Source organism: Nuphar pumila, chromosome 11 (genome assembly GCF_984573655.1).
Source record: "Nuphar pumila chromosome 11, dmNupPumi1.hap1.1, whole genome shotgun sequence".
Lineage (NCBI taxonomy): Eukaryota > Viridiplantae > Streptophyta > Magnoliopsida > Nymphaeales > Nymphaeaceae > Nuphar > Nuphar pumila.
This window is the reverse complement of record NC_143259.1, coordinates 12,553,573-12,625,661: the sequence shown is the minus strand read 5'-3', so window position 1 is coordinate 12,625,661 and position 72,089 is coordinate 12,553,573. Positions and strand designations below refer to the sequence as shown.

Genomic DNA, 72,089 nt, shown 5'->3' with positions numbered 1-72,089 from the left:
TAGAGGAATGTGATCCAAATGATGTACCAAGTGGATGGGCAAACAATGAAGAAGAAGAAGAAGAAGAAAGTCAAACTAGTGACGAGGAAGAATTCTCAAGCTAGTGAGCAAAATCTTATACTACAAACCTCTATTTAAATGCATTGTAATACTTGATGTGAGTTGTATTGCAATACTTGGTGTGAATGATTAAAAATTTTATTTGAATGTATTGTAATACTTGATATGAATGATTCGAATGCATTGTAATACTTGATGTGAATGATTTCAATTATCTGAATATATTATAATTTATGCAACGAATGATTTGAATTAGTGCAATACTTGATGTGAATGATTTGAATTATTTGAATGCATTGCAATGCTTGATGTGAATGACTTGAATGCATTGTAATACTTGATGTGAATTATTTGAATGTATTGTATGACATATGTTATTTGTTAGAATATGGTTCGTGGAGGTTATAGTGGTCGCTCATCCAGTAGTAGCCAGGCTCAGCCTTCATCTTCACGAGCTCCTGTGATAGGTATATCATATAACTAATTGGATGCTTGATTAGTTCAAATGCGCATTCTGAGAATTTTTAATGTATTTTTTTACAGATGATGTTGCGCCTGTACACGATCCACCTACACCAGTTGATCACACAAGTCAACAGCCAACACAGGAAACAGAGTCTTCTCAGGCTGGCACAAGAAGACTCATTCGAATAGTGTATATCGATAATCGACCGTAAGTATTTTGTTTTCAATTATTGCATATCTTTTAAATATTTTATATTGATATTTACTGTGTAACAATTCATGTGCAGCACGAGGTTTGAGCCACAAAAAGTAGTACGGGAGATTAAGAATTCACTTCTTCAACATCTACCAGGACCAGTTGCTCAATGGAAAGAGTACCCAAAGGAGGTGTTAGACAGATTGTGATCATCATTCATGGTATACAGTTGTTCCTCACAGTTAATGTGTTTCATATTTAATTTATTTAAGCAATGTCTACTAACTTTCTGAAAATATTTATAGGCTTCGAATCGCTTCGCAACTACGGTGGAAGAAAATGATGCAAGGAAGGTGTGGCAGAAGGTGGCTGCCAATCGATTTGCAGACATACTGCACACTATAAAGACTGCAACAAAAAAAGCATCTGGCGTAGTAGATGATCCATTACTGTGGATGGGCCATGGTCCTATTACTATCAGGAGAGATTACTGGGATGAAATGTGCGATAAGTGGGCGGGAGATGCATTTAGAAATCGCTCTGCGAAGGCTGCACAAAATCGATCGAAGATGCCCGAAGCCCATCTACACACAGGTGGATCTAAGACATTTGGGAGCCACCTAAAGAAAATGGTAACTCATCAATATATAATATTAATTTTATAAGTATTGTTGCAAACTTGTGTACTAAATCTTTTGTCATTTAACTTCGCAGGAAGCAGAAAAAGGAGGCAGTGTACCATATAAGGATGTGTTTGTAGAAACACATAAACGGAAGACCACGGGAGTCTTCGTATCAGAGAAGGCGAGAACGACAACGGTATGTATTAATTCTATTAATAATCATTGCAATATATATACAAGTTATCATAATGTTATCATTAATTATTAATGAATACTTTAAACATTATTTTGTAGGAGGCATATGAGCAACAGATGGTAGAGCGATATGGCGATGACGCTACTCAGCATCCATCATTTGATCCTACAGCATGGGTGACTGCAGCAGGTGAACCCAAAAAAGGTCGCGTGTTCGGGTTTGGGAGTAATATGAACACTTCACCAGTTATTGGTTCTTCCAGTTACGGCTCACCGACTTCTTGCGCCGACATAAGCTCCAAGCAGCCGACTATTCTTTCCGGTGATGATGTACGCCAGATCATTAATGAATCACTGAATAACTACTTTCAATACACCGTCGCCCCCTTTCTCCGAAATGAGATCAAGGCCACTGTTCAGGATAGGGGATCTTCGATTCCAGGTCCCTCTCAGGTATAATCACATATTCAGTTTTTTGTCTGCCTTAGAACACATATGAGCATAATCGAATCACATATATAACTTTTTACCTGCCTAAGAACACATATGAGCATGTTATAATCACATATTCAGTTTTTTGACTGCCTTAGAGCACATATGAGCATGCTATAATAACATATAGAGTTTTTTTATTACATTAGAGCACATATGAGCATGCTATAATCACATATAAAGTTTTTTTGTCTGCCTAAGAACACATATGAGCATGATAGAATCACATATAAAGTTTTTTTGACTGCATTAGAACACATATGAGCATGCTATAATCACATATTCAGTTTTTTGACTGCCTAAGAACACATATGAGCATATTATAATCACATATTCAGTTTTTTGACTGCCTTAGCACACATATGAGCATGCTATAATAACATATAGAGTTTTTTTACTGCCTTAGAACACATATGAACATGCTATATATCATTTGTGATAGAATCACATATAAATTTTTTTGCTTTGCCTGCCTTAGAGCACATATGAGCATGCTATAATCACATATTCAATTTTTTGACTGCCTTAGCACACATACGAGCATGATCGAATCACATATATAGTTTTTTGCCTGCCTTAAAGCACATCTGAGCATGGTAGAATCACATATAGAGTTTTTCTAGATGCCTTAGAACACATACGAACATGCTATAATCACATATTCAATTTTTTGACTGCCTTAGCACACATATGAGCATGATAGAATCACATATATATATATATATATATATATATATAAAACTTTATGTCTGCCTTAGAGCACATATGAGCATGATAGAATCACATATAAAGTTTTTTTGACTGCATTAGAACACATATGAGCATGCTATAATCACATATTCAGTTTTTTGACTGTCTAAGAACACATATGAGCATGTTATAATCACATATTCAGTTTTTTGACTGCCTTAGAGCACATATGAGCATGCTATAATAACATATAGAGTTTTTTTATTGCATTAGAGCACATATGAGCATGCTATATTCACATATAAAGTTTTTTTGCCTGCCTAAGAACACATATGAGCATGATAGAATCACATATAAAGTTTTTTTGACTGCATTAGAACACATATGAGCATGCTATAATCACATATTCAGTTTTTTGACTGCCTAAGAACACATATGAGTATATTATAATCACATATTCAGTTTTTTGACTGCCTTAGCACACATATGAGCATGCTATAATAACATATAGAGTTTTTTTACTGCCTTAGAACACATATGAACATGCTATATATCATTTATGATAGAATCACATATAATTTTTTTTGCTTTGCCTGCCTTAGAGCACATATGAGCATGCTATATTCACATATTCAATTTTTTGGCTGCCTTAGCACACATACAAGCATGATCGAATCACATATATAGTTTTTTGCCTGCCTTAAAGCACATCTGAGCATGGTAGAATCACATATAGAGTTTTTCTAGATGCCTTAGAACACATATGAACATGCTATAATCACATATTCAATTTTTTGACTGCCTTAGCACATATATGAGAATGATAGAATCATATATATATATATATATATATATATATATATATATATATATATATATATATATATATATAACTTTTTGTCTGCCTTAGAGCACGTATGAGCATGATAGAATCACATATAGAGTTTTTTTATTGCCTTAGATCACACATGAGCACATGATAGAATCACATATAGTGTGTAATTTATTTCATTATATTTTGTTTATCAATACTGACTGTTCTTTTCTTGTGTAGGCTGCTAGCGATAATCAGCGTAGTGGAGCTGAAGGGACAGATAAAGACAATGAACAAGAAGACGCACAAAATCTTGGCGATGATTAGAGGACTGTGTTGAAGAAGTTCTATTTTTTTTTATGTTTTCTAATTGTAATTGTTGCATTGTAAATAATTAAATTTCTTAATTTTAAGGTGGAACGATTAATTGTTGTAGATTCTTGTTATATGATTTTTTTTGTGTGGTTTGTTTTTTATTTACAGGAAATATAAATTGTACAGGAAATAGAAATTGCTCGGTATTTAATTTTCAAATAAATTTTTTTACATTTTTTTTCGTGTTTGCGACGAATTAGCGACGGAATCATCCGTCGCTATTGATATTAATCTAGCGACGAAAGTAAATCTGTCGCCAAGCCATGGTCGTCGTTTAGTACCGGCGGATTGGCGACGGAATATAGCGCTCGTTATTCCGTCGCAATTAGCGACGGACCTGGCGACGGAATAATTCCGTCGCCAGTTAGCGTCGAAATATTCGCGACGTAAGCATATTGTCGCCTCGTTGTCGCTAACCATGTTAGCGACGGAATGTGGTCGTCGCTAATCTACTGCTTTGTTGTAGTGCATGACAAAATATGATTATATCATCAAAAAATGCAAATTCATGCTTCAACTTATATGTATAAATAAATTTTGATAAAAATACATCACAAATGTCATAAATTTAGTCATAATTCATGCTTAAATATCATGCATAACTTAAATAACATCAAATATATATAAAAAAAGTCATGCTTCCATCATAATAAACACCTATAAAACATTAAAAAAATGATAAAACATTCCCCTGTGGGTAAAATTTGGGGTCCTCAAGCTAGAACTAGTCTAAAACAACCCCAAACCGGTTAACCAAGGGCATGAACCAGTTCTCGAACAATCAAACCGGTCTAACACATGTATAAAAGCTCTTAAACCCCTAAAACTGAATGAGAAAATATATTTTCTTTCATAGATTCATGAAAACAGGCTATCTATATTTACGAACCGGTTAATCATCTAGTGTGTATTGATACCTCTGAGAAGTGAGAGCAGAGTACAACTGAACTCGAGAGAAACACATAACTTTACTACCCTTACTTTTGCTGCACTATTACATGTTCCACCTATACCTCTAGACATAAATTATCAAGTAGAAACATCGGTGGAAAAAATCATTTATGTGCATAAGGTTACCAAAGGATACATGGTGCAAATTAAAGAACGTTTATTGCCAGTAGACATACTGAGGAATCATAATTTGACATAGAAGCTTAGAGGCATTTTTATAATTCACATAAGATGAGACCTTAAAAGGTATTTTGGGATTTTCTGTCTATTTCATATCAGAATTTGCAAGAAGACTAAGGTTATTCCTGAGATTTAGAATTTAAGCATTCCAGGTAAGTGAACATTTGCAAATTCATCCTTAACTAAATAAAATACATGTATGTTAGTTTAGGCATCTTGCAGTATGAGTCTATGTATTATAAGTATACAAGTATTTTCTTGTTTTGAGTAGAACAAATGAGTAGCATGCTTAGGAATCTATATTTTTGATGTTTAGTATGATGCTTAAAAATGTTGACACATATTACATGTTCCTTGACTTATAACATGATTTACACTATGAACGTACCTTGTGAGGAGATAAGCATAACATTGATGCATGTAAAATATTGTAAAATGTAGATGTTTGGCTTTGAGAAATGATAGTAGAGTTCTAGAGTTAACTCTGAGTATACGGTGTTGTCCAGACATATGAACCACTCATAATAATATAGTCCAAACTAACCCAGACTAAAGACTCGCAATCGTTGCAACTTTGCTCCCGGTTGCAATCCGGGAGCCTTAAAATACTCATTGGTAGCTAGCTCAAGAGCCCAAGATATTATACTTGACCCCAAGGAGTCCGAAAAGTTATATTTGCCTCCAAGGTATTAAAGGAGTTATACATGCCCCCAAGATTTGTGGTTCATTCTACATCTTACATGTATCTATTGGGCAATGCTTTTAACCCTTAAGGGTTACCTAGAAATTCTTAAGCAAATCCTGAGGTACACATACCCCAAACAATGCCCTAGACCATGTCTCTCCTAGTAGAGTTCTTTATCATACTTTGTCTTGTTATCCTATGTGCATTATTCTTTCAGCTTTCATTTCTTGGCATTAGTGCATTATACAATACAATACAACAACAACTACGCCTTCATCCCAAAACAATTGAGGTCGGCGATATGAACCAAAAAAGAAAATCATTCTAGGTCTTACATATAATCCTTATCCTCCAATCATTTTTATCCAATGCCATGTCCTTAGTGAGGTTCAAAGCATTCATATCCTTTTCTATCATCTCCATCCAAGTCTTCTTAGGCCTACTCCAACCTCTTTTAACTAATATATTTTTCCATTTCTCCATCCTTCTAACTGGAGCATCATTAGGCCTTCGTTGAATATGTCCAAACTACCGTAAATGATTCTCTCTCATCTTATTTTCAATGGATGCAACACCTACCTTCTTACGTATCTCCTCATTTCGAATCTTATCTTTTATTGTATTTCCACACATCCATCTAAGCATATGCATCTCAGCTACACTCATTTTTTGAATATGATGTTTCTTGGCAGCCCAACATTTCGTACCATATAGTAAAGAGGGCCTAATTGTCATCCTATAAAACTTCCCCTTCAACCGCAATGACATTCTACGATTGCACAACACTCTAGTTGCAATTTTCCATTTCATCCACTCAACCTTTATCCTATGACTTACATCTCCATCAATTTCTCCATACTTTTGAATGATAGATCCCAAATATTTGAAACAGTCATCCACCAGTATTTCTTGCTCACCAAGCTTCACTATACTCCCGTCACTACTTCATTACTTACTAAACCAATATTCCATATATTTTGTCTTACTCTTACTCAACCAATGTATATTCACTAACTACTCTTAACATATAATAACATAAACATATCATATTTTTAAGAATAACAACCCACCACAGAGTCAACTCATCATGTCACAACACTTACAATGTCTCTCTTAAGGCATAAGCATGACATTCTCAAGACAAATCCTATCCTGAAAACTTTGAAACTCTACTCTCATTTTTCAAAGCGAAACATCCATATTTTGCAACATTTTATATGCATCAATGTTGTGATTATCTTCACATAAGGTACATTCGCAAAAACTGAAAGCCATCCAACGTTTTGAGTGTTTTAATATCGAGCAGGTCTGGTATTCTAACTTGGGGTTAGCCCGATCCAAAACCGAACCCAAACAGTTTCTAGTAGATCAGGTTGTTTCCACTCTTTATGAACCCAATCGAGACCCGAATCCAAGGATCTGGGTGGATCAGATATGTATTGTATCCCGAGGCAAGCTCAATCCACGAATTGGATCTGTTAGGATTGAAACCCCCATCTCCCATGGGCCTATAAAAGCCCATGGGTCCCCTCCCTCAAGCACCCCTCTTTTTGTAGAGTGAGTGAGGGAGAGATAGAGAAAGAGAGAGATATTGAGAGAAAGAAGAGGGAAGAAGATCCCTTACGCTTTGGTGTGATTCCGACTAAGTGGTAAGTCTTATGTCTCTTTTTATTTTGTTTTTAAGTTCATGGCACCGACAACCATGATAGTTGTTGATGCCAGTGACAAATACCTTTAATGTCGACAACCAAAATGGTTGTCAACACCAGTGGTTGAGAAACGACCACCACCAGACCGGTCAGTCTGGGTGAGCCCAGACCGAGTCTGGTCTGATGAGGATCAAGACGAAGAGCCAAGGCTTTCTGCATTGATCTGGTTGGATTATACCCAGTTGACTCGGTCTGGCAGACCGAGCCCGACTGGAGTTAATATATGTAAAAAAAAATGCAAACTGACTTGTCTGGTAATACGAGATTGAGCCAGGTTTGGTAAGAGGCAGGCTTAGCTGGTCATAGCAGACCGACTTAGTCTGCGTATCTAGACCGAGTTTGGTAAAATAGATGAACAAGACATATCTCAACTGTGTCTTGGTTTTGTGGAATATGTGCAGACCGACTCGGTCAGGGTAATACTAGACCAAGTTGGGTCAGGTGCGTTAGGATAGAGAGGATTTTAACTCTCTACCTCAGTCCTAAAGAAAATAATAATAATAATAATGATGATAAATAAATAAATAAATAAATATATATATATAAAGACTAACTCAGTCCAAGCTTGAACGGACCGAGTAAGTAGGAGACCAGCCTGGATGCAACTCAGGTCAGTAAGGTCCACACCCAAACAAACTCGGTTTGGGTGAGTTTTCATACCCATTGCATGTTTAAGAAAAAGAAATGGGGTTTTATTTTATATATGTGTATGTATTTATACACACACACACACACACACACACACATATATATATATATAACACATAATTATGGGGAAAACCGAGATAAGAGGATGTCTCGATTTTCTACCATAACGCATATCCAATAGGACCCAAGTCAAACCAGACCTAGTCATGATTAGATCTAGTTAGTAGATTTGGATCCAGCAGAACCAAACCGGAATAGAGCAAGTTGGATTCAGTTTGAATCCAATTCGGACCCAAACCTAGACTGTGTTAGTTTGGTTTCATTTATTTTGCACCAAAGTGGAGAACCAAGGTCTGTATCTGTTATATTGGATTTGGACCTAGCAAAGACTGAATCTTTATCCAGTTTGGATCCACAGTAAATGGATTTGGATCTATATCCAAATCGAGGAATCTATAACTGAATCAAGAAGGTTTAGGTTCAAATTATACCTGGACCAGACAAGTGCTAGGTTAGGTCAATGAGAAGTTTTGAAGTTAAGGATTTAGACCCGTCCAAAAAGTAAAAATAACCATTTTTCCCTTGTTAATGATCTAGGCATAGTCCTTTACTCTAAGCTCAAAACTTGACGAATCTCAGTGTGTTGGATTCGGGACACAGAGAGAGATCTGATTATCTTGTTTCCATAGTCAAACATACAACCCATAAAAACAAGTATCAATAGACCCTTCTAATAAAGGGCAGTTTGGTAATTTTATAAAGTATAAAAAATGTCAGTTTGACAATTAAGTAAGTTTTATGTATTAAACAGATCCTAATACCTCAACAAATGATTCAATCGTAGGCTAGAAGTTCAGTATTTGCATATCCAGGTAAGAGATATTATAAACATGTTTAGTTAATAATATACAGTCTGTTTGTTTCTTTTATGAGTTAGCTTACATGAAATCTTATATGTTTGAGAACATAGTTGTATCTTGTATTTGATACAATTGCATTCTATAATGTGTTTCATGTCACATGAGAGAGAAAATGAATGCATGTGAATTTGTTGTAATACCAAGAATGATTTTATGTATTTAGAAGTTCTTAATACAAGTTGCATGTTAATGGACTATGGTATTTTAGATAAAAATACATACAGATAATATGAAATTACATGTATGAGAATAGAATTGAGTATTTGAGGAAAGTCCTAAGAGTCTCTGCTTTAAATTAGTTTATTGAAAACTTAAGTGAACATAGCATGTTAGACTAAACCCCATAAATTCTTGAAAGTGGTGACGAATGAAAATGGCTACCTGATGACTGTTAGAATGAGAGCTGCTATAAGTGTGGGTCGTCGGTGATTTATTGATAGTGTTACTATATCGTCTATGTACTTAGATCTTGGTGATATCAGAACCCTAGAAAGAGCTTGAAAAACTTAGCTAAGTTACAAAGAAAATAGTGAATGCAAAGTAATTCATATGAGAAAGCAATGAGTTGCTTAATACATACTAGGGATTATGTTTCATATGTCTTTTGAGACTCTAGGCAAACCAGGATGTAGTATGAACCACGAACCTTGGGGAGCAGGTATAGCTCTTTAGTCTGACTTTTTGGCTAGCTACTGGCGTGTTCTCTTTCACTACAGTGTCTCGTGACTCTCGTGAGAGTACAAAGAGCGGTTCATAGTTTGGCTAACACCGTAGAATTGGGGTATTCTACATGGGTTGCTATACCCAAAGTAGGCTATTACTAGTATAGCCAATTTAGTACAGTAGTTAGCATTGAGAAAATGTTAACTTATGAGTTTTGAGAGGATTAATAGAAGAATTTAAAAGAAACAAACAGGTGTGTTATGTGATGTAAAAAACTAAACTAAGACTAGAGGCTTAGAGCCACTAGAGTTATAAGTTAAAGTCTTCAATTGTTTATAAATATTTTTTACTGAGTTGTAGACTGACCTCTCTTTTTATAATCACAACTGTAGATTCCAGGTAATTGACCATAGACAGACAAGAGTTACCATAGTTTCAATCGGTATCCTTAGGTGGATAATGGAGATGAGACTTTATTTTATGTTTTTATTTTATTGAGCTTATGATATGAATGAATGATATAGCCTGAGAAAGTTTTGAGTTATGATATTATAATGTGAATTTAGAAGAAAAAAAATGTATGTCATGTTTCTACTGTGCTCACTTTGTACTCTTTCTTTTGAGAAGTAATACCTAGGAACTCGGACTCGAGAGGTACCAGATGGGGGTGTTACAAAGAGACTCCATCTCAGCCCATTTGGATAAGAAACTTCATTATAGGTCTTGCAATTATGGATTCTATCATTAAAGATCTTTTGTAATGTATTATCATGCAACACATTATAGCTACTCGTAGAGGAACCTCTTACTTAGAAACTTATGTCGTTAGGCGTGAGGTAAAACAATTAGAAGTTGGGCTTGAGTCTCTCATATCGGAGTGCTGTAAAGAAACCCATATATTGAAAATTGAATTAAGATAATGGTAAAGAACCTTGATTTTGTGTATTTTCGTGTCAATAAGTCAAGTGAGAGAATATTAGATATTTCAGATTGGGTTCAACCCTAATTAAGTGACCCAGTTCATTCATTCAATATGTACATAAATGATATCTATCTAAGCCCCCGCTGTAAATTGAAGTACCGTTGCTTGATGAGAGAAATCATGATGGCGATGAGCTCATCGCGGGCATCTATAGGCTGAAAAGAACATCGTGCACTTGTACTAACGCTCATTTTATTTATGGTGTTTACTTATATGTATTTACATTTCGGTTGTGTTTTATAGAACGCCAACATTGGGTCATGGCTCACACGTCGCATTCACTGCACGTGTGGGTGTCTCGCGGTGAACGCTCGTCGAACTCTCATTAAGTTTTGGGAAGTCAGATGGCGACGGGAGAGGAGTTGTCCAGCGCACCACTGGTAGCTGGTCGGCAGCTGCTGTTGCCCTCCCGCGAAGGCGCCGATGGTCACCGGGATGCTTGAATCCCGTTTTGCGCCACATTTTTTTTTAAGCCCCCGTGATTCCTCGACCGAACCCCCTGCTTCAACAATTTTTATGCCCCTTTAAGGATCACCCTCGATGGGGTCTATCGGCGCTGCGGACGACCCTGGCATCGAGGGTCGGCCACTGCTAACCTGCCGACGCTAGTGTCTACCCTCGGCTGACCGCCGCTCGCGACAGCCAGCGACAGAGGCTGGATGTCTCCGGGTGGAGGAGCATAAACGCAGGGGGTCATGAACCCTTTTTTTTATATTGACCTCCACCGCTGCAGCCATCTGTGGTCGGCCTAGGGCGCCGATGGCTGTTCACCGACGGCATCTGGGATCGGCCGCCAGAGGTGGTGTTTGTTTTGGTGGACACAGGCCAAAGGGAACGAGTTTCCCTATCGGGCTAGCTGCCCTCCATAACTGTAGTTGCCAGCGGACGGCGGCTGGTCACCGTGGGTCGGCCGTCACCGTCAGCTGCAGAGGCCCCGGCTGCTGGTGGCGATTGCAGCTGCCTGCGAAACAAAGAAAAATATATTTGGACTTTCCTTCTTCAATGCCATGGACGACGGAAGGTGTCTGTCGCCAAGCGGAGGGAGGTGGTCGTTGTTGCCGGCGAACTCGCCGATGTCGGTGGCTGTCATCTGAAACAGGGGGGCAGAGGTTTCAAGCTGAGATGGAGCGGCTTTCGATTCTGAGAAACCGAAAGCCTTCAGTTTTGTCAAAACTGAAAGCCATCCAGCGTTTTGGGTGTTTTAATATCGAGCGGGTCGGGTATTTCGACCTCGGGCTGGCCCGGTCCGAAACAGGACCCAAACCCTTATGGGTTGATCAGGTTGTTGATGCTCTTTATGGACCCGATCCAAGGATCTGGCTGGATCAGATCTGTATTATGTCCCAAGGCAGGCCTGATCCATGAACCGGATCCATTATGGTCCGGGTAGATCGGGTAATGAAACTGGACCCATTTGGGTTTCGGGTCTAGGTCTGATCCGGACAAAGTGGACCCAGGATTTGGATCTGACCCAGATCCATCATGGATAAGGTCTGGGTCTGGATCAAGCCGATGACCCAAATCCAACTCGGATTCTATTTAGACAGAATCTGGATCCAGACTGGGTCTGGATCATGGGATCTGATCATACACGGGTCTGGATCCAGATCGAGGGATTCGACCAAGGATCCATTAGAACTAGATTTGGATTCAGATTAAATCAGTTTAAGTCCGAAATAAGGTTCATGTACTAATTAAACCCATTTAAAATTAAACTGGTTTTGTGACTGATACGGGGTATTTTGGGACTAGTTCAAAGCCATTTTTTACAGGTTTCTATCAATTTTTACCAGTTCTTAAATGTACAAACCCTATTTTCATGAATCTATAAAGGAAAAAAATGTATCATTCGGTTTTAGGGGTTTATGAGGTTTTGTACATGTTTCAGACTGGTTTGATTGTTTGAGAATCAGTTCAGGGCCTTGGTTGACCGGTTAAGGGCCATTTCAAATCAGTTCAGAGTATTTTTAGACTGATTATAGCTTGAGGACATTGTGTTTTACCCATAAGAGCATGTTTTTCTTTTTTTTATGTTTTATAGGTATTTATTATCATAGAAGCATGACTTTTTTTATATACATTTGATGTTATTTAAGTTATGCATGATATTTAAGCATGAATTATGACTAAATTTATGATATTTGTGATGTATTTTTATCAAAATTTATTTATGCATATAAGTTAAAGCATGAATTTACAGTTTTTTATGATATAATACATATTTTGCTATGAATGTATATGCATCAACATGTGTGCATGGGCATGCTCCATAATATGAATATATTTTTGGTAAACGATTTTGATTAACTAACTCATGCAATCACCAAAATGATCTTAGTTATGTTGATTGAGGATTCTTTAGACCGTGTTAAGATTCAGTATTATGATTGTGTGTGACTTTATAAAACAATGATTCCACTCAAAGGTAGTCATTGTGTTCCAAATTCATAAAAAGTATAATAGTAGATGTGTATATCGGCTCATAAAGTATGTTTGTACCCAAATATACAGTGTTGAATTGTCTCTGGTTACATGATATGCTAGTTTCACCAATTGAAGTTGATTCCTTATGAATTGAGGAGACGAAACAACTATGAGTACTATTATTTTCACCAAAGAAGAACAATAATGACCCAATTATGTTTGTCTCAGAAAAGGTAAATAATAAGGGGTCTCAGTTTTTATCTTTTCAACACGAGTCTCGTTTGAGAAATTATAAGGTCTTTTTCTTTTGTTTCTTGTTATACCAAATTTTTTTATCATTGACAGCTCTAGTAACATCCCCATGTTAGACAAATCCAATTTCTCATATTGAAAAAAAAGTATTATTTACTATGTATTACATGGACCTAGACTTGGCTCTTAGGATTAATGAACCTCCCGCTCTTACATAGCAGAGTACATCCGAACAGAAGGCTACCTCTAAGAAGTAAGAGCACTCGAATAGACTTAGCCTGTTGCTTTTACAATCTCTAGTGGCTATAAATATTTGAGACGTCATCCCTCTCTGCAAGACAGTGAAGGAATTCTTGAGAGTCATTGACACTCAGTTCATTAATTCTAATAAGGCTAAGGCCAGTACACCGATGTGAAAGTTGGTGTCTATGAAATATTCTGGTGAGAGTCACATCCGACAGCATATCTTGGAGATGAAAAATATTGCATCTCAACTGAATGACATGAAGTTTGTCATTTCAGACACCTTTTTGGTTCGTCTGAGTTTGACCTCGTTGCCTAGTGAATATAAACCCTTTAAGATCTTCTATAATACACATAATGATGAGTGTTCTTTTAATGACCTCTTGTCCAAGTGTGTTGAAGAAGAAGAAAGATTGAAGAGTGAGAGAATGTTGAGTACACATATAGCGTCTCAGCTGAAAAAACATAGGCCAAGGGCAAAAAAATGTTTCTTCAAGAAGAAGAAAATCTCTTAGGAGAGTTCAAACTCTCTGGTGAAAGTCAAATCTCAAGCAGGAGTTTCTTCTATAAAGTGTTACTTATACAAAAAGAAGAAACATAAGAAGGTGGATTGCCTCAAGCATAAAAAATGACTCGAGAATAAAGGTATAAGTCATTTGTTTCTCATGAGTGCAATTTGATCTATGTTTCATGGCGTAGTTGATTGATTGATTCTAGTGTCACGGTGCATATTGCCAACTCTTTGTAGACATTTATGAATAAAAGAGAACCAACAAAGCATAAAATGAGCATCCTCTCAAGAAATAAGATGTGTTTGCATGTCAAGAATGTTGGGACCTGCAAAGTTGTGTTGGAGTCAAGATTTATTTTGGATTTGGTTGATACATTTTATATTTCATCCTATAGTCAAAACCTTATTTCGATTTCAAAACTTGATAAGTTTGGTTTTGTTTTTCAATTTAAAAACTCCAAGCTTATTATTGTTAAAAAAATTATTCATGTAGGTTATGCATATGTGTGATGGTTTGTATTGTTTAGAAAACAAATTCAAAATTCGAGAATCTCACTCTTTTGAGAACGCAATGATTGACCATAAATGTAGCCTTAAAGAGGATTAGTTCTATTTGCTTTGGCATCGAAGGTTGGGACATATCTCGAAAGAGAGAGTCCAAAGACATGTGAAAGAAAGAATTATTAGATCCCTTGATTTCATAGATACAAAACTATGTGTTGATTTTATAAAGGCTAAGCAGTCTAACATATATAAGAAAGATGACAAATATAGCAAAAAAAAATGAAAATCATGCTTACAGATGTTTGTTGGCCTTTTTACCTATGTTATACGGGTAAAAAATATGTTATCACATTTATAAACGATTACTCACTGTATATGTATCTCTACTTATTATTTGAAAAATCTAAAGTCTTTCAGGTTTTTAAGGACTTCAAGAAAGAAGTAAAGAAACAAATTGGTGAAGTTATTAAAGTGGTTAGGTCTGATAAAGATAGTGAATATTATGGTCATTTCACGAAGATGGAACAAAAAGAAGGGTCATTAGCACGGTTTCTAAAAAAATATGGTATTGTACTTCAATATACCATGTCTGATAGTGCTTACCGGAATGGTATAGCTGAAAGAAGAAACTGTACGTTTAAAAAAATTATTCGAACGATGTAGAATCACTCAAACCTTTTTTTGACCTTTTGAGGTGAAACTCTTAGAAGAATATTGCATATTTTGAATAAGGTTCCTACGAAGGTTGTCCAAAAGACTTCTTATGAGTTATAGACTGGTAGGAAACCTTCTTTGTCATATATGCGCATATGGAGATATCTAGCAAAAGCTAAATTGTATAACCCACATATAAAAAGCCTTTGATCCAACAACAACTCTTAGAATTTTCATTGGTTATCCAAAAAGATCAAAAGGCTTTAGGTTTTATTATCCATTTCAAACACCACAAGTAGTGGAAACAGTTAAAACAAGATTTCTTAAAAATAGTTCTATTCGGATAGATACATCTTAAAGTTTCAAATTTGAGAAAATGTAGGATTCAGGTTTCATACCTGTGAAAGAAAAATACTTAATTTTTTCTATCAGTCATTTTGGATAATACCAAAGAAAATCCGGTTAATGAATAACAATATCAAATAGAACATGTTGTTGATGGGGATATACAATAGGATGTAGAAGTTCATTTTGAACCACTTGTAGCACCTGTATTGAGGTCTACGAGGACAAGAAAATATATTTTTCATCCAGATTATGTTGTGTATTTGCAAGAGCTCAATGATTTTATAAACATTGATGATGATCCCTTCACCTTTGCAAAAGCCATTGAAAGTGAAAGATCAACACATTGAATTAATGACATAAAAGAAGAGTTCGACTTTGTGGCAAACCACCAAGTATGGGATCTTGTAGCTCGACCTCATGAAGTAAGACCTACTAATTGTAAATGAGTCTTTAAGACCAAGACAGACTCCAAAAGGCAAGTGGAGAGGTACATGGCTAGGTTCATTGCAAAGGGTTTCACACAAATGGAGGGCATTGATTATAATGAGACTTTTTCTCCTGTCTCAACTGAGGAATCATTGAGGATAATTATGGCCTTTGTAGCGCATTTTAATTTAGAGATCTATTAAATTGATGTAAAAACTGCTTTTTTGAATGAGGATCTGAAAGATGAGGTATATATGCAACAACCTCCTGATTTCAGTGTAGATGAATCGAATCATTTAGTTTGCAAGTTGAAGAAGTTAATTTACAGACTTGAATAAGCCTCCCGTCAGTGGTATAAAAAGTTGAATCAAAAAATTTTGAACTTTGGATTCACTGAAAATATTGTTGATCAGTGGATATACCTTAAGGCTAGTAAAAGTATGTTCATAGTTTTGGTTTTATATGTTGATGATATTCTTCTTACAACTAATGATTTGAGCATACTACATGAGACAAAAGATTTTTTTTCTCTCATTTTGACATAAAAGACATGGGTGAGGTTGCATATGTCCTTTGATTTGAGATCCATCGTGATAGAACTAAGAGTGTCTGTAGCTTCTCTCAGAAATCCTATATCTTTAAGGTTTTTAAAAGGTATGGGATGGAGAATTATTCTCTTGGATCAGCACTCATAGTGAAAGGAAATAAATTGAGCTTAAAGGATTGTCCTCAGAATGATAATGAAAAGGCTCAGATGGCAACCGTCCCATATGCTTCAGCGGTTGAGAGTTTGCAGTACGCGCAGACCTATACACGACTAGATATTGTATTTGATGTGGGAATGTTTGGTAGATATCAGTCTAATCTAGGCATTATGCAGTGGAAGGCAGTGAAGAAGGTCATGTGCTATATGGAAGGAACGAAGGATTATATGTTAATCTATAGCAAGGTTGACTACCTTGAAGTTATTTAATACTCTGATGCAGACTTGAGAGGATGTCTCGACAATAGAAAGTCCACTACTGGATACATATTTCTATTGGTAGGTGGTGTCATCTCATAGAGAAGTAGAAAAAAGTCTATAATTGTTACTCATACCATGGAGGCAGAATTTGTTGCTCTATACGAGACTTCATCTTAAGCCATTTAGATAAGAAACTTCATTATGGGTCTTAGAATTGTGGACTCTATTCAATGATCACTAAAGATCTTTTATGATAATAAAGTTGTTATATCTTCGAATAACAACAAAAACTCAACCTTGTATTGATATATGGAGTTAAAGTATTTTGTTGTTAAAAAAAGAATTGAGAATCATCTAGTTGTATTGATACAATCGGTACGAAGGAAATGACTGTTGATCTTTTTACTAAAGACCTAGCACCAGCATTATATTTTCAACTTGTAATTAAAGGAGATGGGTTTGTTTGATTCCTTCTGCTGTATGACAAGACATTATGGTTATATGTGATTACACTTATAAAACTAAATTGATTCTTTATAGCTTTGTATATTAATGATTCTGCATAAAGGATCTTTCATTTAGGTAGAGAGAATAACAGAATAATAATATTAAAGGACCAATAGAATAAGTTAAGACCAACATATTCACAAAGGTAATCTAAATATACTAAAGCACTAAAAATGAATTATATTATAGTACATGGAAATATGATATTTCATAAAGAGGTGTTCATCTCTATAACTCATATGATCCATTCTTGTGATACCGAATAGCATGTGAACCCACAAGAAAATTGGATTAAGATAATGTTTAAAAACCTTGATTTTGTGCCTTTCGTGTCAATAATATCGGATATTTTGGATCAGGTCTAACCCTAAGTGATCCAGTTTGACACAAGGCACTAATGAAGGCATTAGTGGGGAGATAGTGGGGAGGGGGTTACGTGAATGTGAAGAGTTCACATTCAATATGGCGTGTGAAGGGTTCACATAAATGAATGTCATGTATGTAACCCCCCACTCTCCTCCCACTATAAATTGAGGTATGGTTGCTTGATGAGAGAAACCAAGGTGTCCACTCTCCTTTATTTGGGTTCAGGGTCCTGCTCACCATCGACTCAATTTATAGTGGAAGGAGACTTGATACCTAGATTTATCTCATCAAACAACCATGCCGCAATTTATTGTGGGAGAGTGGGGGGTTACATACATGACATTCATGTATGTGAACCCTTCACATGCCATATTGAATATGAACTCTTTACTTTCACTTAACACCCTCCCCACTATCATGTACAAAATCAAGGTTCTTTATCGTTATCTCAATTCAATTTTCATATGAGTTCACATGATGTCCGGTATCACAAGAATAAATAATTTTTGACTCGATCTGACATGACTGTCAGACCGAGTCAGTTCATCTTCTTAAAAATAAAAACCAAGACCCGTGTATGGTTTAGAAAGAAAGAAAAATTAAGTCCAAGATATATTAGACCCTTTATAATCTTGAAAAAGATAGGTTCTACATCCTATCGGTTGGCATTACCCCCATTATTTTTTAGGATACACAATGTGTTTCATGTATCCATATTAAGAAAATATGTGTCAGATCCTTCGCACATACTGGATACGGTCGAATCAGTGTTGGATATTCAAGAAAACTTAAATATCAGTGTAGAACCTATAGAGATTTTAGAGTTAAAATAACATAAATTAAGAAAGAAGGTTATTCTGATGATCCTAGTAAGATGGAAGGATCACAATAAGAATAAATCTATGTGGGAGTATGAGGCGGACATTCATACAAAATTTCTTTATTTGTTTTTAGGTAAGATTCAGGACAAATCTTCTTTTAAGGAATGTGAAATTGTAATACCTAACTAGGTGGGCTCGAACCCACCTGGTTTGGTTAGGCTTAGTTGGGTAGGACCCCCCCTTTTTCTCATTTAATGGGTAGTGGAGAGAGGGAAGAGCCCCACCACCTCTCTCTAAATTAAAGAGTAACCTCCCTATCTTTCACGACTAAGTAGTAGAGTGAGAAGGAGGAACTCCTCTCAATGAGGACTGGTAATGGGAGAAGGGAAACGCCCCACATCCATGGCTTATAAAAGCCATGGGTCCTCTCTCTCTCAGCCTCATTTTCAATGAGAAAGAGAGAGAGGGATTGAGAGAAAGAGAGAGATGAACTGAGAGAAAGTGAGAGGGAGAAGATAGGAAGGAGGAGGAAGAGGCACACATGCCAGTGAGAGGTAAGAACTTCCATTTGTTTTAGTTTTATTTTGGTTCAAGTAGAGGGCACTGGCAACCATGGCGGTTGTTGGCGCCGGTAGTTACAAGACAAATGATATGGCTGCATAATTGGTAGGGGTTTTTCCTAAGCCGAGCCTGCTTAAAAAAAAAGAAAAGAGGCAACCGAAAGGGGGTTGCTAGCAGCTTATGCTGATAAAGGAGGGACTGAATCGGTCTGGGGTTGACCCAGACCGAGTCTGGTCATGGCAGAGGGCTAGGACAAAGAGGTTTCACTCTCTATCCCAGTATCAGGTAGACCAGCTCGGTCTGAAAACGCGGGATCGAGTCGGGTTTAAGGGAGAGTAGGACAAAGAGTGAAACTCTATGTCTCGGCTCAGTTTCAGACCAACCCAGTCAAGTTACCCAGACTGAGTTGGGTTTGAAGTGAAAAGAAAAAAGAAAAATACCACATGAATCTCGATTTTTGTTTTTGAGAAGATAACCAACTCAGACTCGGAGTCGCGTCAGACCGAGTCGGTCAGTCAACTCGGTCTGGGTGTAACCCAGACTGAGTCAATAAGGTCTGAGCCTGACCAACTCGGTCAAGGTGCACTCCAGACCGAGCCGACTCTGTCTTTGAAATACCAAATCAGTCCAGACTGAGTCGGATCTATCTTGGACAAACTGACTCTATCCAGACTGAATCATGTCTGTTAGTCATAGACTGACTCGGTTCAGACCGAGTCGGTCAAGGTTTAAAAATAATAAAAATATAAATAAATAAATAATAAATAAATATACAACATATGTATATATGCACATATGTATATACATGTATATAAATATACATGTATTGGACACGGTGAAAACCGAGATGGCAACTATCTCGGTTTTCCAATACGAGTTGAATCTGAGTTTAGATCTATACTCATATTGGATCTCATATCCGGTGGACCAAACCTGGATCTGGTGGACCCAACCACAATAAATTGGATTTAGATCCAATAATGAAGCAAGTCTGGATTTGGTAAAACCAAAAATCTAATTGGATCCAATCTGAATCCAATTTGAATCAAACCCATTTTTACTATTGGCACCATATTATACCAAACTCTGAATGAACAAGGGTTGGATCTGTTGTGCCAGATTCAAGATCCAGCATAAGAACCAAAGGTTGGACCTCTATTTTAAAAAATGTAAAGATCCACATCATAATAAGACTGGATCTAGATATAAAATTCAATCAAAAAGACCCAGTTGAACTAAACCTGGACCAGAATGAGTCTGGGCTAGGTTTGGTGCAAAAGGCAAGACTGGACTCAACCTAGGATGAGTCTGGGTTAAGATCTATGAGTCTAAAGAGTGTGAAAAAGTAAAAAGACTATTTTGCCCTTATTATGCAGAACATGCATAACACTTAACCCCAATACTGAATTTGAGTGATTCGTGGATCCTTAGATTTCTCTTCTCGAGAATGATTTGTTGGTTAGAAGCAGAATGACAAACTCTGAAAATAAGGAATTAGAGTTTGGCATAGAAGCTTAGGGACATTTTTATAATTTTACATAAGATGAGACCTGAAAAGATATTTTGGAAGTTTTTGTCTATTTTATATCAAAATTTGTGAGAAGACTAAGGTTATTCCTTATATTTGAAATTTAAGCATTCCACATAAATGAACATTTACAAATTTCTTCTTAGCTAAATAAAATATATGCTTGTTAGTTTAGGCATCTTGCAGTATGATTCCATGTATTATAAGTATGCTAGTATTTTTTTAGTAGCATTCTTAGGAATCTATATTTTTTATGTTTAGTATGATGCTTAAAAATGTTGATACATATTACATGTCCCTTGACTGATGATATGATTTACATTATAAATGTACCGTGTGTTGAGATAATCATTACATTGATGCATATAAAATATTATAAAATATGGATGTTTAGCTTTGAGAAATGAGAGTAGATTTCTAGAGTTTTCAGGATATGGTTTGTTTTTTAGAATGTTGCGCTTATGCCTTTGGAGGGGCATTGTAAGTATCGTGACGTGCTGAGCTAACTCCATGGTAAGTTGCTATCATTAGAAATATGATATGTCTCTGTTACTATATGTTAAGAGTAGTTAGTGAACATACAATGGTTATTGTATAATGCACTAACACCAAGAAATGAAAGCTAAAAGAATAATGCACATAGGATAACAAAACAGAGTATGATAATGAATTCTACTATGTGAGACATGGTCTAAGGCCTTGTTTGGGGTATGTGTATCTCAGGATTTGCTCAGGAATTCATAGGTAACCCTTAAGGGTTAAAAATATTGCTCAATAGACACATATAAAATGTAGTATAAATCATAAACCTTAGAGGCAGGTATATCTCTTCGGACACCTTGGGGGCAGGTATAGCTCCTCGAACACCTTGAGGGTAGGTATAGCCTCTTAGGTTCTCCGGCTAGCTACCGATGAGCATTTTGAACTCCTAAATTGTAACCGGGAGCAAAGCTGCAATGATTGCGAGTTCATAGTTTGAGCCGATTTGGACTATGTTGTTGTGAGTGGTTTATATGTCTAGCCAACACCGTAGACTCTGAGTTGTCAACATGGATTGCTACAAAAGGGTTGCTCTGCTTTTATGCTCCTCCATCCAGCGATATCCAGCATTCATCACTTGTCATTGCCAGCGATGGTCAGTCGAGGGTAGCCACCAGCGTCGGCCAACACTCGATGCCAGGGTCGTCCGCAACGCCGACAGACAACGTCAAGGGTGATCCTTAAAGGGGCATAAAAATTGTTGAACCGGGGGGTTCAGTCAGGGAATCATGGGGGCTTAAAAAATGTGTCATAAAACGGGATTAAGGCATCCCAGCGACCATCGTTGCCTTCGCAAGAGGGCTACAACAGCTACCGATCCGCATGCGGTAGTACGTCGAACAACTCCTCCCTCGTCACCATTTGACTTCCCAAAACTGAACGAGAGTCCGACAAGAGAGAAGTTCACCAATACAAATTTCGTTGAGTCCCTTATGAACGTCGACGCACCCACACACACAATAGAAGCATGGTGGGCCCATAACCCAATGTTGGCATTCTAAAAACACAACCAGAATGTAAATGCAAGAATACATACCGGTAGACGTCATGGATAAAATGAGCATTAGCGCAGGTGCACGGCGTTCTCTTCAGCCTATCGATGCCCACGATGAGCCCAGGCCGTCAAGTCGATGATGAACACGACCCTAAACCCAAATAAGAGAAAGCAGACACCTTGTTTTTTCTCATCAAGCAACCCTACCTCAATTTATAGTGGGAGGAGAGTGGGGGTTAAATACATGGCATTCAATAATGTGAATCCTTCACATGCCATATTGAACTCTTCACATTCACTGAACCCCCTATCCACTATTTTTCCACTAATGCCTTTTTTACAAAGTGTCAAACTATGGCACTCGGAGTTGAACCCGATATGAAATATCAGACAGTTGGTCGGTTGCTGATGATCTTGATCAGTCACTAGTACATGCTAAGTCTACTCTGTCTGTGACCTTGTAGTAAAATAAAGTGTTGTTTGGATTCCTAAAATACACATTTGGATATGTGGCCACAGAGGTTGCACTTGGAGCTGCCGTTCAGGTCTTCGTACGTAAGTTAAGGGCAGCCTCTGAATTTTATGGAAACCCACAATGGTCAACTTTGCCAATGCTCCCACCAATAAGTCAAAGACTTTTTGTATATGTAGTAAGAAAAATCACACTACTTTCTATGACTAAACTTTTCTTAACTAGCTTTTTGTTGCAGAAGTATCATTTCTCCATTTGGTCTCGAGATGATTAGTCTTTGAAGTTCATCATAACACAATCAGCGCTTATACAAAATCAAAGTTGATTGTGAAGTTTTATTCTTTAAGAGTAGGCCATACATATCATACTTGGTGAAGTTTGGTCGCTTTTATTCCTTCATTAATTGGCAGCAACTTAATAGCCCCCATTGAACTAAAATTGCTTAGACAATTTAATAGATTGATGTTGAAAGCCACTTTCTAGCTATTGAATTTGGTGCACTAACACTACTCTCTCTTAGTCTCATATCTAAGCTTTTAGACGTCATTACTTGCGTCGTCCAATTTATAGTCCATGCATCTTCTTGCTATAGATGTGCATGGGACGATGCATTTTACCTTTTTTTCTTTTGTCGGTCCTGTGAGGAATCTCATATCTTGACACCCAATTCCTACTTTGGAAGCTTCATCCCAACTTGCTTGCTTATAATTTGAAGCCGCACTGCTGTTTCATCTGTTTCTATCTAAGGGTCAGTGATTGGTATGTATATATTCAACTTCCTTGGTGCCTAACTGTTTCATAAGGAATCGTCAGCTTTTGTTTCTGGCATTTTATTCCTCAACCTCCTCCCTGAACTTGGACTCCCTCTTGAAGTATTTGCCTTTTGTTGGCTTCTAAGAAAGTTCTGAGCAATGAGCACTCGTAGAACAAAGCGTTCAGAGGTATTGCACAGCACTGTTTTTTTCAAAAGCCCCTGTTCTGGTCGACTTCTGGCTAGGAAACTTAAATCATTATTTTTCTTTCACATGTGCAGTCCTTTTGGCCATCCATTGTGATGAAGAAATGGCTTAATGTTAAGCCCAAGGCGTGCGACTTTAGTGAGGATGAGATTGATACTGAGAGTGAGGATGGTGGTATGTTGTATTTAGCGTGTAGAATTTCTTGCTGATTAACTGGTTTCAGTTTTCATTTGTTCTACTCAATCCGATCATTCTAAAAAGACACACTTGTGTCAAGATGGAAGCAACCTCGAAAGAGATCCAGTTAGGACAATACATGGAAACCAAGCTGGGTCAAAAAATCAAGATTCAGGTAATCACTAATTTCTGCTGGCGCTGTGTCTTGCGACTTGATCCATTTTGGCATCTATTATTGAACTTGGTATTGTAACCCTTTAAATCATAAACCACCAACCTCTTGTCTAAGATAACTACAATTTCTGCAGGCCTCGTGTCTTGCAGCTTGATCCAATTTGGCTTCTGCTTGCTATTATAGCCCTTTAAATCATAGACCACCAACCTCTTGTACTTGTGCGTTTTGACTAGTTTATGCAGCTGGAATTTCCTGTAATATTAAGACTTGATGAGAAAAAACAAGTTTGATGTAGGTTCATGGAATGCATTTTACCTTGAATAAACGAAAATATTGACAGAACTTGAGAAAGTCTGCTGTAAGTTTGCTCAATTCACATATATTTCCAGTTCATCCATCTAGAATCAGATCACGTATACAGTATTATTATATACTGGAAAGTCCCATATATAATGCACAAACCTGTTTTCTTTGACATCTTCATGAACCAACCTATATTATTTACTTGTTGTTGGTGTGTGCTTTCATCTTATTTCCATCAACAGTTTCATACAGCTGTATCTTTCAGGCCCACCATCAAAAGACCATCTATGGAGGCTTAGCAGGAGAAAATCAGAGACTCTCCGTGTTCAATACATAACTAATAAGGAGATAAGGTCTGCCTATTTATCGTACATCTATTTCAGTTGCATGAATTGACGCCCTTTGCCTTGAATTGTGGACTTGAATGTCGGTGAGTACATTAACTGTTTTGGGTTGCAGGGTTTCAATAGGTACATGGAATGTTGCAGGAAGACTTCCATACGAGTCTCTTGATATCGTTGGGTGGCTTGGTACTAAAGAACCTGCAGACATGTACGTCATTGGGTGAGTAGTTGTTTTCTTGTAGAATCTTTGTATTGCATGCCCTGTACAGACTCCAATGTTGTCTTTTCTTTAAAACTTTTCATTTGTGAGTGTGCGCGTGCATGCCCACGTCATGAAGTGTCCCTTTTTTTTGCAGTTTTCAAGAGGTAGTTGCTCTGAATGCTGGGAATGTATTAGGCGCAGAGGACAGCAGCCCAATCCCAAAATGGGAGGCCATCATCCGCAAAACTCTTAACCAAACTAAGCAGGAGCAAACAAAATGCAAAAACTATAGTGCTCCACCCTCACCAGTACTGAGTTCATCCTCTCCTGCTGAAGTACTTGACGACGATGTTGGAGTCCCCAACATGGATCTTGGAAGTAGTAAACTTTGTGAGCACTCCACTGATCCTTTTGGAATACAAAATGTTGGAGGGTTGACAAACTTGGCTGAGGGGATTTGTGGTCTTGATGGAAATAGTAGATTTTACTGGCCAGAACATCCACTGGATGCAGCAGTACAAGGTCAGTCATCACGTAGATTGAGAAGAGTTTTTAGCAGTTCTGGGATGTTGGGCTCCCATAAAATTGAAAAGCAACTTGATTTAGCTTCTCGACATTCAAAATATGATAGCAAGCTGAAAAGAGTGTATCATAGCTCAGGAAACCTTGGATTGATCTGGCCAAAGTCGGATGAGATCTCTGTAACTATGGCAAACAATCTATCAAAAATTTCTTCTGGCAACACAACTGATGGTGATGTTGACATTGATACTTCCCCCAATTTTAAAGAAGATCAATGTAGTGACACAACCAAACAAGAGTGCAAAGAAGTTCGATCTAGGTATGTACGCATTGTCAGCAAGCAGATGGTGGGAATATATGTCTCCATTTGGGTTCGTCGCAGTTTGAGAAGACACATAAATAACCTGAAGGTTTCTCCAGTGGGAGTTGGCCTCATGAGCTACATGGGAAACAAGGTCCTGTACTACCTATGTCACAAATTCATGCTAGTGAATCTAGTGATCATGCTCATGGGCTTCACTTAACTAATGTGACCTGTGCTGCAGGGATCTGTTTCAGTCAGCTTGTCCCTTTTCCAGACGCGACTATGCTTTATTTGTTCCCATCTGACATCTGGTCAGAAGGATGGTGATAAAGAACGTCGCAATTCTGATGTGCATGAGATCTTGCGGCGCACAAGGTTCTCATCTGCAATTGATGCTGATCAGCCAAAAACAATTCCTTGTCATGAGTAAGAGAAATTGTTGATACCGTTCTTTTATTATTCCTACCCACCTTTTCTTTGCCAAGATGCTGGACAATTTTTTATACTAGTGCCCTTGTTCACTTTAAGCAGTACCTCTCTTCTGCAACTAAAAGTTTATGCTTGTTGCAAAGGTTAATTGACAAAGGTTTAGAGCTTTTATAAATTAATTTATAAGACTGCACTGCAGGTACTTAGGCATATACGTTCTCATGATATAGATTAGAAATTTTTGTCTAAAATCTGTATATGATAGAACTCCATTTAGATGTGCATGCTGCCAGAGTTTGAAGAACACATTTGTGGTGATGTTACACGATGCAATTTGCAGATTTTCCTTGATGAAAATTATACATGCAAATTTGGCTGCATACAGCTTCCAAATGTTCAACTAAAAATCAGAAACTGGATTACCGCACATATTCTAAACGTGAGAGCTAAACCTGAAATGACCTCGTCGGGTGCCCATTTTATTTACTAGAACTTGACCTCTGGTTTCCTTGAGTTGAAATCTATTTTTTTATTGATAAGATTATGCCAGAAAAAAAAACAGAAAATTACCAGCAAGCTGAGTTAATTAACTAGTTTGTAAAGTTTCAAAATTAGGAGCAAGCTAGCTACTATCATTTAGCTAACGTACATAGCCTTTGGGTAAAGAATTTCTATGCTAAGCAGCAAATTTGCATATCCCCTGCTGCATATACTAGATAGTATCCATTCACTTGATGGGAAACCAGATGATGTTTATACACAGACACAAAACAGAAGGATACATTGACATATAGTGCATTTGTTGTGGTATAAATTTGCTTGCTGCTGTTGCTACTTAAGCACTTTTCTCTTGTTAGAGAGGCCACAGAAATTCCTATCATCCTTTAGAAAGTTGATCCGAAATTTTATTTTCAAGGAATGCTGAGATCAGTATTTTGTGATTAGGAAGGCAAATATGTTACTTTGATAGTTGAAAGCCTGACACATCTTCAATTATGCAACAAATTGTTGCCTTCCGTTGATTCCCTCTTAATTTTCAAAATTATACTAGTTTGGATCATGGATATCCTTTCTAACATGCCATTGCTTTGCCGTCGGCCTGTCCAATTTTGCAGTCAAATCTTTTGGTTTGGGGATTTAAATTATCGCCTCAATGTGGATGATATTGAAGTAAGAAAACTAGTGGCTAAGAGACAGTGGGATGAGCTCATCAATAGCGATCAGGTGAGATTCGGCTACTGTGGTAATAACATTGATTACAACAATGACTAGGGATTAGGAAAAACATCATGGTGAAGAGCATGCACCTGCTGTATTTGAATTCAGAAACAGAAACTGAAAAAAGAACAACAGAATGCTTCGGATTGGAGCTGCTGAGATGCCCTTGAAGCTATGCCACATGGATATTGCCATTTTTATGAAGTTTTCAATGTAATTGATATTCAAGGGGATACCGAACGAGAGTCAAATTGGAGTATCTGTGTGACATAGCCTTGAAGATTACTTTTCTAGGTGGCTTCGATGATACTTCCTAACTGATAACAATGGCAGTTATTAATGTACAATATAAATATGATGCAGCTATGCACAGAGTTAAGACGGGGTCGTGTATTTGATGGATGGAAGGAGGGATATATAGATTTTGCTCCCACGTACAAGTACGAGTTCAATTCAGATAGGTATGCCGGTGAAAATGCAAGGAAAGGAGAGAAGCGCCGATCACCAGCTTGGTACTTCTTCAAGACTTGCCTGTCATGCATTCATGCATGTTACACGCTAAATAATTCAAAATGTTACTGCAAGGACTTGGAACTCTCTCTCTCTCTCTCTCTCTCTCTCTCTCTCTCTCTCTCTCTCTCTCTCTCTCTCTCTCTCTCTCACACACACACACACACACACACAGATTGCAGTGAACGTATTTTTTTCTGTTGATTGGTTGGTAGCTGCCATACATTTCAGGGACATCACTGACTGTTGGGTGTTGCTATGGACAGGTGTGACCGCATACTCTGGTTTGGGAAGGGAATCAAGCAACTTTCTTACACTAGAGCCGAACTCAGCCTCTCTGATCATCGTCCTGTTAGTTCCACCTTCCTAGTGGAGGTTGAAGTTTTTAACCATCGGAAGCTTAAGGGTACTTGGTCTATCTAATGCAGACTTTACTCCTGATATTGCCCTCATTGAAGAAATTTGACAGTGATCAATCTGCAGTCCTCATGCGTGCAATGTAGCTCCTTGTCTAATATGCTTAAGATGGGAAACTTTACTGGTTAAACTTCTGAAGAACCTGTTATTTATTCGCTTTTTTTCTCTTTTGTTAAAATCTAAGCAGTTAATTAGTCTTTTTATGAAGCGACTGTTGGACGAAATCCCTGTGAAAACAATGGACAGGGAGCGTACCTTGATTCGCCATTGATCGTGTAGGTGATTCGGCGTTCTCCTCAGCCGGTCGACGCCCACAATGAGCCCAGGCCTTATGTCGACGGTGAGCAGGACCCTTTCCGCAGCGTCCGAATGCGGAGCAGAATTTGGGCAGGGAAACAGCTACAAGTCACTCATCATCCCAGTAGCCCCTAACCCCTTATTTGTAATGGGAGATTAGGCAGTTACGTGAATGTGGTCTCTCCACATTCACGTAACTCCCACCCACTATCTCCATTACTTGGCCAGTTACTTGACCCACTAATGGCTGTGTCAAACCGGGTCAGACTGCGGGTTGGACCCGTAAAACCCAAAATGTCCAACATTCTCCCACTTGACCCATTGACACCAAAAGTGTACTAAATCGAGGTGTATACCGTTATCTCAATTTAATTCTTCATGTGGGTTCACATGCCACCCTTTATCACAAGGATAAATCGTATGAGTCAAGGATATGAACACCCCTTTATGAAATGTCATATTTTCTTGTACTACACTACAATTCACCTTCAGTGCTTAGGCATGTAAAGTAATTACCTTTATGAATAGGTTGGTCTCTCACCTATTCTATTGGTCCTTTAATATTGTTATTCTGCTATTCTCTCTAACCCATATGAGAGATTCTTTATGCAAAATCAACAATAACACAAAACTCTAGAGAATCAAAACATAAACACAAATGTGATTACATAATGTATTGTCATACATCAGAAGGAATCAAAAAGACCCATCCCCTTTACATGTTGGGAATACAATCCCGGTGCTAGCCCTTTAGTAAGGGGATCCGCAGTCATTTCCTTCGTCCCAATTGTATCAATACATACCAGATGATTCTCAGTCCTTTCTTTAACAACAAAATATTTTAACTCCATGTGTCGACACGATGTTGAGCTCTTGTTGTTATTTGAAAAAGACACGGCTGCTTCATTATCACAAAAGATCTTTAGTGGTCTCTCAATAGAGTCCACTATACCAAGACCCATAATGAAGTTTCTTATCCAAATGGCCTGTGACGAAGTCTCGTATAGAGCAATAAATTCCGCCTCTATGGTATGAGCAGCAGTGGTAGACTGCTTTCCACTTCTCCATGAGACAGCACCACCTGCTAGAAAGAAAATGTATCCAGTAGTGGATTTTCTACTGTCAATACACCCTCCTAAGTCCGCATCAGAGTATCCAACGACCTCTAGGTGGTCAGCTTTCCTGTAGATCAACATATAGTCTTTCGTTCCTTGTAAATAGCGCATGACCTTCTTCGCTGCCTTCCAGTGTGCAATGCCTGGATTTGACTGATATCTACCAAGCATTCCCACAGCAAATGCTATATCAGGTCGAGTGCAGGTCTGCGCGTACTGTAAACTCCCAACTGCTGAAGCATATGGGACAGCATTCATCTGAGCCTTCGCAATATCATCCTGAGGACAGTCCTTCAAGCTCAATTTATCCCCTTTCACTATAGGTGCCGAACTAGGAGAACAATTCTCCATCCCATATCTTTTAAGAACCTTAAGGATATAGGATTTCTGAGATAGGCCAAGGACATCTTTAGTTCTATTACGACGGATCTCAATTCCAAGGACATAAGTAGCCTCACCCATGTCTTTAATATCGAAATGAGAGGAAAGAAAATCTTTTGTTTCATGTAAAAGACTCAAATCATCAGTTGCAAGAAGAATATCGTCAACATATAAAACTAAAATTATGAACTTACTCCCACTAGTCTTAATGTAAATACACTGATCAACAATGTTTTCAGTGAATCCAAAGTTCATTATTGTAATACCCAAAATTTTTAATGATTTATAAATTCTGAAGAAAATTCAAGTTTTAATTTATTTTTATTCTGAATGTGAATTATAGTGTTAAAACCCTGAATTTTATGGTTAGTACTGTTCAAAGTAAAGATCTGAATCTATATTTGAAGTTCTGATAAAATTTTGTTGAGGCTTGTTCAAAAATCAGAATTCAGGGACATTCTAGTCATTAATCAAATTGTCAAAGGGTAGCTTAGTAATTTGCCAATTCAGTGGCATTTTTCGGTAAAATACCCAACTATATAAGGTCAAAATAGTAATCTTTCTTTTAGGATATTTTCAGGGAATTAATAAAATTGTCAGGGACGAAAATGGTAATTTACCATTCTCAATGGCAGGCTATGTAATTTATTAAACTGCAGAAGGACACTCAAGTAATTCTAAATTCCCTTATGGCAGTTCTGAAAGATGGGATTTGAATTAGGGTATAAAAGGTATAAAAAAATTAGCAATCAAATAAAATATAATATTTTATATTAAAATATTCAAGAGACCATGGTTTTGGAAAACCACTGGCCCAAAACCAAGGGCAGCCATGGTTTTTCCAAAACCATAAGCTGACAAGTGTCACCTCACAATGAGGAGGTGACACCCATCCCTTTTCTCTCTCTGACACATGTCAAAAAAATGAATAAAATATTAAAGAAATGACAAGTGTCAAAATAAATTAATATTTTAATTAAATTAGGTGACAAATGTCACCAAAATGGGCCCCACAGGGGGGGCGACCTCCCTTCTCTCTCCTATAAATACCCCTCACCCCCTCTCTCTCTACCCAAGTCCAAGACTCCTTCTCTCTCTAAGATCTCTCTCTCTCTCTCTCCTACTTTCTCTCTCTACCTTTGAATTTCTCTCTCTAGATTTTAGTTTAAAAACTCCCTAGAATCTCAGATTTTTTCTGAGAAACCTATTCTATCCCTTTTCCTCCTCCCTTAAGCGAAGTTCGTTCTTCTGCAAGAAGCTTCGTCAGATCAGAAACAGCCTCGGAAGCGCTGCCTGCAGGAGTTCTGCTAAACTTAGCAGAAAGGTCGGATTTGGATAGCGGAAGCGCTGCTTAAATCAACTAAACAAGGTTAGTATTTAGAAACCCTCTTCTAAATTTGAATTTATACTTTCTGAGCTTCCCTATTCTCTTTCTGAACCCCAACTCTATTTCTTTTGGATTTAAATTTTGGCAATTTTGCCAAAATTTAATCCAACCCAGCCTTTACATAGGGGAAGCTCTATTCAAATTTTTCTAAATATTTTTAAGTATTCCGAACTACTTTAGCAGTAGTTCTGGCAAAATTTTATAAAAGACTTTTGAAAAATTGAGTTTTTATAGCCGAAGTTCTGTCAAAATGATTTAAAGATTTTTGAAAAAAGTAGAATTAGTATAGCAGTAATTCTGACCAAATTTTTAAATAATTTCTGAAAAAGATTAATTATTTTAATTAGAATTCTGGCAAAAACAAATTCAGATAGTTTAGAAATTTTCAGTTTATTTAGTAGAAGTTATATCAAAATTTTTATAACTATTTCAGAAAAAAATCGATTTTTATAAAGGAAATTCTGTTAAAATTTTTAAAAATCCTTTTAAATATTTAAATCAATTTTTTTTGAAAAACCTTTATAAAAATATTTGTGATGCAAAGTCATGTTCGAATTCTTACAACTCGAATTCAAGTTCAAACCCTTTTTCGAACATTTGAGTTATTACAGAGGAAACTCTGTGAAAATTCTTATAAAAGTTTTAAAGTCAATTACAAATAAATTTTTAGATTTTTAATAATTTCTTCAAAAGATACTTCTTTAAAATATAGGGTAAATACTACTCAAAATTTGATATAAAAATATTAACTAATATAATAAATTCTATCAGATTAAATCAAAGCACGAGCGCTTTATCCTGTTCTCCTTAAGTTCTATCAAAATCCAAGTAAGTTATTCTATCAAAATCTTATAATTTTATATTAGACATGCTTTTGATTCATGTTTTTAATTCGTGCATGATTATCTAAATTTGATTCTTAATCAAATGCATATTTTAATATCCGCATGAATAAATATTTGTTTTGAATGACAAAATTTTCAATTTTATGATTTGAATAAAATTTTGATGGATACTATGATCAAAACTTTGATTTTGATAAAAGAATTTGTATAGCATGTTGATTTTCGAAAGATTTTATTATTGCAGGAGTCATGTCTATACAAACTTAATTCTCGCCTTCATAGGCGAATGCTCGTTGTGATAGAGCAAAATTCTGGATGGGCTGGATACATATGAACCGTATTTATTTGAAATGAATGATTTGGCTATTGAGCCTAGTTTTGAAAAGATGAAAAGTCCTATAAAAGAATCCTTAAAGCCCATCTAGGTTTAGCCTACCCGGGAAGGGGTAGTGGTACAACCAGGAGTGACATTGTGAAGATGATAATTGTTGGGAGCGATAGATTCCCTGGACCTCCTGTCACTCGGGTTGAGGAGGTCGAGACAACGGGTCTCAAGGCTGCCGCATGCCAGTGGATGCATCCAACTCTCCTTGTTTGCTCGCCATTGCTGAGAATCTTCCGGTCGTTGACCGCTTGCATAGGAGCCCGTTTCACTCAGGTATCTGAGTAATCCACAATAGAATAATATACCCCCGGAATACTTAGTTTGAGATCGGAGTACTCTCCACCGTACCAGGAGGGCGTTAATATCGAAACAATGACCTTTTTCTTTCACAGAATTTGATCTGAAATTATGCATTGTTGATATAATACATAATCATGTTTTAAATTGTTTTTAATTGTCATATTTATAATTGCATAATTGTTCTTGAATGTATGCATTTTGATTTGTAAATTATTGAAATCATGCTTAATATTTGATTTGTATGGTTTTGATTAATGACTTACTTGGCTATCATAAGTCTAACCCCGTTTTATGGGGATTTCAGGTTCAGATATAGAATAGGAGATCTTACAGTGGATGTTGGACAAGTGCGGCATCGAAGAATCCAGATTCCCAAGATCCTGAGATTAATTTAGGATTTATTTTAAATTTAATCCTAAATGTTTTCATTTTTGAACCTTGTGAAAAGACTATGTATATAATGTTGATATAAATTATTGTTGTTTTTGTTGTTAATTGGAATGTGACGTGCCTGAGGTTTAGGAAACCGAAAATCAAAAATTATTTCCGCTGTTTAAAAAAAAAATTGCATTTTTAAAGGTTTTAAAACCCCGGGGCGTTACAATTATAACCTGATTGAACTTCTTATACCACTGGCGGGAGGCTTGTTTAAGTCCATAAATTGACTTATTCAATTTGCAAACTAAGTTATTTGAGTCATCTATACTGAAACCAAGAGGTTGTTGCATGTATACCTCCTCATCCAGATCCCCATTTAGGAAGGCGGTTTTCACATCCATCTGATGCAGCTCTAAATCAAAATGAGCTATGAGGGCCATGATTATTCTTAATGAATCTTTAGTTGAGACAGGAGAAAAAGTCTCATTATAATCAATGCCCTCTATCTGTGTGAAACCTTTTGCAACAAGCCTAGCCTTGTACCTCTCCACATGACCTTTAGAGTCTGTTTTGGTTTTGTAAAACCATTTACAACCAACAGGTCTAACTCCATCAGGTCGAGGTACAAGATCCCACACTTGGTTCTTTGCCATAGAGTCAAGCTCTTCTTTCATGGCATTAATCCAATGTGTTGATCTTTCACTTTCAATGGCTTCTGCAAATGTGAAGGGATCTTCATCAATGTCTATGAAATCATTTGACTCTTGTAAATACACCACATAGTCCGGATGGATAGCAGATTTCCTAATTCTGGTGGACCTCCATACAGGTGCTACAGGTGGGTCAAAATGAACATCTGTATCCTGTTGTTGTTGTATATCCTCATCAACAACCGGATCTAGTTGGGATTGATGTTCATTGACTGGACTTTCTCTTACATTACTCGAAGGAACAATGATAGAGAAAGTCGGGTCATTATCCTTAGCAGGTGAGAAACCTGAATCCTGCATTTCCTCAAAATTAATATTTTGAGATGCATCTATCCCAACAGAACCATTTTCAAGAAATCTTGCTTTATCTGTTTCCACTATCTATGGTGTATGAGATGGACAATAAAACCTAAAGCCTTTCGATCTTTCTGGATATCCAATGAAGAAACCACTAGTTGTCCTAGGATCAAAAGTTTTTATATGTGGGTTATACAATTTAGCTTCTGCTGGACATCCCCATATGTGCATATATGACAAAGAAGGTTTTCTACCTGTCCATAACTCATAAAGAGTCTTTTGAACAGCTTTCGTAGGAACCTTATTCAAAATATGCACTGCAGTCCTAAGAGCTTCACCCCACAAGGTTAAAGGAAGGTTTGAGTGATTCAACATCGCTCGAACCATTTCTTTAAGCGTACGGTTTCTTCTCTCAGCTACACCATTCTTATAAGCACTACCAGGCATGGTATACTGAGGTACAATGCCTTCCTCTTTTAGAAACCGCGCTAATGGACCTTCCTTTTGTCCCATCTCAGTGAAACGACCATAATATTCGCCACCTCTATCTGACCTGACAACCTTAATAACTTCACCGGTTTGTTTCTCTACTTCTTTCTTGAAGTCCTTAAAAACCTGAAAGACTTCTGATTTTTTAGATAATAAGTAGAGATACATATACCGTGAGTAATCGTCTATAAAGGTGACAAAATATTTTTCACCCGTATAACACGGTGAAAAAGGGCCGCAGACATCCGTATGCACTATTTCTAACTTTTCATTGCTGCGTTTGGCATCTTTCTTATATGTGTTAGACTGCTTAGCTTTTATACAGTCAACACATGGCTCTATATTCGTAAAATCAAGGGATCCAAGGATTCCCTCTTTTACGAGTCTTTGGACTCTCTCTTTCGAGATATGTCCTAACCTCCGATGCCAAAGCAAATAGGATTGATCATCCTTTAGACCACGTTTATTGCCAATCATTGTGTTCTCAATGGAGTGAGATTCCTGAATTTGGAGTTTGGTTCTTAATCGATACAAACCATCACACATGTATGCAGAACCTATATTCATTGAATTTTTCATAATAATAAGTTCAGATTTTTCAAATTTAAATATAAAATCAAACTTATCAAGTTTTGAAATTGAAATTAGGCTCCGACTATAAGATGGAACATAAAATGTATCGATCAAATCCAACATGAATCCCGACTCCAACACAATTCTGCAGGTCCCAACGCTCTTGACATGTGAACGCATCTTATTTCCTGAGAAGATGCTTCTTTCATGCTCCGTTGGTTCCCTTTTGTTCAGAAATGCCTGCAAAGAGTTGGCAATGTGCACCGTGGCACCAGAATCAATCCACCAACTATGCAATGGAACATGAATTAAATTGCACTCATGAGAAACGAATGACTTATTACCTTTATTTTCGAGCCACTTCTTGAACTTCAAACAGTCCACCTTCTTATGCCCTTTCTTTTTGCAGAAGAAACACTTTATAGAAGGGCCACCAAACTGGGATTTGGCTTTCGTCTGAGAGTTTGAACTCTCCCCAGTGGCTCTCTTCTGATTCTTCTTTTTGAAAGAGCTTTTCTTTGGCCTCGACCTCTGTTTATCCTTATGAGAGGCCATATGTGCACTTGGCACCCTCTCACCCTTCAACCTCTCCTCTTCCTCAACACACTTACTCAAGAGGTCATTAAAAGACTACTCATCATTATGTGTGTTGTAGGAGATTTTAAAGGGTCCATACTCAGTAGGTAACGAGGTTAAGATCAAATGGACTAAAAATGAGTCAGAGATGACGAACTTCATGTCATTCAGTTGAGTCGCAATATTCCTTATTTCCAAAATGTGCTGTCGGATGTGACTGTCACCAGCATATTTCATAGACACTAATTTGGACATAAGGGTACTGGCCCTTGCCTTATTAGAAGTGACGAATTGAGCCTCAATGGCTCCCAAAAATTCCTTCACAGTCTTACAGTGAGGAATTGCACCTCGAATGTTCTTAGCCACCCGAGATTGCAAAAGCAACAGGCTAAGTCTGTTCGAGCGCTCCCACTTCTCAGAGGCAGCTTTCTGATCAGCTGTACTCTGCTCTGTAAGAGTGGGAGGTTCGTCAATTCTAAGAGCCAGATCTAAATCCATATAGCCCAAAGTGAACAACACAATTTCTTTCCAATCAGAAAAATTCGATCCGTCTAAAATAGGGATACTACTAGAACCGTCGATATGGAAGGAACCTGATAAAAAGAACGAAAAACGGAAAGATGTTACTATTATTGCTCAAACGAGACTCGTGTTGAAAAGGTAAAAGTGAGACCCTTTATTTTCACCTTTTCTGAGACAAGCATAGTTGAGCCATTATCGTTTCACTTTGGTGAAAACGATAATACTCATGATTGCTCCGTCTCTTCAATTCCCAAGGAATTGACTTCAGTTGGTGAAACTAGTAGATCATGAATCCAGAGGCAATTCAGCACTGTACCTTTGGGTACGAACATGCTTCATGGGCTGGAATGCATATCTACTATCACACCCTGTGTAAATTTGGAACACAACGACCTACCTTTGGGTAGAATCGATGTTTCATAAATTCACACACAATCATAATTATGAATCTTAATACGGTTCAAAGAATCCTCAATTAACACGACTCAGATCACTTTGGTGATTACATGAATCGGTTAATCAAAATCTTTTACCGAAAAATTTATTCGTATTATGGAGCACACCCATGCACACATTTTAATGCATGTATATTCATGACCTAATATCAGTTTATACTACAACAAAAATGCATAAACTAATTGTCATAAATTTAGTCATAATTCATGCTTAAAATCATTATGCATAACTTAACCAACGCTAAATACATGAATTAACATGCATAAGTCATGCATTATTCAAAATAAATACTTTATAAAGCATGAAAAATAACAAAAGCATGCTCATATGGGTAAAACTCAGGGTCCATATGTAGGAACCGGTCTAAAAACACTCTGAACCGGTCTGAAACCGCCCTGAACCGGTCATCTAAGGGTTCGAACCGGTTCTGAACCTTATAAACCGATACATAATATGAACAAAAGTTCATAAAACCCTATAACCGTATGCCAAAATCCCTATATTTCTTTAAATCTATGAAAACAGGGTCTCAGCGTCCCGGAACCGGTGAAAAACTGGAAAGAACCGGTTAAAAATGGTTCTGAACCGGTTCCGGAAGGGGTCGGATCAGGTTCCTGATCCGATTCAGTCTCAATAGTGTTTGGATCCTGTTTTTATGGATCCAACCTAGTTTCAAATGGGATCCGGGTCTGACCCGACCCATACTTAATACGGGTCGGACCCGGCCCGAACCAAAACCCAGGTTAGACCCAGTCCGAAAGAGGCCCGGGTCAGACCCGGTCCAAAACAGATACCGGGTTAGACCCAGTCCAAAATGGATACCGGGTTCGACCCGGTTCAGACCGGATACTGGGTTCGACCCGGTCCAACATGGACCCGGGTATGACCCGGTTTAAACCAAATACCGGGTTCGACCCGGTCCAACATGGACCCGGGTATGACCCGGTCCTATAACGGACTCCGGGTTCGACCCGATCCATTATGGACCCTGGGTCGACCCGGTTCTTAATGGGTCCGGATCGGACCCATTCCAGAATGGATCCAGACCGGACCCGATATTAAATGGAGACCCGACCTTTTTTCGGATCAGACCCAGACCCGGTCCCATTATGGGTCCGGGTTAGATCCAAAAAAAATAGCAGGCCCGATCCATTTCTGGTTTGGATCGGGCCTGATATCGGGTCTTCACACGGGACCCGATCCGGTCCCAACATTGAAATTACACAGAAACCCGATGGGTTTCTGTTTGAGATTTCAGGGAAACCGAAAAGGGTTTCCGCCCTTTTCGGTTCCACGGCGACCCACGTCGCCGTAACGGCGACTGACGCCGGTTGCCGGCGACCGGCGTCACCCCACGGTGACGCCGGTCCGGCGACAACCCTCCCGACAGAAGACGTCGCCCGACGGCGACGATCCACGGCGTTGCCGACCGATGTCTGAAATGCATGGCAGCTCCTGCCAGTCCGGCGGCAGCCCCGGCGACATCAGCAAGGATGCCGCCGGCTAGTGGCTGCCCCTCCACGGCGAATCACCCCACGGCGATCAACCCAGCCCGATGGCTGAAGGAGCAGGGCAGATCAAAAATGGGGTTTTAAACCCCTTTTTGCCATCGGTCGATGACATCTTCCGGCGAAAGCACACCGGCGACGCCCTATTTGCTGGCACCGGCTGGAATCAGCGGCAGACACCCCGGCGACGGCAAAACTGGCCTGCAGCCCAACAGCCACAGGTATAAAACATTTTTTTTTAAGGTTTGCCAGAACAGGAAAAAAAATGTTGCCTTTTTCCGGTGACTTTTGTCGGTGATGACTGTCGCCTCACAGCGACAGTCTTTGGCTAATCGGTGGTTGTCTCTCCACGGCGACTCCACCGACGCCAAAACGCCGTTTCAGCCTACACGGCCACGCGCAGCGGAAGCGTGGTGGGCCCATAACCCATTGTTGGACGAAATCCCTGTGAAAACAATGGACAGGGAGCGTACCTTGATTCGCCATTGATCGTGTAGGTGATTCGGCGTTCTCCTCAGCCGGTCGACGCCCACAATGAGCCCAGGCCTTATGTCGACGGTGAGCAGGACCCTTTCCGCAGCGTCCGAATGCAGAGCAGAATTTGGGCAGGGAAACAGCTACAAGTCACTCATCATCCCAGTAGCCCCTAACCCCTTATTTGTAATGGGAGATTAGGCAGTTACGTGAATGTGGTCTCTCCACATTCACGTAACTCCCACCCACTATCTCTATTACTTGGCCAGTTACTTGACCCACTAATGGCTGTGTCAAACCGGGTCAGACTGCGGGTTGGACCCGTAAAACCCAAAATGTTCAACAGCGACATGTTGCGTTGTTTATAGCTTCATTTTGAGGTGATGACTAGTCACGGTTGTCAGAAGAGCGGCATGTTATTGGCCCCTATGTCCATCAATCTTTTTCTTTATGAAAAGCAAGCTGAAGTTAGGCAGACCGCACCAGTGATTATTTGAACCTTCCCACCGCAAGGAGACGTGCACTGACAGCTCCTACCAACCACGCCGAGTCCCCGTTGGTATGTCCATCAATCTTGCATGTATGGTTCTTGGGTAGGCTTCAGGGACTCATTTCTCACCTTTTTTAACTGGGAGATAACCTGATTCAGCAACAAGCAGATTTCCTTTGGAACTCTATCAAAGGCCATTACAATCTTGTGTTGCTTTAACTTGGCATCTCTATTATCTCAGGCAGACATGAAAATTTAAAATTCAGAGCAAAGTGATTCAGGTTCAGGTTGCCTTTCACCCATTCTTTGAAGTTGGCATAATTTCCAACTTGGATACTTAGGAGTAGGGATGTAAACTGGTCGGGCTTAAGCATTACTAAGACTTAATCGGGTATGGCCTAATCAGGTTTGGTTTCAGATTCAGGTTAGGATGGAATTAGATAAAACCAAGCCCAGAACCAACTAGCTTAAAACCGACATTTACACTTAATGGGGTCAGGTTGTTTTAATCAGATTTTGGGTTCTGTTGGTTTCAGGTTGACATTTACACTTAATCAGGTAGTGTTTTAATCAGGTTCTGGGTTTTGCTGGATTTGGGTTCAGGTTTGACTGCAAAACTCAACACCAAATCCGAATCTGATTATTAATTGGTTCTAAAGTTTCCTACCAAACAGAGTAAACAGGTTCAGTTCAGAACCAAACCCGTTCTGTTTACATCGCTACTTAGGAGCCCAATTGGTTGTTTGCATCAAGTTGTATGAAACAAACAGGAGTTTGCCTTTTTCTGTTTTCTGTGTTAAAATACTGGATAAAGTACATAGCACCCAAGCTTGCTTTCTGTGGCACTCCAATTCTCCGGAGTGTAAAAGTATCTTTCTGTATGCCTGAATATTTCTTTGATTAGCTCATCTTCAAGCTTGGTTTCACCATCCTGTTGATTATATGCTGGGTTTTGTTAATCAAGAACTCATGATAGAACGTATTTGTGCAGGGTATCAGATTAATCTCACTTTTCACACATAAAGAAACTGGTTTCAATCGAACTGGCATGGCTTTAGCAACAGGGGCTCCACTTGTCTGGTAGGAACAGCTAATGCACGTCACCTTGTGTTGGGACATTGAAAGTTCAAATCCCAATAGTATGGTTGCACAACTGGTGGGGGTCTGGCTTACCTTTCAAAAAAAAAAAGAAATGGCATTTACATTGGAAGACTCGATTATCAACGTAAGGTGTAGCCTCTAGTAAACCAAGCAAAGCATCCCCAGCATTTTACTTCAGGCATTGGTCAGTCGAGTCTCAAGAGTTCATTCTGTGAGAAAACATTAGCATCAGGTTTTTCAAATGGTGTCACTGTGTGCAGTCAGATGTGATAGTCAAATAGAGTTTAGTCCCTCCGCGTGTATTATCACAGAAACATAGACGATGATACGGGTAATAAGTTGCCACAGCTTGACCCAAAAAGTTTTTCATCACCGTTGTCATTCATGTTGAAACATTTCACAATTCCAAATTGATATCATAGGTTCAAAACACTTAATTGAGATTATAAAGAACTTATCGGAGCATGGTTGGTAGGAGCTGTCAGTGCACATCTCATTGTGGCCGGACGTTGCAGGTTCAAACTGACTAACCCCAGCTAGACATTAAAAAAAATATTGGAAATACCCAGACACAAGGGGTTTGGCCTAGTGGGATAGGGCCTAAACTGTTTGACGGGTAGTCTGTTCAAATCCCATGGGCATCACACCCCCCTTAAGCCTTCAGAGTTTTAGGCCGACATAGACAGACGGCAGGCTGAGCAACCGTGTCTAAGTTTCTGAGCCTGAAACGGTTGTTTTTAGTAAAAATTTTAAAAAAAATGTTTGAAATACTTGGCTAGTGAAAAGAGAGAAAAGTATGATTGTGATTGCCACTTATCACTGTTTTTACCTTGTTCATCCTTTCGTGTAACCAAGGTAAACATGCCCCATACATGGTGAAATGTTTTTAACAAAATTCCTTTTACATCTTTTATACTCTGCCTGGAAAGCGTTCAAAATTACAGTTTTAGTATGGCAAAAGTTTTTCAGCAAGATTGAACAGCTATATGAGCTGGTCGCGTGTGGTATAATAGATATTTTTGGCAAACAAACAGAGCCTACCTATGGCATGATTAAGCATGAAGATAGAAACCCTATATATAGGAAAAGTGAGAATCATGGTCTTTTGAATCACCAAGTCCCCCAACTTGTTCACGGTCGGACTTTCATTTATTGACTGTATTGTCATGATTTTGTTAAAAAGATTTAAGTGATTTGATGAGGTAAACAGTGAACCAATCGTAATGGCGAAAACCAAAAGGGGAGTATTTGGAACTCCTTAAAAATGAGGGGCATAATGAATCGAGCTCAAGGGTACGGCTAGAAATCAAGCCGAATGCGCCTAGATTGGAAAGCTCAGCATCTTGGTCTATGATTGTTTTTCATTATCAACTTTGTTGACATCAGTTAACCAAATACATGATAACAATCACCACATTGATCGAATGTTTAACGATCTCCTTTTCCCTTTCATCCTCCATCAATTTCGTGATGGTATGATAAAAGAATAATATACATAGCTTTAAAGCAATAAATCAATAACCGAAATTAATATCTTCGGTGTCTGGTGAAGAAACAAGAAAACAGAGAAAATAGGAAAAAGTGGAGGGGGAAGTAAGCAATCTCCAAAATCGATGCTTTTGTTGTTTTATAAAGAACCAAAATTGCAAATCAATATATATATATAGAGAGAGAGAGAGAAAAGGAAAAAAAAGAACTAAAATCCCCAATATGGCGAAACCTGCAGTTTATTTAAAGGGGTCATTATGAAGATCAATAAACCAGAAAAAAAACAAAAGAAATGAGGTTTAACAGGAGACGATCAGAACCTGTCGGGATTCATGAGATACATCAGCGAGAAAACTCAGTGGATTGACAGACATGATTTGTTTCATCACTTCGCCTCCAACCCACAAACACCCAACAATAGAAACCAACAAAACTTGAAGAACCCCCAACTGTTAACTGGAAAAAAAGAGAAACATCTCGCAAAGAGAAAATAAGCAAATGAAACTACCCCACAAAACAAAATAAAACCAAAGAGAGAGAGTGAGAGAGGAAATTGCTCAGAACTTCTTAGAGGGTTTGTGTAACCATCACATAGGGAGGAACAAAAGGGCCCTCCCTTCTGGCACACTGAGTGTTCATCAAGGCAAGCCACCAACAAAATTAGCACACACACACACGCACAAGAGAGAAGAAGGAAACGGCGCTTGCATAAACACGCAGAGGAGGGGAGCCTTATATAAGGAAATCATTCGCAAAACCTAATTGACATCCGTATGTTTATTTACCAAAACAGCCCTCAACAAATTGGATTAAGACTGAAAGTCTGAAATGGGTAGAAAATGGGGCATTGGGTAGGATTAGGAATTGGGTTTGCGGTCTCAAACCCACCAGGTCTAGGGCCTGACCTGGCTCGAATGAAGTCGACCCGGCCAACACCCACCAGCCTGGTTTGACCAAAGCTGATAAGGCCTGGGTCCAGTCGGGTTGTTGGCATTATAGAGTTGGGTGTTACTGAATCCAAAAGAGTGTTGATCGGGTCAATGTTCTTAGTATTCACAGTGAACGACATCCAAAAACATCAATGTAGGACGGCTCTTTCCCAGCCGTTCATAAACCAATTTCATGCCATATTATCCAGAGCATGGAAGACATCGGAAGCAAAAGACAAGCTCGAGCACGATTCACCAACGTTAGTCTAGCTCAGCTCGTATAGGCTCTTTTATCAATAATAAATATATTTTACATATATTTTATACTATAGAATGAAGATGGTGAAGTGTTCGACCAGCAAAAGTTCAGAGTTCAAATCCTATTGCTTACAAGTTTGAAACAATTATTTATTTTAAAAATGAGCTAGCATGGTAGAGTCCAAATTATCAATCGGTGATCGGATTGTCTGGTAGGAGCAGCTAGTGCACGTCACATTGTGTTGGAACATTGCAAGTTCAAATCCCAATGGTATGGTTGGATAACTGTGAGAGCGGATCCTAATCTCACCCAGCGTTTACAACCACAAAACCCACCTCTCTGTGGGTCGGGTAGGTTTTGTGATTGTAAACGCTGGGTGAGATTGCTATTGGTTTCCTCGTTGCAAGTTTGAATCCCAATGATACTTTCGCTAGTGCACGTAACAGGAGACAGAAACTTTTCTGCAACAAAAGTAGACATAGCAAGAGACACACCCATCCAGGTCGCCCTTAACAGGTGGGGCTTCACAAGTGTTTGTGTGTGTGGTGGTGTGTGTGTGTGTGTGTGTGTGGGGGGGGGGGGGGGGGGGGGGGGGGAGAGAGAGAGAGACATATTTGGACAAGTGGTAGCAACAAGCCGTAATGAAAGAGATCAAAAACATTGAAAGAGATTTTACACACATGAAGGTATTCCTGACTGATGGATGATGTTTCACCATCAATAGCCTGACTAATCATGATGAAGCACCCCCCCCCCCCCCATACGTATCACAAAAGCATGTGTATCAAGCAACTATGCAGCAAAGGAAAAACACTGGATCTTTCAAGAAGGAATAAGTAGAACTCGTTGGTAAATTGATGGTAAAAAGCATTCATTGAACAAGCCTCAAAACTTTAAGTTTTTCCGAGTGACTGGTGCTCTTGCACCATTTTGTTTTTCTTTATAAATTTTATATCAAATTTTCTCCAAATTCAGTCATTTGATTAGTATTGTGTATTCATATTCACAAATTATCCCACCCTCTGTTACTCATGATGCTAAGTGGCACCTATTGGTCCCTAAACCAACATAAAATACCATCTTGGACATCCCAAATCACATGAACATTTTAAAGCACATAACACAGTAAAAAATCCCAGACTTTGAAGATATACATGATAAATTTTAGCTTATGAATTTGACTTTTTCTCAAAAAAAAAAAAGATTTTAGCTTATGAACTTGCAAACTGCTGCCAAAATGAAAATTATAAAGAGAACGATAAGGGACTTTGTTAACCGTTTGAGAGGTGGCCGCCATCACCGAAGGAATATCCAGAGGTGTAATCAAAATAAAATAAAGTAGAATAAAAAATAACTGCCCTTAGTTCATGAATCAATTGCTAAATCCAGAAAAAACAACATTTAGCAAAGCAGGGGTCACATGTGGTTACCTTTTTTCTCAATGTGAGCATTCTATATCCGTCCACCTATGAATCATGATCTTACAACTGAAGGCCCTATATTATATTTATATCATACATTGCTGGGCAAAGCAGCATAAGTAGCAAGCATGAAAGGAAGAACACACTACTACCCTGTCAGGGAGACAAATAGAAGTGCAGCATGGTACCACAAACATCTAATTTAAGAAAGACCACTTTTAATATGAGATGGAACTTCCCATTACAAAAGTCAGCCATCAAAGAGGTTAAGAAACCAGCCATATATATCAGGCAATTTGGCCGATTCAGCCCCTATTCACCTCCTCCTGATTGAATATACTAGAATTTAATGTCACTGTTTATATATTTTTCTTAGATTTATTGACGACACGCACACAAACATTAGGCATCAAAAGCTTCTCATAATACCTATCTTTCAAGAAGCACCAGCAAGTTGAACTCCTTAGACTCAATAATCAACCATTTTTTAGTCGAATCCCAAACAGTCTCTAGTTACACTAATGCATTTCTCATTCGAAACGATCTAACACTATTGCAGCAACTAGTGTTCTTGGGAGCTGCAGCAGAAGCATCAAGTTGATAGTAAACTATAACACTTATATCACACAAAGAAAATCTCAGTCAGCAGATTCAGAAGACACCAAGTTAACAAGAATAAACCACAAATCTTTGGCCTCAATTATAACACAGAGAGGGCATCTTGTTCATCACCCACTTGGTACATAGAAGAGAAGAAGCTTCATTGTAAGGCAGGAAGTACACTGATAGTTAAAAGGGAAGAAGAAGGGTAAATTTTTAAGCACCAGAGGTACCTCTAATGGCTTTCTTCAACTCCTCACTCACATCAGCCACTGTGGTACTCGAATTCCCCGGCCTCCCTGAATACTCCGGCAACTTCCGCTGCCGGATTCCGTTATCTGCACCACCTCTCTTCTTCTTTGCCTTGTCGTCTATGTCAGGATATTTGAATTCAGGCGTATTACCGGCATTCTCTTTCCCAATTCTCGACTTCAGCTCCCGAATGCTCTCTCTAACCAGACCATTCTCTCTCTGAAGAGCCTCCAATTCCTCCTTTATCGTGTAGAGCGCGCCGGATTCCGACGACCACCCTTCTTTCTCCAATGGCTTCACAGGAGGAAGGCCCGGTGGTTCCACATTCTCGACGCTGATCTTGTCCACCGTCAAGAACGGGAGCTTCGTCCCGACGCCGTTCCGGAATCCGTTGTTCGCCACCGGAAAATTCACACCCCAGCGGACCTTCAGCACGACGTTTTTCCTCACTGGGAGCTTCGTCCTCGCCGTGAGAACCGTCCCGGAGAACAACTCCCGGATCTGAGAAGCGGCCGGAGAGCTCCTTGGAAAGTCCTTGAATCGCAGCATGTTCTCCGCTGGAATCTCGTCTAGCCCGTTCGCGAACCCCTGAAGCGTCCCGTTCTCCTTGGAATTCTCGATCTCCAAGACCCCGAGCTCACCTCTAGGGTTTCCGTGGGATCGAGACAAGATCGTCTTCCTCGCCGAGAAATCGCCGACCTGCGGCTTCATCTGGAGCAAGAAGCAGGGATTTCCTCTCCTCAGGAGGCTGAACTCGGCGGCCATAGCCATGACGGGGGATTTCTTCGGCGAGATCGAGGGGCCGACGCCGGATTTCACCGCGAAGACGAAGGGGTTGTGCGTATCGTTGGGTCTGTAGGAGAGCTTCAGAGAGAGGCCGGGGATCCAAGCCGTCTGGAGGCTGAAGGAGAGGTCGCCGGGGTCCCCGGCATAAATTCCAGAGACGAACGGAAATCCTAAGATCCCCACCGGAATCTTCGCCCTCAGGAGGGGTGTCCGGTCTTCACGGAGCTTCAGAGAAGCCTTCATCCTATCTCCTTCTCTCTCTCTCTCCCTCCGGCAAGATGCCGACGGAGATTCCGCTCCCTCTATCTATCTATCTCCCTCCGGCGAGATGCCGACGGAGATTCCGGGATTTCCGGCGCCTTCGCCGGGAATCGTCGCGGTAGGGTTTCTGTTTTCACCGGAAATTTGAGAATTTTCCTCTCTTTTTTGGAGAGAGGATCAGATTCAAGGAGCCTTGGGGCAGAAAAATCGTCCAAGGCCGCTGGATACCGTTCATCATACAAATGAACGGCTCCCAACACCTACCAAAAGCACTATATTCTGAACGATTCTCAGCCGTCCATTTATGTGCCATTGATGCCGGCCATCTAGAAAGTGAACGTCATCATATTTTTCCTGTGGATCAATCTAGGTAAAAAAAAAAACCCAGATTTTTTGGATGGGGTTTGAGTGCCACTCATCTTAATGATGGACAGCATCCAGGTGCCTTGGATGGTTTTTCCGTCCAAGGCTCCTTGGACTTGATCCGCTGTCTTTTTTTTAATAGGAATGTTTTTTTTGTGTTTACTTAAATAGGTTTGGAATTGGAGTGAAATTACGAAGTCGTAGTACTATATCCAATTGAAATGGATTAGGGAAAAGGGCAAATTAAGTGTTTTGATAGAGCAGTACGTACTGGCTGAAAATTGAAGATGACATTTTTTTCGTAAAATCTGCGGATCTGTGACCTATGATTTACCTGCCATTGGGACTAGGATTTCTCCGTGTGAGACCTCCTTTTTAGATAGGTTAGGACCAGCCAAAAATCATAGTTTTATGTGTGTTATGCTGGATCTTAATCTTTAGATGTGTTTATTATTACTTATATTTATTAAGAAACAAGTTTTGTTTCAAATTGATTTGATGTAAAAATGTACATACATTATTATTATTATTATGCTATTGAAAACAAAAATAAGTACACTATTATTATGAAATTTTACTACAATATTAACCATTGATTTTTTTTTACCTCTTTAAAATACAAATCTAAGCACAAACATGCTTAATCAAATCCATGTTTTTTGTTGAGTAAACAATGATAAACACATCTAGAGCATAAAACACTTAAAACTAAGATTTTTTTAGGGTCCTAAAAGGTGGCCTAACGAGAAAGGAGGCAGGATAATCCTCCTCCATGTAGATAATTTTTTTTTAAAAAGGACATTATCTCCCCACTGGGATTCAGCTCGTGAATGTCACCAAGTTGCGGGAATGTAAAGAATTCGAAACTCAAAAGTTGTCACGGAACCTTATGCATATCTCAGACTTATATATAGCAGGTAAAAAAGAAACAAAGAACTGATTGATCTTCACAAAATTTAAAAGGAGTGCTAAAAGGTGGAATTACATCGGCTTTCAGAAAAACTCATTACATGCAGAAAGAGACTATCCATCTGCATCACATTTTATTCTCTCAAGAGGTTAAATGAACAAAACAAGGAAAGCCTCCAATCAGCTAAAGGAAAAAAATTTACGAGTTGCAAAGCACATCAAAGCATTGCAGACACCCATCTGCTCTGTGCCAATTGAAGCACCACACGAGCAACCTGGAACAAAAGATGTATCATGGTACAGCCATTTGCAAGCAACTACTCAGACTGACTCATGAATCCACTGATGCATATATTGGAGCCGGCAAGAAGGGAAAAGGAGCAATTGAAGCGTGCGCAACAGGAGATCGTGCTTGAGTAGAAAGTGAAACTTTCAGAGGCTTGTTTTTGCACTCATTATCGTGCTTCTCTTCCATATGGCCATCCTCTAGAGGGAATTCAACAACTTCTCTTGCATATTCCTCCTGCAAATTAGGCAGTCGATGGAAAAGAAATCCTACCATAAATAGTGGGAGGTAGAGGAGGCTTCCATGAAACATCCTTCTTGCATTCTTTGCCGTGCGGTTAAGGTAAAATGATATGGAAGCAGCAGATAGGAACGACGTAAGAAGTGTTGACTCGAAACAGAACCATCCTGAAGTCATTCCCCCTGCAAGAAAGTTGATGCTCTAACAGAAAGTTGGATGTTGAAACTCTTGGTGCATGTGTGTGTGTGTAAGATTAATAACAGCATAAGCAACTTCGGACCATCAATGGCAAAAAAAAAATATGAACCCTCTAGAAAAATGAAAAATAGTTTCGTTCAGTTTCTGCTAGAAACAATAAATGAAAATTATTGAGGACCATATAGGGCAAAGGGAGCAACTTTTTACAGGCAAGACCAAGAATAGGGGTTATGGTTTGGTTTAACGGTTTGATAAAAAGAGGCCCCAGCATCCTCTTGGAACAATTTTAGTAGATAGGACCAATCTTAACCAATATCAATATTTAGTTAGACGTGTGGTATACATAAATAATATGGATGAATTGGAATGACATAATCAAATCCTCATTTTGAAATAAGTGGAAATTCCATGCCCATAACACGCAACCAATGATTAGATTACACTGGAAATAACATCAGGAAAAACCAAAGAATGACCCAAAGCTGTAACTTCTGGCAAACAACTTACAGTCATATGCAAAGAAGCCCACTGGAAGCAGATATAAACAATTACGTAAAGCCACTAAAGCCGTTCTTTCTCCAGAAGAATCAGAAAAGGAGAACATTCGGAACCTGAAAACAGACAACACATACTAAGCAATAATTATGAACCATCCTTTCATATTTAATCAGCCAAATTACACAAGACTGATACAAGCACATACCCTCCAGCAACATAATCATTTCGGCACAAATAAGCAAGTGCCATAAAATGTGGTATCTGCCAAAAGTAGAGGGCAGCAGGAAGAATCATCCCTCCAGGTGTAATCTCCCCAGAAGCTGCTGCCCACCTGAAACATCACATTGAGTACATCTTTGAATACATGAAAACAAACATGCAGGCACATTCATGGTAAAAGTCCAACAAAGATCAATTCTATATGCTTCATGAAAAGATACAAATGACAAAGATGACAAACAATGACAAAAGTCAGAAAACATGTATGAAATACTTCTATTGTAAGCCAAAAAAGGAGTATCAAGATCATTATAATTTAAAAGGTGTTGATTATAATGAGCCTCAGAGCCTGCTTACACAAAAAACAGAAACAAGAGCCACCAATGCTATTTTAAATTTTTAAGGAGTGGATAGCATGAGCCAATTATGATCAATTACTGATATAGCCAAAGCTTGTTGCAATATTGATCTCCACAATATATTGATGAGGCAATTTCTGGGGATATGTTAAGATTTTCTATATATCTCTGTCAAATTTGGGCATCTCAAAAAAATTGAAAAAAAAAAAAAAGAACAGATGTCTTTCCATGAAGGATGGGGAAACCACCCTCGGAATTAGAGACCTAGTTGCGCTAACTAAGCCTGCCGTACTTACGCTTGCTTTCCCAATGATGTAAACCCGTGGTGCACCCCTTGCCCCCAGGGAGTCGCCCGGCTTCGGCTGAGCAAGGGCTTATCCCTTGCTCTCATTAATGCAGGGGGTTTGACATTTATGGAAATGGAACCCTGACCCTGTCTAGTGGCCAAGGCCCCCTCCACTGCACCAAACCCCTTGAGGCTAGAAAAGAACAAATGTTATTTTTGGTAAAATTACATAAATGATAGAAAAGTTTGCAAAACAAAAATAAAGAAGAAAGGATATTTAAAATATATAATAAAATAAAAATTTTGATAACATAGTGACAAAAATGTCATATGCCAATAATATTATCATATTTTAAGTTAGCATAATTGAGAATATCAAAAAAATATATTTTTTTAATTCTCTGGATGTTCATGACCATGAGGTAGAATGACTCATTCACTCAGACACCTTGGACACCCTCCACCCCGCCCCCCAAAGAAAAAGAGAGAGAAAGGAACCACGAGTCAAAATTATTATCCCTCCAATACTCTAACCAATGTTGTTAAAATAGATTCACAAGGTGAACCTCTTTTTCAAACAATCCAACAAATTCAAATGAATAGAATCTGATTGAACTGGTCAAGCTTTTAATGTTTTTTTTAACTAAATTAAAAAAGGAGAGTATAAATTTAAAGGTATTTTTGCAAAATGGTCCCTGCATTATTGGCCCTTTGCAAAAAGGACCCAGTTTTATGCCTTTTGGCAAAAACGTCCCTTGCCTTTATCACCGTTAGTGCAAGTCCGTCCTTCTGTTAAAAGTCTGTTAGGCTAACCATGGTTAGATGGCTAATGCTAACTTACTATTATACCCCCATAAATTATAATTCCAAACTATACTGAATGTCTGAACCATCTCTCTCTCTCTCTAAAGGGGTATGGAATCTCTGCGAAAATGGATTATGGTCATAAATGCTTTTGGTTTCTCAATGAAGTTTGGGTTTCGGAACTAGGGGTTGTAAATCTCTGTAAAACATTGAGCTTCTGCATTACCCGAAGTGGAGACAAAAATATTTTAGATAGGGTTTTCTTATTGACATTGCAATCGCATCCCCACCACTAGGCAAACGGTTTTCCTTGATTAGTATTAACAAACAACATGAAGGAATGAAATATTTCTCCCATTGTCTGCCATGTTTTTTGTGGAAGACTGGGTGAAGATTTTAGAGCTTGAAGACTATCTTCAGATCATGGTGGATACTATGCACATGAAGCAGGTGGGCATTATGCTACAGAAATTCACAAATTGAATATTTTTCTCTTTATTATTGATGTTTGGGTAATGAATTGCATATACTTCTATATTTTGTTTCAGCTAGAATTTGAAAGCTTAGCACTTTGAAGAATATGTATTCATAGGACTTTTATTTTTCTTTTTTATTTTGGTAGGTTAACTTCAGTACAAGGGAGGCTTCTGAAGCACAATACAGACCCTCTAATTTTTTAAGCTACCAAGGATTTAAGACGTGAGAACCAAATGAGAACAGTCATTTTGTTGCATTATACAGTCATTTTCAAGTGCTTTTACAAATTAGTTTCTGTTTTGTTAGCAGTCCTTCTACAAGGGTAGAATCATCATTTTGTCTACCAAGGATTTAAGACCTGAGAACCAAATAAGAACAGTCATTTAGCAGCATTATACAGCCATTTTCAAGTGTTTTTACAAATTAGTTTCTGTTTTGTTAGTGGTCCTTTTATAAGGGAAGAATCATCATTTTGTCTACCCTTAAACGGTTACTGTTAGAGAACCAGGATGCTGTTAACCTCAGGGATGTTCTTGCAAGGGTTAACAAAAAGTCAGAGAGGTTTTTTGCCAAAACGTATAAGGGACCTTTTTGTAAAAGGCCAATAAGGCAGGGACACTGAAAACTTGAAATAGGAGAAAGCTCCTTACTAAGATCAGGATGAACAGTGAGCAAAAACGATCTTTAGTTTTTTTGGGGGTTTTGGGTTCTCAAATGGTCTTGTTTTCAGTGATTTTGATAGAAAACCAATAATTTTTTTTTTTGGAAATGCAATAATTAAATGTGCTTCCAGTAAAAAAAAACTAAAAAGGATGTGCTGTAAACTTTCAAATCCAGCACTTTCCAGCTAGGTTCTTCTTCCAGTAAAGCATGGGTTTTCTGTCACCATATTTTGGCATAGAAAAACAAAACTATGGTTTTTCAAAAAATTATGACCAAATTATGTTTTTTTAATTAGTGGAAAACACTAAAAAGGTATTGAAGACATAAAAAATGTCATGTTTCCCATTAGCCCTTTTTTTAAGTTTTTTGGTTCAAAACTTGACAACCGATTTAAGAAAAGAATTGAATCGATTCAATTGATTCTTCAATTTGGGTAATAGTTGTTAAAAATGTATATATACATAGTCTAAATACATATGTATATATATAATTATATATATAACTAGGTTAGTTTATTTTAAACTTTTGTTCTTGTTGAACTAGTCAACACTTGTTGACTAGTCAAAAAATAGTCATTGGGAGAGGTCCAACGGCTCTAAATCAGGGTTACTGGAAGCGTCATAGGACATGGGGAAGCGTGAAATTTGGCGCTTCCGAAATGTGCTGATAAGTGCCAAAAAATTTGGGAAGTGTGCTTCCCATTTAGAAGAAGCTTGGTTCCCCTTCAGGGGAAGTGCCACATTTCACGCTTCCCCATGTCCTATGGGACTTCGGGCTCACTTCTCTTTCTTTTTTTCATTTTTTCTTTTTTTTTTCTTTTTTTCCCCATTTTTCGCTTTTCCTCGCTTCTTAATTCACTTCCTAGGTCGCTTCCAACTCGCTTCCGAGAGGATTCCTGGTTCGCTTCTAAGCAGTGTTGTTAAAAGCGCAACTCACCTTGAAGCGAGGCCCTCTGCGCCTCAAGGCGCCAGCCTGAGGCATGAACAAAATATTATATTTTTCAGAAGTTTTTCATTTATATAATTAGTCTTCAGATATTTTTCAGTTAGATAATTAGTTTAAGAAGAAGAAGAAGTTATATTATATTTTTCAGAAGAAGAAGTTTTTCAATTATATAATTAGTTTTCAAATATTTTTCAGTTATATAATTAGTTTATATAATTAGTTTTCAGATATTTTTCGTTATATAATCAGTTTCTTAGTTACTTTTATATGTTAATCTCATATTTTTTAGTATTTATTTGGAATTTTTGAAGAAGTTATATTTTTCAGTTATATAATTAGTTTTTAGATATTTTTCAGTAATATAATTAGTTTTCAGATATTTTTCGTTATATAATCAGTTTCTTAGTTACTTTTATATGTTAATCTCATATTTTTTAGTATTTATTAGAGATTTTCGAAGAAGTTATATTTTTCAATTATATAATTAGTTTTCAGATATTTTTCAGTTATATAATTAGTTTTTAGATATTTTTCGTTATATAATCAGTTTCTTAGTTACTTTTATATGTTAATCTCATATTTTTTAGTATTTATTTGAGATTTTCTATTTCTTATTGGTTGTTGCTTCATCAATAAAGCATGTTTTTATTTATTTGTATTTTTAGATATTTTTTTAAAGTTTTCAAAAGAAAATTTTGAGGCTTACGCTTTACGCCTCGCTCAGTTTTTGGTGGATCGTCTCGCTATGCCTCAACGCTTTTCACAACACTGCTTCTAAGTCTCCCCGCGCTTCTCGCTTCTTAAATTTTTGGAAGTGCCTCGCTTCCCAAACCACTTCTCGCTCCCACTTCCTTGATTGACAACTTTGCTCTAAATAGAGTTGTTGATCCAACGACTCTTTGGAGCTCCCCATTTTTTTGTATATATAGGGGTGAAACCCCTCTCTTGTGTGATGCTTCTTGCATGAATTTTACATCAATAAAACATTATTTTTTACATTTGTGAGCATTATTTGTGTTAAAATATATTGTGTATATTTGATATACATACATTTTGGTCTTTTCTTATCATGTAATAAATACAGTCCATTAGGGACTATATTGCCATTTTATTTTAATTATTTTTTCACTTTTTTTGTTTTTTAATCATAGAAGACTGATGGGAGGTAGTCCAACTAGTCATTGGACTGCTCTCAACGGTCATATGGTTGGACTGCCTCCCTCTACTGTATGTGTGGCTCTATAAATAGAGCAACACTCTTGTAAAGATATGCTTTTTCAAGCATATTTGTTGAAGTTATAAATTTATTATTTTTACATTGTGGTGTTGTGAAGTTTATGTTTTGTATATCTCCTTTGTAATCGGTCCATTAGAGACCACATTGTGATTCGTGCACTTGTGTAGCCCTTTGTTAGCGTTGTGATTGCGCACATCTTGTTTCATTTAATGGTATCAAAGCCTTGGGCTCTTGTAGTGGTAAAAATCATCTTGAGTATACTCTCTTTGTGGTGGTGGTTATCATGCGTAGTTCTTTAACCTCAAGCTTATTTCTTCAACATGGGTGAAAGAGAATCCGCTTTTGTCATCTCTTACAAGCTCAACAAAAGCAACTACTTGACGTGGGCTACCGCAATGGAAAACCATATCAAGGAGAAAAAGCTTTGGGGTTTTGTTAGTAGAACAACTAATGAACCTCAACTAAAGCTAACGAGAAGAGAAGGAGATCAAACCAAAGTTCTTTCTGAAGAAGAAAATGAGAAGGCTTTGCAAGAATATCAAGACAAAATGAAAGTTCGGGAGGCTAATAACGCTCAAATACTCTCATGGTTTATGAATACCATAGAGTTCAAGATGGACACCAACATCATAAAATTCAAAAAGGCATACGATACATGAATTTTTTAAAGAGTGCATTCATCCAAAAGGATATGGCTAGACTATATTATCTTCAAGACAAGGTAAGTACTACTAAACAAGGGAATAAAAGTATTAAAGATTTTTATGGTCTCTTGTCTCCTATTTGGGATGAGTTGGCTATGTTGGAACCAAAATGGGAAGGTGCGGCTATTGAGATAAGAAAACAACAAGCTAAAACAGAAAATCTTTTATCTTTCATATATGGTCTTCGACCAGAATTTTATCAAGTTAGGTTCTCTTTATTTCATAATACCTCGACTCCTTATATAAGTGATGTTCTTGCTCAAATATGTCAAGAAGAAAGAAGACTTAGAATACACAAGTCTAGCGATGAGGTGCTTGGCGTATGAAAACCCGAAAGCTTTGTAAAGTCTTATAAACCTCCTCATTTTGAGAAAAAATTCAATGGAGAATAATAGGGGTGGATACAATGGGGGAGGATACAAGGGTGGTAAAATTAATTGTCACTATTGTAAAAAATCGGGACATATAAAGCCGGATTGTCTGAAACACAAAAAAGTGGCCGCGGTGAATAAAGAGACTCCAATACATGAATAAACAAGAAAAGCGGACAACTTTAATGATTTGACGATTGTCCAAATTGCATAGGTCATTTCATAAATCCTAAAAGTCACTCCCTCTACATCCGGTGTCGTCATCATCTTTTTCTCTTCTCCTTCGGGTAAGTCTCTTCTCTCCAAACTATGGGGCATGTCTTCTAGTAATCCACAACGCATATCGAGATGGATTGTCACTATGTTCGAGAAGAATACTTGAAGGAAACGATTACTTTATCATATGTTTAGTTCGAGTTTCAGATTGCGGACTTCTTCACCAAAGCTCTTCCTCTATCACGATTTTTGTTTCTTCATAACAAACTTTCGATGATCTCACCGTAAGTTTGAGGGGGAGTGTTAAAATACATTATATATATATATATATACAATATACATATATCAAGGGTATTTTGGTTATTGTATATATTGTAATAAATATAATCCAATTTGGACTGTATTGTTCATTTGTTTGTCTTTTATTTCTTTTTGTTTTTTATTAAAACTGTTTTGGACTGTTGGGAAGCAGTGCAACTAGTTGTTGGACTGCTCCCAACGGTCATATTTAAATTCAGCCTCATTTTGCATACTAAAAGTTTCTAGAACAAACTTCAGCAACCAATCCTCTGACTGCTCACAATGACTTGTTAGAAAATCAGCAAAATTTAGAAGAGCAACGAAATAAATTATCTCACCCTATAAGTGGTGGAATGGCCCCAACAATTGCTCCAACCCATGTATTTGCGGGGTGTAATTGCTTTAAAGGAGTGTATACAAATGCATAAAGTGCAAGATTTGAAGCTGCCAATCCTGCTGCCAAAGCATTAGCCTGCACAGACCTTGACAAGGAACTTTCATAAGCAGTAGACTCAGTACATAAAACGTAAACAAAAATGGTTCATAAGCATGTCTAGGTAAAGCCAAAATTAACCAAATGATTAAACACCTTCCATGCTAATAAAGTTGTGCCAGCAAGCCCAATAGTAGACGCCCACATGACGGCATGAGGGACACCAAGACGCCCAGAAGGTAAAGGTCTTCCCATAGTTCTTTTCATCTTGGCATCATTAGATACCTCAAAAACCTGATAATCCAAATAGACAATGTTACTGCCAATTTGAATGACAGAAAAGATATATGATAATAATAAGGGTTAACCGGTTAAACTATGGAGCAGATAATGACTAGAAGTTATCCATTGATAAGTCCAAGTTCCAGCAGAAGTTGATTGCAGCCAAGGGCATGGAGTTCATGAGTGGTCTTTGACAAATAGAAACCAACGTCCAAGCGCTAACAGGATTCAATATATTAAAATAGTTGTGCTCTGCCTACAAATAGCTACTCTCTAGAGAATGTCAACACCATTACTAATGCAGTTTCCAGAAGTCAACTGATAAATGAATCTAATGCTCCCACCAAGCCCACTAGTAGAAGACCATGCCTTCACACAATAACCATATAAGTCATCCAAAAGATGTTCACACAACCATCAACATGAATAATGCATGGGCAACAAAGTCATAATCAAGCAATAAGTGTTCAACTTTATAACAGAAGATGCTTGTTTTCTCATCTTTGTTAAAATCGCCCAGTTGGGGCAATAGAAACAAAATAACTAGAATGACCTGGGCATTTATTTCTTTGACAAAAGGATTAAGATGGTTATGCTACCAACAAAGGGCAAAAAATATTTTTATACTTCAGGTGGATATTTGAAGTGACTAAGAAAGCAGCAGTTAAATAACTGAAAAAGTTGGCAGCTATTTGCTAATAGCCAATAGGTTGGGTGGTTTTTTCTAATTTAAACTTGAGATTTGAATCACATACATGCATGCACTATCACAGCATTATTGTCTACCACCGTGGTTGTTGGATCATTCATGAGGTACCTAACGATGCAAAATAGCACATAGTAGTGCATGAAGGCAATGCAACAGGCACGGCTATGCAGTGCACACTTAGCAGCACGCTTAATGGTTTAGTTCACATGCAAAAAGCGTTTGAATGTGCAGGCCATTAGTGCAGGCCATTGGCTCGGTTGAAAAATAATGTCATGTCATTGTTTAGAAAACAAAAGGTTGCCTTAGAGGGCGTTTGAATCACAGACAACGGAGAATGGAACAGCACATCCTGTCCGGTCGCGTCTGCAGACAGGACAGGACGTACTGTCCTTCCCTGTCCATGCAACAATAAAAAAAAGATTTTTTGTTTTTCTTTTGTAGGAGAGTGTCTGTTCTCCACTGTTCTGTGGGGGGCACAGAACAGCGGTGGACGTCAAATAAGCGTCCACAGGATGCACCAACTTAGTGCCAGCGCTTCCTCCATTTGCGTGGGCGCACGGATGCGCATGGGCCCATGCTCGGGGCGTCCTGTGGACGGGGATTCAGACGCCCCCTTAGTGTGCATGTAATGTTGGTCATGGCTGGCACCGTTAGTGTGCAACAGTAGCACAGTCATTAGCGGGCAACAGCACAGCAATGGCGGGTATACAGATCGCATGCAGTGCTGTGCTGCAGTACGATGTGCAAAGCTTGCAGCAGTGTGCATGAGGTATGCCAAGTAGAACCATTGACTTGCAATGCACATTGAAGCAGCACTGTGTGTGCATGTTTGAACATTGGAGCATATGTGCACATGCATGCACACACCCTAGGTACTCTTCTACTTGTTTTCATAAAAGCTTTTTCATTTCGAAAGGGATTTCACATCATGAAATACATGCAACTCATTAACCATTCTCAGGACCATACCTGATTTAGGGAGTTAGCAGAAGCAGCAACCATCATAGTACCAGCACACGTCCAGCATAATCCGGCAAAATCAATTGCATTGCTGCTGGCAAGGACATAACCTGCACCAGACGTAGCTACAACAAGTATGCTGGACAAAATGAGATATTTTAGTATGTAATATGTGTAATACAAACACATGCATGCACACGTACAATTGAAGGAAAAAGTTTTTCCACATCAAGAACTAAAAAAAATGGTCAGAATCATATAAACCGTAGCAGACTGCATATTAAACAAAATCGTTATTGACAAGAGAAAGTTGGGAATTACTACCATTCTAATGCAGCTAAAAGAAATAGTATAACAGTGTTGTGGTGCCATATATGCAACATCAAAAAGGGAGCTGATTGACGCAGCAAATTCTCCCAATAAACATAAAAGAAATAAGAAAAAGTAATTATACATACATACATACATACATACATACATACATACATACATACATACATACATACATACATACATACATATGTATGTATGGGTTAATAACTTAATAGTTGGTGCTATTAAAGGCACAAAACTATTGAGCTGGAAATCATAGGTTCAAGCTTTATCAACTCAATCTGACCATGAAGATGTGTTCAGCATTGTTTATTTGCAAAGTATCAAACATTGGATCGTGTTATTTCAATCTAAAAATATTAGTTTTTGAGTCAGTGAAATTTTAGTGCATTGTAGGCCATTGATTTTTGAAGCCCTTAAAAAACATGCATATGTATCACAATCACATAATTCAAAACTCATTTTCTACTAAACCTTGTAGATCACATCCATAAGGTCCAATCTACAAAAAAAAATAAACAAAAAGTATGAAAATAAGGTGATTTATAAGCAGTAGTTATGAGCCTTCAACAGCAAATTGAAGACATGGAAATAGTGAGCCATAAATCATGTGTTCAAGCTTTATTGACTCAATTTGACCACATCAATGTGTTCAGCAAGGTTTGTTTGCAAAGGATCAAACATTTGATCATGTTATTCAATCTAAAAATATGCTTCCCTGATTCATGAAATTTTAGTGCATTGTGGGCTGGCGATTTTTGAAGCCCTTAAGGGCGCGTTTGATTGTGTGTTTCGCACGTCACGCGGAATGCACACCGTGCCAAATGCTGGACCGTGCATCCCCGCATTCCAGGAATGGTGAAACAACATTCCACACACACACAAAGCCCTGAGAACAGAATGGTGGTAATGCTTTAAAATATAAAAATCGGGCAGAGGGGGGTTATACCCCGACTCCCCCTTCTCTCTCACAGGCTTTCAAATAAGTGATAGAAACTATTCACAATAAACATTAGTTTACATATTGCCATTCGATGTCAACAACATCACGCTCACAAGTACCTCTCCTTCCATGTTGCGTCCAGAATACCAGGCAATCTTTCCGAGAATGCGAGTCCCCATGAAATGTATGCATCCATTACAATACTTTCTAGTCACAGAAAATGCATGCCGCATGTCAATATGTCATGTTTAATCCACCACAGCTTAAATACAATATTGGTGACTTCCATCTATTGCAAACTCCTTCCATGACCATGCGCAATGTGTGACCAGCCATTTTCTTAACTACAGTACAAACTTCAAACTAACCATTCGAAATTTTGAACTCTAAAGCTTTATTTCTCCAACGTGTGGATCAGCTATTTAACAACAATCACAAATCCCAACCATGGTGATCCTCGCATACAGAGACACACTTGCTTCAACCAAAAAAATTAACAATGAAGGACTGGAAAACTCTCATAGGAAAAGAAAATTTTGCCAATGAGATGTTTTGATATGATAATTTTTCTAAAATGAAAAATTTTCACTTGTTTGGGTAGCATGAGAAAAATAAAATAGAAAATCTTAAAAAATGAAAGAGAGGAGGAGGAGGGTGGTGGTGGTGGAGCCTCTCCGGCCCGGGAGGTAGGTGGTGGTGGTGATAGTGGTGGTGGAGCTTCTTCAGTATCATTTTCTGAGAGATGGGTGATAGTGGGTGGTGGTGATGGATGGTGGGGAGGGCAGTTTTCCGGGAGGTGGGTGATTGCAGGTGGTGGTGGTGAGACGGATGGTGGTGGGTGGTGATCACCATTTTCTATTGGTAAAAAATATTTTTTCACCTCCCGTCTGGAGGAATGTTTCCTATCAAAAAAGCGTACTTTTTAGAAAAGCTCCCTCAGATAAAAAGTCTCTCTCGTTTAGAAGGGTCTGAAAAACAGTAAACTTCCCAACCTGCCCTAAATCCCAATTCCCCACCGGAAAACCTCTCCCCCATCCACTTCTTTTATGCATCATAGGTCCTTTCTTCTACCAGCAGAGAAACTTGAAACTCACAATATGAATCACTGAACCAATCAATTCATAAAGGAAGCCACTAACAAGGAATCTGCATTCCAGCCGCAAAAAGACATTATCCAACAAAGCGCAATGAATACATAGTTACCAAATTATATCGTTTATCAGTGTGAAAATTCGCCGAACTTTCCAATCTAAGGCATGTAATCGCCTAGCTCGAACCCGCACGACGCAAAATCTTATGATGGTGATGCTGATCGAACAAGAAATGAGAAAAAAGGATGGAAGGAAAAAACTGTCACAGAATCGGAAACCCTAACCTGAGGCGAGCCTTGGATAGCTCATAGTAGCAACGCCCGTAATGCCGAAGCGCCGCCAGCGGGCTTGCCGCCCTCCCGATCACCGACCCGTCCTCGAGCCCTATCCCCACAGAGGAAGGATTTGACGCGATTCCCCTCGGACGGGGAAGCGGGGGAAGCGACCCGTGGAGTCCGCCACCGATTGGCGGAGATGCCGGGGAATCGTGGCCATGTTGGAAGGCGAAGCGAGGGAAAATCCGTTTGAAGGAATCGGGGGAGAGGCGCGAGGTGTTCCTGAACATGGTTTCATCGAGGAAGAAAGCTTTCCTATGAAAAGTTCCCCCCCGAAAGGGAGACAGAGAGAGAGAGAGAGAGAGGGATCGGAAAATCAGCAGGGCACTCTCAAGAAGACGACTTCCCAGTTCCCGTTTGGTTGCGTATTGGATTTGGTAAGTGAATATTTTACTTTGATGGTGTGCCGAGAACGTAGGTCACACAGATACGGATACGACGCGGTTCGACACTGAACATGAGTTTAGTTTGCAATTTTAAAATTTAGGGCACGATGGCACGAGTTTTTAATATTTAACTTAGTACTTTTTTATGATTTCATTGTTTTAAAGATGTTTTTTCCAAGAAAAAATATATTTTTATGAACAGGAAAACTTGGTACCTTTATAGCTATCGATTTGGGATCACCAGAAAAAAACTATATACAAGTCAGATTTAAGCTATCCAAAAGTGGTTTCCCACTAAACAAAACCTATAGATCACATCTAACTATCTAAGGTGTTAGATATGAGAAAAAAATACTTCAATTTTTGAATGGGCTTTACGAGACCTAACCAAAAAGAAGAGGAGGGTTGTGTATGTTCGCCCCCGATGATTCACTGAATCCCACGTCCGTGTTCGGGGGATCGAATGAGCGCCACGTATTCATGCACATGGGGCTCGTATTCCCGTGTATGTTGACATAACTTTGCATCGGACTCTGGTGCTGTTGCAAAGACTTAATCACCCTTACTTGCTTTTCTTGCCCTGAAATGACGGTTTGAGGAAATGACAAAAATATCCTCCATTCAAAAGTTGTGAAACGACGGGTGGGGAAAAGGACAAAAAAGTCCTCCTTCCAGAAAGTTTGATGTTAACCATTTAAAGTGGAGACGTTCGCCTGCGCCATCTGTTGTAACAGTGCTCCCATTATCAACGTTCCAGTGTTACAAAACATTCCAATGTCTTCTCTTCATTACTGCTGTCGTTAGGCATCATGGAAGAAAGCAATGATTCACAAACATTCCAGCCAGTGCCATCAAGGCACAGTGAGTAGCTTTTCATCTCATCATGCTATCGATGAAGAAGGCATGTCGTCTTGTGTGCCATTAAGGCATTGTTTGGTTATTGCAGGTAGATCTTGTTATTACGAAGGTTGGAAACTTATCGATATTTGTAAGACGCTGGGACCTGTTGACAAGAATGCTTGTTTGCAGATGCTAGGAAGGGCCTCTACCCCATCAGGTATCCTATAGTCACTCATCATATGCATTGTATCTCAAACCGCTGTATTAGTAACAGACTCTCGTTTTTGTGAGATACATTTTTGTTAGTTAATATCGATTTGTTTGCTATTATGTTCAAGTTCTTCCTTATCGATTTGTAATTTATTGTGCGATATATTTATCGACCTTTTAGATAGTATGTTTTTGTATCGTCGAGTTATAAGTTATAAAAACTGAACTGCCGTATCGATTTTCAATATCTGACAAATCGCTATACATATCGTTTTGTAAGATATTATATGTTTTGTAATATGTATTTGTAAGATATTTGTACACAGACTTTGAAAACGTTTGGGTGCAGAAACACATCTTGACACGCATGGCGGGGCGATTTTCGCATGCATATCGTTGCTCTCTCAGCGACTTCTATTGAACTCGCTTTAGAGCCTCGTAGATATTATGAGAGCGTTATCGTCAACACACATGTACGACATGTTTATTTTATTGGCATGGTAAGCGACACGTCGATGCTCAGCACAAGCAAACATCAAACCGCACTTGCTTTGATACTTTCATTCATTAAATCGTTGCTTTGACTTGCGTAACTCTAGTGGTATTCGTTCTTATATGCATCCTGATTAAATCGTAGTAAACCTATGCCGCTTGCTAATGGAAATTGATATATTGCTTACAAAACATTCCACTGTCTTCTTTTATTTGTCGTTGTTGTTAGGCATTAAGGAAGAAAGCAATGATGCACAAACATTCCAACCAGTTCCATCAAGGCGGCGTGAGTAGCTTCCCAGCATCATGCTATCGATGAAGAAGGCATGTCGTCTTTTGTGTCATTAAGGCTTTGTTTGGTTATTGCAGGTAGATCTTGTTCTTACGAAGGTTGGAAACTTATCGATATTTGTAAGACGCTGGGACCTGTTGACAGGAATGCTTGTTTGCAAATGCTAGGAAGGGCCTCTACCCCATTAGGTATCCTACATTCACTCATCATATGCATTGTATCTCAAACCGCTGTATTAGTAACAGACTCTCGTTTTTGTGAGATAATATCGACTTGTTTGCCATGTTACTGCAAACACAAATTGATATATTGCTTAAAACATTATTGAGCTTATCATCAGGTTGTAATAAAGACGATGTAGCTCAATCAATAGAAAGATCTGGAGAATTGAATATCTATGCTTATGACCCAACTGAAGAATTGAACATCTGCACTGACGATGCACATGAAAAGAAGGGTGCAAGCATTAGACCCACTATTGACTTGAATGTTCCAGTGGAAGAAATGCAATTCAATGATGAGGTAGACTACCATGACAGCGCACATAATAAAAGTGTATGCACCGGGAATGTACACGGAAGTACACCTGACTTCAATGTTCCAGGAGAAGAAATGCAATTCAATAATGATCCTGATTTTGATGTCGGTACACTTAATAAAACCGTAGGAACTGGGAATGTACATGGAATTGCACTTGACTATGTTCCTGTAGAAGGAATGCATTTTAATAACGAAGAAGATGCATATAAATTTTACAATGATTATGCCTTAAAAGTTGGCTTCAGTGTGAGAAGGTTTTCTTGGTCAAAAAATGCACAGGGTGTCTTGGTTAGAAAGACATATGTCTGTTCCAAGCAAGGTTGGAAGAAATCAATGGGAAATCCAACTAGGAGCACGCCAGAATCAAGATGTGGATGTCAGGCGAGATTAGTTTTGAGAAGACATACGAATGGGAAATTTGTCGTGCGTACTTTAATCGGTGATCATAATCATGATTTATCTGCATCATTTATGACTCCTATGCTAAGGTCACATCGTAAAGTAACTGTAGCTCATGCTGCAATGGCTGAAATAGCCGATAGCGCCGGCATTGCACCAAGGAAGACATACAATTTGTTTACCCGCATTGATGGTGGTCGCGAAAATGTGCCATTCACACCTTTGGATCTTAGAAACCACTTGAGCAGGAAGATGACAGATAACATGAAGAACGGAAAAATATGTTGTTTGGTTTGTTACTTACAGAATAAATCAAGTAATGAACATGGTTTCTTTAGTGCAATGCAAGTGGACGCAGATGGATATGCCGTGAATATGTTTTGGTCAGATTCAAGGTCTAGATTAGATTATGAATGCTTCAATGATGTGCTTGTGTTTGATACTACAGTAAAGATTAACACTGAACAGTGGCCATTTGCGCAGTTTGTGGGAGTGAACCATCACGCACAGAGTTGTATATTAGGTGGTGCTTTTGTGTATGACCAGACCAAGGAAACCTTTGAGTGGTTGTTCAGAGTATTTACACAGGCAATGAACGGGAAGCATCCTGAAACTGTACTTACAGATGGTGATCACGCAATTGCGGCTGCAGTGTTTCATGTGTGGCCAGATGCACATCATCGCCTGTGTTTGTGGCATATCTTTCAAAATGCAGCAAAGAACATATGACACATATTTAATCAGAATACAGGGTTTGACAAACATTTTACAAGGTGTGTACTTCATAGCGTAGACGAGGTCACCTTTAAGTCAGATTGGGACAAAATGATTAAGACATACGACCTTGCTGATTGTCTGTGGTTACAAAATTTATATGCAGAAAAAGAGAAGTGGGCATTGGCATATGGAAGACAATACTTTTGTGCAGGTATGATAGGCACACAAAGAGTCGAATCTATGCATGTCAGGCTAAAGAAAACCCTGTATTCATGTTTAACAATGTTTCGTTTCATGGAACAATATGAATGATTTGTAGACGGTCTAAGACAGAATGAGCTTGAACAAGACGTGAAATGCTTCAATACACGACTTCTAACTTTTGGCATGAAAATATTGATGCGACCTGCAGCTCTGTATACACTAATTGTATTTGAATGGATCAAGAAAGTGGTGTTGCATGTCATGAATTGCAGAATAGAAGAACTGGTGCAAACCGAGAATATGCACAAATACCATATTTTTTGTCAGGGCGAAAAGCATCAGGAAAGGCAAGAAGCGCATGTCACGTACAATGTCGACAACGGAAGGGTAGAATATTCGTGCAAAATGTATGAATTCAAAGGTATCCTATGCTGTCATGCATTAAAGGCACTCAATCAAGAGAAGATACAAGAAATACCAGAGTCTTACGTAATGCGAAGATGGACGAGACGCGCGAAGATTGAAATGCTCGTTATGGACAATGCGAGTAAATCTGGTGTTGACGAGAAGTGCCACATAGCCTCCCGTTACCAACAACTGTGTAGGTCATTCATGCATGTTGCTGATTTGGCATCGAGAAGCGAAGAATGCTATGCATGTGCGAGAAAAGCTGCAACGGAGTTACTTGAAAACGTGCAGTTAATTCACATTAAGTCTTTTGCAGCGAATGAATACCAACCGAAGATAATGGGATCGAACAACGTAGGTCAAAATCATGTCTCGCTTGACACTCCCGAGAAGTTGCGCCGAAGCGTAAACATTATCTTCAACAAGGCAGTAGTGAACGTTGTTGATTATGATGGACATATTCATGAAGCAAAGGGTATCAAAAGAAAACTTGCCTCTGATCGCAGTCGTCGGAGGGCAAAGGGTGCACTAGAATTGGTTGGCAAGAAAAGGACTAAGAAACAACCAACCGTTAATAAAAAACAACAAAGCCCTTCGAATGAACAGGTATGTAAAACATTATATTGCTTCCCATTGCGTGAAGCTTGTCAAATAGCTAACTCGTGTAATGTTCATCATGCAGCAATACCCTGCAGAAGTACCGGCAAACGTTCAAACCTACATTCCTCCCGACCAGATTTCCGGCAACGATCGCTACAGTTTTACAAGGCTTTTGGTATGTAATCGATGTTGCGAGGAGGTAGGCATTTCTTGTGAAACTTAATTCAGTGTCTAATATTTTCTCTTTCATGACAGGCTACGATGCAGTCGACAGATAGGTTTGGGACACAGGAATCTCGTGTGGGCTATTAACTAAGTTGGCATGCCTCTTTGCATGACCCGATCTCCACAATGCTGGATTTTTTAAGAGTTTATAGTCGTTTGTCATTGACGACTTGCGGTTCGTGGTTGAATTTGTTCAAATCGATAGATAGCGGGTTTTTGCTTCTGCAGGAAGGCGATTGATGACATCGGTGTATGGCGATTTGTGGTTATCGTTGAATAGCGATATGTGGCATCGCAGAGTAGAACATTGTTGATTATTGTTGAACTGTCAATCTTAGCGTGATGCGAAGGATTGTTCAAGTGTGCTGCGATGTGTGGCATCGCAGCGTAGGACTGTCAATCACTGTGCTGCGATGCCACAGATCGCTATTCAACGATAACCACAAATCGCCATACACCTCCAGTGAACTTCTTCTCCAGCAAATCTTTCGCGTTCCCGACACCTCCACTTGCCTTTTGAAATCATTATTGTTATCTTGTGAAAAGTTGTATCCATATATTATAAATAAAAGGCTACTCAATGTGTATTTTCCAACGGATACCCATAAATGTTTGAGTTGTCGTACAATATTCATTGATCATGTTGGTTGAGCAGTACATCTTTTAGGTCATAAATAGTCGCACAAGCACTGAAAGGTGTGTTTGTCTTCTACTTCGTGAACCAGCAACAACCAAACCGACGGTTCCTTCATAAACCTGGAGATCCGCCCTCGAACATAGAAAATTATAGTCGGTGAGGCAGACGAAGACAACTACACGACCAACAATGGCGAATCCTGGGTATATTGTCTACACATAGTCTACATGTTCAGCAAAATCCTGGGTATATTGTCTACACATAGTCTTTCATGCGTTTTTTGCGATTTGTTTTTGTGTACTATATAATGTAATTTAAATATCGGTCGTTGCAATGTCCGCATTCATTTCAGTCGAACATCCACCGACGAAGTTGGGCGAAAACTTAGTCAATCACTCCTGGAGGACATCAACCGAATGCGCAGTGAATTCGCACAATGCAACATGATCAGTAATTTTGTTAGTATTAAACTAGTAGTAGTTGTCTATAAACGTAAGCCATGTGTACGTATGATCAATACAGTACCATATTTGCTGCAAACAGACTATATCCAATTTCGTAAATTATATTAAAAGCAACGCACCAAGCCAGACTGTGAGCGTCGTCAGCCCATATTTCATGGTATATCGGTTGTATTTTATGTTGCTTTTCATTATTGATTTAGTCCAATTGATTCGTATGTTAACGTTGGTGTTAGCAATGTTTCTTTCGGTTTGCAGACTATATTACGCCGTTTGCCATACTCCAGTGGATTTCAAGACGGCAAACCTTATTGGGTTAACGGTAATCACTGCAGAGACCTTATGACAAGTGAAAAGGTAAGCAAACAAACCTACAGTGCAATATTACAGTGTGACAGTGGTAACAACATTTTTTCGATCTATTTGCAGATACTGATTCTTACACTCTGACAGTCTGAAAAGCATTGGGTCTTATACGTGATGGATTTACGCGAAAAACAACTATGGTGTTACAATTCGTTGGAAGTTGACAGTGGTTTACGGCTAGACATTTCCCATCTCGTAAGATTCCATCTATATGAGTATCGTGTAGTGTACTGGGGTCATCAATTTACTTTCGGTAGCATTATTCTCAGATCGGTTTCCTCATAGCCATTTTGGGAGTCGATGTCAGCGAGTGGATCTATCGCACGGCATACCATGCTCCTTTACAAGATAATGGCGTTGATTGCGGCGTATTTGTAATGAAGTACATTGAAGCGATATACAATGGTGCAGAACCCTGTTTCAACGCTGTATGTCATTCTTTGGCCTCTGTTATTGGCAATTAAGGGCATGTCTATTGCTTCTAGTTTACAATCTGTTTTTGCAGGTTGATATACCCGGATTCCGCAAAGAACTCTGCAAAAAGTTGACGTCCTTTCTAATTTCGGAGGAGAAACTGACGGAGGCGAGGTCTAAAAGGCTTGTAATTGATAAAAGATGTGCGCTCAACCCGCGTGATTGACAGTCATAGGGTGAGACTGCGATGTGTGCAATGAACAAAGACTTCTAATGTTCAAAATGATAATATTCAACATCGCTATGAAAATGTTGTATGCTTAAATATCGCTTTAATGTCGCGTTCTTATTTTACGAATAGTACAAAGCGATATGCTTGGTGGTCTAACGTCAAACTACACTGCTACGACCATGAAAACCTGTGCCAGCATTTGAAAATTGCTTGAATTTTAAACGACGGTTTCTTCAATTATGATCTTACAGACCTATGAAAAAGGTATAGACGAATACGACAACTGCGTCGAAGCCGCCTATGCACTCGATTCAAGAATAAGTCATGTATGCAGGAATTGTCGATTATGTCGGTTCCTTATTCGCGAAGCAAAGTGGAACTGTGTGTTGTGTCATTCAAATATTAATGAAACGTCCTATCACCCCCCGTCAGTTTTCGAGTATATACGTCAGTTTCATTAAACCAAAAGCAAATCTTAAATAAAAAAGCACTCCACATTAATGAAAACAATGTCATGCCAGAGGGCTATTCTGAATGGTAGTCAATGCGATTGGACCGAATCTTTGGGTCTCAAATAAATCCACAAGTACGTCTAAAGAAATCGCCTTAGGTGTACATTACCGTCGGTTCATCAAGACAGCGATTTCTAAGAACAAACCTTTCTTATTGATAAGTTCACGTAATGCGATATTTAGAAATATCTTTCGCCAGAGAAAAATATGCTGATCGTACTTGTGTTGGTCGAAAGCACCAGCAACCCAACACAATATGCTGGTCGAAACAGAGAAAAACTACAGAAAATGGGTTACCGCCTGAACTAGGAACCCAAATCTATCATCAAAATTGCACCCAAACACCCAAATAGCCCTTCAAATCAGTCCCAATCTATCACACACCAAAAAATGACCAGATTACAATTGATTTGGGCAAACAAAACCCACCGATAGCATCACAATCACAAACTTTTTGCATTCAGGGTACTGTTCATCAATTTTTTCAGAAAATACAAGAAAATCCACTAAAATTTGAGATTTCATCCGACCATTAAAATTCTTGATTCATTCAATCACAAAAATCAAGAGCTAATAGAATTCAACATTAATCGACCAAAAGTTCAAGACTTCAAGGTTGGTACGGCCGTCAGCTGTGGAGAACACAAGCTGAGGTGGGTCCCAGCACGACCGATGCAGATGAAGCTTCTTCCTCTCACCGATCTTCAACAAAGCACCATTTCATTTTCAATAGAGCTCTGATACCATATTGAAATCGGGAAATCAGCAAGAACAAAATGAGAAGAGAGGAGAATAGAGAGGGAAGACAACTTAAGCTTCATTAGCAAAAAACCCTGAAAAGGTTACAACATATAGGGGTTGACCCTCTTTTACACTACATGACAAAAATTTAGATACCCACTAACACCTTGAAACATTATAGTTATACACTACATGACTTGGCGGAGCTCCTGCTGGCCACCCTCAGCGCGACTGCACCTACTGGGTTACTGTCGAGGAGGACGGCGAGAACGGTGATGGAGGGCCTCGTTAGGTTGTACAGACAGAGCAATCGATAGGTTTCACTTTATACTATTCTGTCTGCCGTTCGTTTTAAACTCAATCAATTTTCCGCATATTTCATCGCGTATTACCGGAATATGTTTCCGCAATAAAACAGGTAATGTGAAATCCAATATATAACAGGAATACCCAATAACATCGAATACGAAGCTCATACAGCGTGGAAACAAGGTTGTTCTCCATTGTATATTGCTTCAATATGCTTCATTACGAATATGCCACAATCGACCCCATTACTTTGTAACGGAGCATCGTCAGCACAGAGCAACATCCACTCACCAATGTCGACACCCATTTGCCCGTTAAGGAATCCCGCCTGTGAAAAAGGGATAATATATTACAGTCCGGTCCACCTCGAATAGCTACTTCACCTTTGGGTACAAGCTTACCAAATGCATAGCATCGCGTTCTACGCTACTGTGGCAATCCAATGAGTTGTAGCACCATAGTTGTTTTAGCTGAAAATTCATCTCGTATAGGACCCAATGGTCTGGATGTTGCCAGAGTGTAGGAAGTAAAATCTGCGAATCGATAAAATCATTTTTCGTTCCAGAGACTTATCGTGATGGGGATGTTACGAATAAACCTTGGATAAGAGGTTTGTTCACTTACCTTTCCAAATTTCGAAATGTCTATGCACTCATCATTGTTGTTCCAACAAGGTAGTGCATCTTCGAATCCTATGTCGTATGGCTTTCGCCGGACGTACATCTGTTGCACGAAATAGCAATGTTTAACCACCAAGAAACGTGAGTACGTCATGAAAGCAAACAGAACAACAGCGGCACAGACATACCATGAAATACGGGCTGATGATGCGTACTGTATTGCTCGTTGGGTTGCTCTGAATGTAATTGACAAAATCATACATTGTCTGGTTGCATAAAGTTACGAACTTCAGAACATGCAAACCGATGACCTAGAAATTGATAGTGGACAAATACTTACAAAATTACTGATAGTGTTCCCATTTGCAAATTCATCTTGCATCTACTCGATGTCATCTACGAACTCGTCAGGGCGTTGCCGCCCACCCGAGACTGTGGATGTTGCACTGAGTGCACCATGAGCGTGGTATTCAGGATTGGACATTGAAATTATTGTCTATAGTAAACAACACTAGTCCAAATATGACATGAAAAGCCAAATGTTCACTAAACTGCTCAGGCGTTTCAAAGAATATACCTCTTAAGCGCTAGTCCTGGTACTGTGGATGTGGTTGTCTTCTTGTTCAGAGCCGTGCGTGGCCGTTTTGCTGCCATTGTCCACTCCATTGGCAACGTGTCTGGTCGTTTAGCTCCCATCCTCCTATCCGTTTGTTCTGTGCCTGGTCGTTTTTCTCCCCTCATCCACTCCTTTGGCGCCATGCCTGGTCGTTTTGCTACCATCGTCCTCTCCGTTGCCGTCGTGCCCGGTCGTAGTGCTCCCATCGTCTTTGGCGTCGTGCCGGGTCGTATTGCTCCACTAGTCCTCTTCTTGTCCGCCATGGCTGGTCGTACTGCTCCGATTGTCCCCTTCTTCGGCGCCATGCCTGAACGGAGATATCGATGGCACCTTTGCAACGGAGATACTGAAACGTCGTCCTCACCTACAAAGGTAAAGTCCTTTAACGTGCAACCATTTTTTGAAAACAGCCCGCTAATTAATTGATTGCGCTTAAAAAAAATATAAATACGGCTTTTCGCATGCCGCCTTTTTTTGTTAACCGCGACAAATTAAATGCTTGCGTTCGAAGTATTCAAAAATACGTCTTTCCATGCCGCTCATTAAGTTTTAAATATTCAACAAATCCTTTCCTTATCTATTGATTATTTGCATCGCTGTAATCAGCGATGGCAAACAATCGCTGTATTTGTCTTTGCCAATACTTTGTGCGCTATTCTTTCGAGGCGAAGACAAATACAACGATTGCGAAGACAAAGATCTCTGTAAAAGTAATTTCAATTGTAATCATTGCATTTTTGGAAAAATGAGAAGCTTGACTTTTGAACAAAGATCTACGTTTACAAACAAATCTTTTGAACTTGTGCACTCGGATTTATGCTGCGATGCCACAGATCGCTCTCCGACTCAAAGCACGAAGTATCCAGCGATGGCAACAAATCCTTTCCTTATCTATTGATTATTTGCATCGCTGTAATCAGCGATGGCAAACAATCGCTGTATTTGTCTTCGCCAATACTTTGTGCGCTATTCTTTCGAGGACCGACACCCGTAGTATCTAAGGGATGATTTGCTTATTATGTTATTTTTTTATGATTATTCAAGATTTTGTTGGATATACTTCCTTAAACATAAGCATGAAGTCTTTGCATCGTTTAAGACATA

At 38.7% G+C, this 72,089-nt stretch overlaps 3 protein-coding genes, 1 long non-coding RNA gene and 2 other non-coding genes across 6 annotated transcripts; 2 read left to right on the top strand and 4 right to left on the bottom strand.

Annotated features, from left to right (window-relative positions):
• The first annotated feature begins 23,674 nt into the window (after positions 1-23,674).
• LOC149822000 (type I inositol polyphosphate 5-phosphatase 2-like) lies at positions 23,675-28,329 on the top strand. Its single transcript, XM_089980205.1, has 9 exons — positions 23,675-23,704; positions 23,797-23,896; positions 24,643-24,730; positions 24,837-24,941; positions 25,078-25,900; positions 25,991-26,175; positions 27,294-27,402; positions 27,760-27,908; positions 28,173-28,329. Exons 1-9 carry the CDS (start codon positions 23,675-23,677, stop codon positions 28,327-28,329), a joined length of 1,746 nt encoding a protein of 581 aa, XP_089836331.1.
• An 11,055-nt stretch (positions 28,330-39,384) lies between these two features.
• Positions 39,385-40,699, top strand: LOC149821999 (uncharacterized). Its single transcript, XR_016425913.1, has 2 exons — positions 39,385-39,575; positions 40,498-40,699. It is a non-coding gene; the product is annotated as an uncharacterized LOC149821999 (long non-coding RNA).
• Positions 40,700-42,404: 1,705 nt separating this feature from the next.
• Positions 42,405-42,489, bottom strand: LOC149821998 (small nucleolar RNA snoR14). Its single transcript, XR_016426287.1, has one exon. It is a non-coding gene; the product is annotated as a small nucleolar RNA snoR14 (small nucleolar RNA).
• A 159-nt stretch (positions 42,490-42,648) lies between these two features.
• On the bottom strand, positions 42,649-42,742 carry LOC149821997 (small nucleolar RNA U61). The gene has a single exon (XR_016426238.1). It is a non-coding gene; the product is annotated as a small nucleolar RNA U61 (small nucleolar RNA).
• Positions 42,743-45,520: 2,778 nt separating this feature from the next.
• LOC149821996 (uncharacterized) lies at positions 45,521-46,585 on the bottom strand. The gene has a single exon (XM_089980204.1). It carries the CDS (start codon positions 46,583-46,585, stop codon positions 45,521-45,523), a length of 1,065 nt encoding a protein of 354 aa, XP_089836330.1.
• Positions 46,586-47,906: 1,321 nt separating this feature from the next.
• Positions 47,907-61,123, bottom strand: LOC149821995 (protoheme IX farnesyltransferase, mitochondrial-like). The gene is made up of 7 exons (XM_089980839.1): positions 60,714-61,123; positions 58,072-58,201; positions 56,268-56,405; positions 56,017-56,150; positions 49,303-49,428; positions 49,107-49,210; positions 47,907-48,583 (listed from the first exon to the last, which is right to left on the bottom strand). The coding sequence occupies exons 1-7, from the start codon at positions 60,992-60,994 to the stop codon at positions 48,207-48,209; spliced, it is 1,290 nt and encodes a 429-aa protein (XP_089836965.1). The 5' UTR covers positions 60,995-61,123; the 3' UTR covers positions 47,907-48,206.
• Positions 61,124-72,089: the final 10,966 nt, after the last annotated feature.

Coding starts and splice junctions, on each gene's coding strand:
- LOC149821995 (XM_089980839.1), bottom strand. CDS start 60,994: ATGTTCAGGAACACCTCGCGCCTCTCCCCCGATTCCTTCAAACGGATT. Junction 56,151..56,267: donor CAACTTTATTAGCATGGAAG/GTGTTTAATCAT, acceptor AGGTCTGTGCAG/GCTAATGCTTTGGCAGCAGG. Junction 49,211..49,302: donor AATGATTATGTTGCTGGAGG/GTATGTGCTTGT, acceptor GTCTGTTTTCAG/GTTCCGAATGTTCTCCTTTT.
- LOC149822000 (XM_089980205.1), top strand. CDS start 23,675: ATGAGCACTCGTAGAACAAAGCGTTCAGAG. Junction 25,901..25,990: donor TGAGCTACATGGGAAACAAG/GTCCTGTACTAC, acceptor CCTGTGCTGCAG/GGATCTGTTTCAGTCAGCTT. Junction 27,403..27,759: donor AGCTCATCAATAGCGATCAG/GTGAGATTCGGC, acceptor AATATGATGCAG/CTATGCACAGAGTTAAGACG.
- LOC149821996 (XM_089980204.1), bottom strand. CDS start 46,585: ATGAAGGCTTCTCTGAAGCTCCGTGAAGACCGGACACCCCTCCTGAGG.